This window comes from Eucalyptus grandis, chromosome 10 (genome assembly GCF_016545825.1).
Source record: "Eucalyptus grandis isolate ANBG69807.140 chromosome 10, ASM1654582v1, whole genome shotgun sequence".
Classification (NCBI taxonomy): domain Eukaryota; kingdom Viridiplantae; phylum Streptophyta; class Magnoliopsida; order Myrtales; family Myrtaceae; genus Eucalyptus; species Eucalyptus grandis.
In genome coordinates, this window is record NC_052621.1 from 18,355,579 (window position 1) to 18,427,667 (window position 72,089).

Genomic DNA, 72,089 nt, shown 5'->3' on the forward strand with positions numbered 1-72,089 from the left:
TTTGGACCAGTTATGAGTAGAATGGGTCTGATTGCTTGTCACTTTTTAGAAAAAAAAATTCAAATATGAGTATAAAGTGGATATTGTTTCAAATAATAACCTAAAATGCCCTTATTTTCAGAAATAAAAGTCTAAAGTGACATTGTTTTCAATAGGAGCTTGAAGTAGTAATGTCGGTTTAAAAGAAAGACTTGATTTCACTAGCTGGTCAAAGGCATTTTTGTCCTTTGCTTTTTTTTTTTCCTTTATATATATATATATATATATATATATATATATATATATATATAGGTAGGAGGGTTGGCAAACCTCCGTGGTTGTTGTTCCATCGCCTATGGGGTGTTAGCCATGGCCAGTAGGTTTGTTGGTGCCTTGGCTAATGCTTTGAGATCTAAGAAGATCAACATTGTTGACACACAAATACGGCATACGTTGGCGTATTTGTTTATCAATAAATAGAAAATTGCAGGACGCTAGAACACGTTGTATATATTAAATGTATATTTTTATTATATATACATGATAAATTATCATTTTTATGATTATTTTAATCAAATTAATTTGATTCAAATTTATAAATAAATAATAAAAAAAGAGTCTAGAATGAATATACATTAGAAACATTAATCCAACATTTGTTAATATTATTCATCATTTCAATTTGACAAATTCAATTTTACTCAAATAATCCATAAAACTTGTAGGAAAAAGAAAACAAGTAATCTACATTATGGATTCATGTGTTAAAGTATATTGGAAGAGAAGAAAAAAATAAACTTGGGGTGAATTGTATGTCATGGAGAGTGAGAGTTGGAAGAGAAGAAAAAGTTAGGTTTTCTTCTTCCTTCATTATTATTATTTTTATTATTATTATTTTTTACGTATTTACATTTTGACTCTTCATTTATTGAAATTTTTTAAAATTTGACCCTATACATGTCGGAATTCCAAACTCCTATGTCGAAATTTCCAACTCCACGTGTCGAAGAGTTAATTAGGTGTCATATTTTTTGACGCGTAAAGTGTCCAACTAGATAGCAACCCTGTCGACCAGAGGTGAGGGCCCACTGGCTTGCTAGAATCGGGAGAGAGTCAGGATCCTCTCCTAAATTTGTGCAAGGTTCGATAATCACGGGCTATTGCCGTCGCCCCACTAGCGATGGGCTGATGGCCACGAGTGGAAGGGATGTTTGTTTGTTATTTTTGTGATTTTTTTTTTTAAGTTTTATCCCCTTTTTTTTTGAGTTTGTCCTTTTATGAAAAGAAAAAAACTGAAAAAGGACAAAAAGAAAGAAAAAATGAAAGAAAAAAAAGTTAAAACTTTAAAAAAAGAAAAAAATCACAAAATCATATGCTTTATTTTTTTAGATTGACATGAGCATCGGATGTAATTATTTAAAATAAGATTCACTTTAAGTCCTATCTAAAAATATAAAAGCACTTTAAAACTCTTATTTAAAACAAAATTCACTCAATTCTTTCGAATCTTTATTCGAATATTTTCCCCCACTTTTTAATGAGGCAGGCAAAATGATCTGCGCTGGCTCCGACCGCGGTGGCTCCGTAGAGTGCACGCACTCGGGGAAGAGATCTTTTTGGAAGCGGTGGGCCCACTCCAATTTGTCATCAACTTCCGTCCCAAAGTCCGACGTAGAAATATTCCTCCCCCACCGTCTCTCCATCTCTGTCCCTCCTTCCCTCTCTGTCTGTCAGTCTCCCTGTCCCTGTCTCTCCGTCTCATCATCCTCCTCCTCCTCCCTCGTCCCTCGTCATCGCTTTCCTCCATCAAATCATCGTCCCCCCTCCCTCCCTCGCTCACTGTGATCCCAGACCAGCGCCGGCCGCTCCCGGGCTCGAAATCTCCGGCGACGTCGCCCGCCCGCCGACCGACCGACCGACCGAGCTCGCCGGAGCCATGGACGCCGGCTATCTGGGCCTGTTCAAGGAGGAGACCTCCCTGTACAACCGCATTGTCCTCGGCAGCCTCCTGCCGGCCTCGGCCTGGGAGCCGATGCCCCGGTTACTCCAGACCTGGCTCCGCAACTACATCGGCGGAACCCTAATTTACTTCCTCTCCGGCTTCCTCTGGTGCTTCTACATTTATTACCTCAAGCGCAATGTTTACGTCCCGAAGGGTAGGTTCCTCTTTTAAAGTCTTCTTTTTGATTTTTTTTCCTCTTCTTGATTCTTCTCATGGCGTGTTGGGTTTCTGTTATTTCTACTTTCGGTAATCCTCGACACGGACGCAGTGGGTAACTTGATGTTCTGCGATCGATGGAATGAATTTGCTACAGAGATGTCGTGCTGATGTGTTATTTGCGCGTGTGTGAATCCACGCACTGTCGCTCGGACGTTCTTTTGTTGGTTTTACTTCTATTGGCTGATTCCTGGGAGTACTGTTCCCTTTTGTCTCTTTTGGAATTGATCTAGATTAGTTTCCTCAAATGATTTCATCTGTTCCTGTTAAAATGGTTGATGCAGAATATCTTACAATTTCAGGTGCTGAAAGTGCTGTTAATAGTCGCTTTATGCTTTCTAAAAGATTTGATTTTACATTTACTTCCTTGACCTTGAAGGGTTTTTCTTTTTTACCTAGATATTTAAATGGCCGGACCATTATTTAACAGATTCTGTGCCTTGATGCATTTCTTCGAAACATTTGGTTTAGTTCTTAGATGTAGTGCTGTCCATTCTTCCTTCCTTCCTTCACGATCTGTGAGATGTGTCCTGGCAGGTATTTCATATTCTTTTTCCTTTTGGAATTTCCTGGTATCTTGCTATAAATCATCCAACTAACTTCTAGGTCATCTACTTCATCCATTCAAATGGGAAGTGCTGCTAATTCAGCAAGCACCAGTATTGAGTATTAATAATTTCGTGCCCTCTGGATCTTGACATTATACCATTCTTGGGCTCAGCTTAACCGGGTCGCATTTAACAGGCTATGATTGAGCTTATTAATGCATGCTTTTATTCATCAAGAAGACACTGTGACATGTTTCATGCTTTAAAAGTCGTGATAATGTTCAGCTGATCATCAAACGAATCTGCTAGTTGGATCCCTGTCGACTATCTTTTGTCAAACAAGTGGCAGTCATCAACATTCTTTGTAGGGCTTAAACTACTATATGACTGCTTCTTTGCTGGTGGTATTTTTCCCAGAGAGAATTTTATGCATTATTTTCAGCATGAGTTATGGTGTATGCACTTTTAGTTGGGCTAGCCTACAGTATTTTTGTCTATGTAAACTCAGTAATGAAATCTAGGTGCTAGACTCTTTTGTGATTTATCTTGGATCTGGCAAATTCTCTTGCTGCAGATGAGATTCCTACGAGGAAGGCAATGTTGCTGCAAATATATGTTGCAATGAAGGCAATGCCATGGTACTGTGCTCTTCCAACACTTTCCGAATACATGGTTGAAAATGGATGGACGAAATGCTTTTCAAGAATAAGCGATGTTGGTTGGCTTGCTTACCTAGTGTACTTGTCAATATATCTTGTAATGGCGGAGTTTGGGATATATTGGATGCACAGAGAGCTGCATGACATTAAACCCCTTTACAAGCATCTTCATGCAACACATCACATCTACAATAAGCAGAACACACTTTCTCCTTTTGCCGGTGAGTTCTCAGTCTGCTAAGTGCAGTAACATGCCCTTTTGTTGGTAGACCTTATTTTTGTTCAATGAGCAGAATTAAGCAAATGACCATACAATTGCTTACTTTTACTGCGGAAAGTCCAAATCCAAGATTTTCAATTATATTTTGCTGCTGCTTAATTTGAGTGTCACGCCCGGCTACTGCATGATCTAACAGTATATGGTTTTGTACTCGTGCACTGTTAATTTGTACTGATTGATGCATTCTGAAAACTTAGCGTACAGTGTCCTTGGATCTTTAGATACTACAATGCAACCGAACCTATAAAAAAAGTTTTATTAGTTATGAGTAGAGAAATGTTTAGAAGATGTTATGGAAGATCACTTTTTCTTTCGTGTGCATGTCATATTATATATCTTAATCACTCGTCTTTTGTGTCAAACACGTGGCCCCTTGTTGCCGCTCTTATGTAATTGAAGTACCCTCTAGATAAATGTTGCTAAGTACTTCTCCTTACATAGATTTTGATATCAAAGGACAAGTTGCAGACTTTTCTCGCCAATGCAAAATACTTTGAAAGCAGGATAGGGTGATAAGTTCATCAAATGTATATCATCACCCTCCATTTTGCAATGACATCACAAGACAAAATTACTGCTTTGAGCTCATAGGACCTACATTCTCTTTAGAGAGAGTGAGTCAAGTCACTTGCGATGACTCAAGTTTTAGGTGTAGTTTTCTGGTTTTATTTTGGTTTGACGTTTGCATCAGCTATGGCCTGCATATGTTTCAAAGCTGCATCTTTTAAAATTGTCATATCTTTGACTTCATCAAAAACTAATAAAGTTGGACTATATGTTTTAGTTTTACACTATTCAGAATGGTAATTCTAATACTTTTCACTTTTATGTTTACTCAAAAGAAAACCAGCCACAAGCTGCTGGCCCTGGTGTTTCTTCAACTTCTATGTCTTCAGAAGTTGGTTTTTGATGCTGTAAATAAGTTAGATCCCAATTAGATGGCAGAAACAGAAGTTGGGCCATAAACCTCCTATCTAGGCAAACTGTAGTTTGCTGAAAAATGTTGGATGACATTTTAGGAGCTACCCATGATGTAAGAATTATAGTGAATCTCATGTAAATCTAGATGCATAGAAAAATCACACATATGTAGGAGGGAAATATAGGTTTGTGTTGACACAATCTCTGAGCCACCTTGCCCTGGTAAGATGTGTAGCGCACTTGTCAGGTGAGTACTTTGTGCAGTAATGTCTGAGAGGTTAAAAATTTACTTTGGAGGCGCTAGCATGTCGAAGCACTGTATATTGGTCATCTTTGCGATTTTTCAATTTGGAGTGCTATTCATCCAAGGAACAAGTCTCCTGGGGCTTTTTGTACCCAAGATGTGGTTTTCTTTGGAAAGAAATTCTCAATACACTCATGCGATTACTCTTCCCAGTGTAATTCCTACTTAACATCCATATTTCTCAAGAATATCAGGTTAGGCATCTGCAGATTATGGACATGATGTTGGCGATCTGAAAAATGGTTGCTCTGATGGGTTGTTTATCAGAGCCGTTTCGTGTTATCTTTCCCCAAATTCTTTACTCATCCATTAGCGTTAATTATATGATTTACTAGTTACTTTTAATGTTCACCTAGTCTTCCCATTTCTTCGTGCACTGCTTTTTTCTTGTTCGTCGTCTCACCTTGAATGACGCTCACGCTATGTTTTTCTCCAAGCCCTCACCTTGCCAGTAATACAAGTCCTCTCCATTTTGTCTCTTTTGTTCGTGTTTTCATGTATGCATAAAGTGCAAGACTAATTGTAAGTTGTTTCTTCATTTTAGGCTTGGCGTTTCATCCTCTAGACGGGATACTGCAGGCGGTGCCACATGTTATGGCATTATTCCTTGTGCCAACCCATTTTACAACGCACATTGCTCTCCTTTTTCTCGAGGCCATATGGACAGCAAATATCCATGACTGCATCCATGGTAAGCTTTGGCCTGTGATGGGCGCTGGTTATCACACCATCCACCATACCACCTATCGCCACAATTATGGTCACTACACCATCTGGATGGACTGGATGTTTGGAACACTCCGAGACCCCATAGATGATGGATCCAAGAAGGAGATGTAATTTATGAAGGGTTTCGTGCCAATTGTTGTCCAAATTCTTATTTGACTTGGGTACTTGAATTTTTATTTGCGTTGCTTCTTAATCGTAGTACTTGCTTGTAAATGTTGGTCCCTATTGAGATTGTTCAGCATCCTGGACTAGCAAAGACTTTTAAAGTAGAAGAGGAGATTTATACTACAAATTATCTGGCTCTCAATAGCCATCAATGTGTTATAGACTCAATGTCCATCGTCAACGCAAATAACAGAATGTAGAGAAAGTAGATCCTGAGTGGCTTAAGCTCTTGCGAGCAATACTGGCTTGCCTGTATGTTCAGATACTTTGGCTTCTCTGTCTCGGAAGGGGCCTGAAACTCGTCTCAAGTATTTAATGGTCGAATTTATATGTGATGGGGATGAATCAATAAAGCGAAGCTTCTTATGATAAAGTGGGGTTGGCTCGTTGTTTTGGTTCAGAAGCAATGCTTCTCCGTGAATGTATGCTGTGTAAATGGGACTATACTTAAGCTGTCAAAATCTCTCTAAAATGAATTCACAAAGAGAGCGCAGACTGAAGCTGCAGATGCAGCCTTATGTGGTATTATGGAATTGCAGTCTTCTTTATGCACCAGTACATGAATCATCTTTAAAGTGGCAATCTTTTACATTCAAGTGTTCTGGATCTGCCCAAGAATAAATAATATGAATATCTTTACGTACATCATTGAAACAGAGGTTTTGGACAGTGGTTAGCTTATCTGCAATCGACTCCCTTCCTAGTCTTGTGAATAGTGTGAAAGAGGCTTTTTGCTGTCTTGTGATGAATGAAGAGTAGTAGATGTTGCAGGATTGATGTGCGATGCAGGAGAAGAAGGAAATGGTTTCGGTGGTACTTCGAGATCTTCATGCCTTCTCTCCAGCATATCGACCACCCTATCCATCGAAGGCCGGTTCCTCGGATATGTTTGGGTACACCACAGGCCCACCTGAATCATCTTTTTCGCTACTTCTTTTCCTGTTTCATTCATATTCCATTGCAGGTTCAGATCCTCCTCCAACGTCATTCGGCTGTGCACCCAGTGCGGGAAATAAACTTCGCTGCTGTTTGTAAGTCCAGCCTCAGTGTTTCTTCTTCCACCCGCCATTTCTAGGATCATCATCCCAAAGCTATAGACATCGGACTTGTCCGAAACTACTCCGAAATTTCTTGAGAAGACTTCCGGGGCAATGTACCCCACGGTTCCTCGGGCGCCCATCATAGACATGGTGCTCTCTTTCCTGTTGCTCAGCTTTGAAAGACCGAAATCGGAGATCTTAGGGCAGAAATCTTCATCAAGAAGGATGTTTTGCGGCTTGATGTCAAGATGGAGTATTCTCGAGTTGCATCCTCTGTGCAGGTACTCCAGTCCATGGGCGACACCAATCGCAATTTGGTAAATTTTCTCCCATCCCAGGTGATCAACATCCGTTGCCTGATCCTGTGCAAATATATACTTCTCCAATGATCCATTAGGCATGAACTCGTAAACAAGAGCCCGTTTCGACCCCTCAGAACAGAACCCGAGTAGAGTAACGATGTTGACGTGCGAAGTTCTGCTGATGCTGGCGACTTCATTGAGAAATTCTTTCCCGTCGCCTTTGGACTCGGACAATATCTTCACCGCCACTAGCGAGCCATCGGGCAGTTTCCCTTTGTAGACGCTGCCATAGCCTCCCTGGCCTAGCTTATCTCTGAGGGAGTTGGTCATTTTCTTGACATCTTTGTAACTGTACTGTTTCGGGGCGAAGCCTCCGCATTTCTCTAGGAACGCCTCCATCCTGTAGGTGCCTGATGATTTCTTCTTCCAGAAGAAGATCACAGTCTTCGACGTCGGTTTTCTCATCAAGCAAAGGACGAGGAATATCATCCCGACTATACTTCCGAGTCCAAGCATTATCGCACCTTAAAATGCAGGATCCATAAGTACGGGGTCCAAAAGTAGAAAACACGAATGCTTTGCTTTCGTGGATTAGGTGAAAAAGTATATCAGAAAGCCATAGACAGATAAGATCAGTTTACCAATGAGAACTCCAGCTTCCATGCTCAACTTGAATCCTGAAACATAAAAAATTGCGGGACGTCGTCATTTCGCATCCCAGAAAAAACCATGTCCGAACTGCGCATTAATGCAGACGAGGAGTTAAGTGGTAAAGTAAATGCAGCTGTTACCTGATTTGGAGAGACATCTCAATAGATCAGGCCGATCGGGACAGAAGCAGATGGGCTGGAAAAAGCTCGTGTTGTATCCACATCGTCCGCCGGAGCTCTGGCATTCCGTGCACGCCGTGTGATCCACGACCCACTGGACCTCGAATCCTTCTCTGATCACTTCGCCAAGCGAGGATGTCTTATTCTCCATCAGGATCTCTGATGCTGTCGGAAGAACCGGAATGGTCACACTGGCATGGCAAGAACCGAATTCTCCGCCACTTGGAACCGAACCGATCGTGTAATAGTTGCTCTCATTGTATGCATCGTTTCCATAACAACTGAATTTGCCGGAGGCAACGGATGTGTTCACGGACGAGCAGTTGTAGAATAGCGTGAGGTTACCAAAGTCGCTGGTAGGCTTGAAGAGGTAGTTCATGGTGGCGTTGACGATCCTCGGGGGGCATAAACTATCGTAAAAGTCCAATCTCGAGAGCCTCAGGATGTGGTTGTTGTGGTCGATCTCGAGGACCTGGTACTTCTGCGACGCGATTTCCATGGTCGCGACCCCATCCTCGCAGAGGAGCTTGAATTCCGGCAGGCCACAGTAGAAGGGCTGTGGACTACCCCAGAAAGGAAAGCTCGCGTTCCGGATGTTCCCGCAGCTGAACTGGCGCCCGCAGTCGACGTACCGCTCATCGACAGCAGCCGAGGATGTGGGAAATGTCGAGAGGAAGGCGGCGCCGGCAGCGGCAAGAAGATGGGGAATGGAAGGGCGAAGCATTTTCTGAATCTGTCGGTTTACTCCAGCGGGGGAGAAGGAGGATTCAGCTTTTGAGAGAGAAGATTTTGTGGCTAACTTGGGAAGAAATGCATCTTCTTGCTGAGCGTTTTCTTTTGGTAACTTGGGTTGATTTGAGTCGATTCTTCGAACCATTTATGTCAAGGAAGTGGCCCGCCGTGCCGTGGTGGTGAAGCTGTCGTCACATCGACAGTCACGATTAAACTGAGGCCAACCTCAGCAGAAGTTGCCAAGCTGGACTGGTCAAAGAAAGCTTGTGGTGCTGCCCGATGCTGCGCTCAGATCATTTTTGTCTCCCTAACTTGATCAAAGGGAGTCAAATTTGTCTGCTTGACTCTCTTAATCCAACGGCACACTTCAAAAGGACAAGGGCTAGTGTCAATTCCTCCTCCTCAACGGCGCAGCTAATCCGGTCGGATGTAGTGATCCTGTCGTTTCGCGCGCATGGTACAGTCATCCGGGCATATAGGTCCGCGCTCACGGTGGTGGCATCTGGAGATTACGCGGGCGCGACTCTTGAGAATACTTGTAAATGATAGGACAGAATATGTCAAGGTAGACTCCTCGACCGTTCTTGTGGTGGGGGAAGAAGAACCAATCACGTCTTCGATGCTTTCTGAGTAGACCCCCATCGCGAATTTTGTTACTTGCAGAAACGGTGTTAAGTTTAGGTCTCGCTCGTCCAGAAAGCCCGACTTGTTTTGAAGCATCCTGACTCGTTCAAACTTGGTGTGCCCTTTAATCGTTCGGATTTGTTGGGCACTGGACTTTCTTCTGGGGACAAATGACGAAGGTCAACACCAAAGGTAAATATACATCCTTGGAACCGCGCAAAAAGAAAATTTATTCTACTGATATTAGAAGAGTCTACAAGATTTTGACGCGTGGGAGAATATCCATCATCCAAACTTCACCGACTAAAACGATGGGGACAACTAATATAGCCGCCGGCAGCTCTGATATTCTTCAGCAAAAGATACATATAGGGCCATTTTCTTCGAGCAGCACACGGTTGCTTGTGCAAAGAGAAGTTTACACACAAAATTGTGGCGTTTTCTTTATGAAAATGTAAGCGTTTCGACCGGTGACAAAATTCACTGTAAATTTAGATGTAATTTAGATATAAGAAATACTCAAACATATGAATAATTATAACTTTGATTATAGTTTATCATTAGCTGCCAGCTCTTTCAGTGATATAAATAACTGATACTCGGATTGAATCACGTAAGTCTCTAGTTTCTTTATTATTCATTATTTATATCTCTTGTGTTGATTTGAATTGCAAGATTCTATTGACGTCTTCGTGACTCTAGAAACTGAAAAGTTTGAAGTTAGACCAAAGGTGCTCTGGCTCGGAAGCAATCCGCATCAGATTATCTTCCAAGGACGTGGAATTAGCTGTTTCGAGGACCCCCCACATTCTTGACTCTTCTTGAGTTAAAGGACTGGCTGGTTCAAATGGAAGAAAGTTTCACCCTTCCAACAGAAATTGGTGCACCCAACCCCACCTGCCCCTTTCAGCTAGAAAGACCAATGTTGCGAACGCAAATCGCAACGAGGACAAAATGCTAAGAACCGAAAGAGTGAATCTACGAAATTCCAAAACTAGAAAGGTTTCTTTCCCATATTTAACAGACAGCTTGTTCAAGCATGGAACGTGTTGAGACATTCTCAGACAGCATCTTCCTTGCTTTCTATCCTTTTCTCTCATCTCGTTTCAAAAAATACTGCAAGTTGCACTCGTTTTACAAGTAGCGTGACCGATAGAATTGATCACAATGTAGGACGTATGTAAGAACTTTGCATTGCTATGCACAAGTTAAGCAGTATCATATGCTGATATGTGATTACCCTAGCATCAATATGACACGTACAGACAATACCTCAGCATCTTGTTCTTCACTCTTTTCAACATCCTAACAAAGGGCAGAGTGCAGGAGTGCAGCCTGTTAGTGAAGTCTACTCTAAAAACATACTCCAAGAGAAAAAAAAAGGGTTGGTGCTTCGTACGGCTCTATAATGAGAGCCCTTGAGGTACTCAATAACTCCCCTCCTTTTTAAATTCAATTTGAATAATCAATTCGACAGTGAGACAGTACATTTAATAGACAGTTCATTTAAGGTAGCGACGCATGTCTTGGGACAGCGACGACAAACAGGGTGCGTCAGTTGTGAATTCCATATGTTCTAGCGGCTCATGTAGAGTGGGCTAACAAGCCAGTTAGGAGCTGAGCAAGGCGTGAAAGCCCAACTTACTTTGAGGACTTGATTTTGCTAACTTACCTAATGTCCGTTTCCGATACCTTCCGTTTTTTTTAAGAAATGCATGTGCCCATGATCTTTTCAATTTTACTCCTAATCATGCAAATCAATACGACATTACGTAAGTGCGTAAAAACATAAAATGAAACGATTAATGCAAATAATGCTAATAAATGCATATTTAAACTAGTAAGAGAAACCAAAACATCCCTAAATTCAGGCCAAGCCATATCGGGCAAAATTGATACAAAGCCTCGTCCTGACGATCCCGTGTGTGGATGCATGAATGTGATGCACCTTCCTTGGATTTGTTTATCTTTGTGATAAAAAAATATCTCTAAGGAGAGCCTCGACTCCCAATTCCCTATACAACTTTTGTTTTTTCAAATTCGTTGTGATTCTCAATATATAAATATGCCCTAATCTAAAGTGAATACAGCTAAAAAAAATCCGAAACTAAGAGTAAATAGTCAACATTGCCTCCTAATTTTGTCCCAGGGCAGGACCCTTGAACGACAATATGCATGAAAAATTATTTTGAGTGCATGAACCCGAGCTAAAGGCGGAATGAAAATTATAACGCCACATGTACATGCTGATCCTACATAGCTTGTGACACCACCAGACACATGAATAATCCAAGTACACCAAATCAGATGACGAGCCATCACATGGACACATGCTTGCCTAAGTTCTTCAATCTTGGATTTGAACTGGTTAGCATGCTCCGATCAGCAATTTCATAATCTAAAGTGGAACTAGCACAAAATGAATCCAAGACCAAATTGACCAGCAATTCTCTCCTGATTGTAAACCTCCAACAAGTAAATCTCAATATCAACTCCACTCAATTAAAGGATCTAAAATAATGACCTAAAGAATCTCTAAATGCAAAAATGCACGTGTGATGCGCTAAATTAAACATAGTATTTACTTTTTTCCTTCTCTTTTTCTTGCTGGGATTAAATTTCAAACCATCTAACCAAAATTTTGAAACTTCTGGTAAATTCCCTAGTGATGCAAAATGCAAGAATGCAACACGTAATGAATAAAATACTTTTTAAAGGAAAATAAGTTCCTTTTTTTTTTTTTTTTTTGAAAAAAAATACGGAAATGACCTCCAGGCAGATATTTAGGTGTCAACACAGTTGCACTTCAGATAAATCCTCCCTGTATTTTCTAAAAGGAGAGAGCATCTTATGTATCTAATGAGAAATGGTTGGACAAGCTGATTAACCTGGAAACTATCCCAAAATCCAAGCACAAGTGGAGGATGCAAAATCATTTTATTGAAAAGAGATTGCTCCATCACCCATATAACAGAAGCACAAAATACAGTACCCTCATCAAGATATTGCCAATGGTCAAGTATGTGTTTCCTTCTATTCTGACCCAAAAAGTGCAGTAAAACATGGTGGGATCTCGAAGGACAGGCATTGCTTCAAAAGTAGATAAAGAGAGACTTACCTCCCGAAGTAGTTGCTCTGCACAAAATTTGCAAGAACTGATAAGATTCTGAGACAGGAGTGCATTTGAACAAACAAGAACAAAGATGGGCGAGTGTATATAGAAGAAGATGATCTGTCTAATTATGAAATCATTCCCTTTGAGTTTCAACTATGCACTACCTCCAAAGGAGTACAAAGGATTTATTATGTTCAATTGAACTTCTACATTGCACACATACAGATTACAGCTTAGCTCAAATCACACTTCAGTGTTTTGTTTCCATCTACATTGATACATTGTTACAGAGCAAATAAAGAATATATACCTTCTTGGGTGAGTAAATACGAAAACCAAAAACCTGTTCTGGTGCGAGTTAAATGGCCGGCTGTATTTTCACCAAATTAAGCCCCTTTTCCTCCTAAACCATTCAAGACGATCAGTGCTCATGCGAGATTGTTCAGGCTTTACTGACTTCTTAGACTTCTCCAGCCGACTATCTAAGCTGTTCCTGGAAACTTCAGGAAGATCTGGAGCCAACTCAAAAGTATCTGAAGCTCCAGTATCTGGTGGTTTCTTTTCGGCTTCAGAGTCTCCATTGTTCTCCCTTGTATTGTTTGTTGTGACTTTTGCTTTGTTCAAGCTCAGTACAAACTTTCTTAGATGCTTAATGTATTCTGTGTAAAGCTCGAGATTGCAATGTCCACCCCCATTTATCCACAGTGGTTCATACTTAGTCTTGCAAAGCTCCGCTAGCTGTCTCCCATGTGAACAGTCAACTACTTCATCTGCAGTTCCCTGAATAAGGAGAAGAAGGAGAAAGAGATCATCAGAAAATTACTCTTCAAAAATAGCCTCCAATCATGGCGAAGCTGCGGCTTGAAACACCACCACCATCATAGCTAAAGAGATACACAAGAAAAACCAGAAAGAGTGAAATAACAACCCAGAACATCTCACATATAACTGGCCCAAGAATAATCATCCCAAGAGGCAAATTTCCATCTTTTCATGCAAAAGTATGAACTAGTTCCAAAGAAAGTACACTGAAGAGTTCCTCCAACCAGTTTGTAGGTTGAATTATTGCAATGCGTGTCAGGGGATGGAAAGAAACTATCAGCGTTAAGTCATTACTTCTAATTGTTTCTCCCAAATCTCAAGCATATTTTGTTGATTCTTTTCCTCTAGAATTTAGTTTGCTTAACAATCTTTTCTGAATTGAGAAGAACAGAATATTAAACTAAAGATCATCACAGGGACAGAGCCTGGAGTTTTCGCCAGGAGATCAACAGTATAAGAGCAAATTACCTTGTCATAATTTGTTTGCAATCATCTTAAATGATGTCATAACAATTAGATTTAACTTTAATGACAAGTAATATATCATCAGTCAAATACGAAGTTTCATGTCATTGTAGAAGGAGATTCTCGTTGATAAGTTCTCATTACATCAAAGCACTTTAAAATCACTTGCTGGTGCTAGCATTTTCATAGGAATTACTGGTTGAAAATTAAAAGAAAGTACTGTTTTCCCAAATTAGAACCAGAACATTACTTGGTGGTTCTTTTAAATTCCCTTTTAATTCATTTGATTTTAAGTAGAGGTGGCAACTTCTGAAACAACATGAGAACATATCAAACATGACATATATTACTAGAGAGAAATCCAAAGTCGACACGACTTAACTCCACATTGATACATTCACATGTTTTAATCCATTTTTAACGAAAAGCACATTGTAGACAAATTGAGACATTTACGTAATAACATGAAATGACACGAATAGCTGACACATATATGATACAAAAACACGAATTGCCAACCCCATTTTAAGCTTGGAAGAAATACTATGGTGCGTAGCATTTTTTTATTTTGTTTCCAATTGATTGATTTCAAGTCCGTGTCTCAGTATCATGTTCCTATCATCATTACCACACTATTACCATGTGAATACAATATATATCTTTTGACATTTGTGATCGCGTAGTTAGCAGTTGAAATTGATAAAATGGATACATGATACAGGGATAGAGGATCTTTAACCAATTTCAAGCGCTCACACTTGTTTAAAATGTGATCTTTGGACATATTCTCTATTGGAATTTGGCCTCTGTCAAACTCTAAATGGCGAAATTTCAGGTGTCTAAAATTGTGGGGTCATAACTTCTAAAAAGTAATGTCGAACAAATATTTAGGTATCCATCCCTGGATCATTATCTAGTTGGTGTAATCTCTTGCTCATAAGAAAAAAAAGGTTATGGCCTAAAAAAAAAAGAAAAATAGTTGGTTTTGTACTATAATTTGGATATTGAATTGTTCATATGTTCACAGAGAGAGAGAGAGAAACAGAGACAGAGACAGAGAGGTGACAACGAGATTGCAGTATTTAAAGGGAAGTTGACTTACATGAATTACAAAAACCGGACAATTCACCAGTCCTATTTTGTCAAGATTCTGTGGAAAACAAAGTTCAGTAACCTGTATCGGGGAAGAAAAGCGAGTTGAAAACTATCAGTATAGAAACATTACCTTGTAGATATCAAACCAGTACGTCCTCTTGACCGGGTACAATACTCTGAGTCCTGAAAGAATAGGACTATGTAATACAACACCCCTCAAATTTGGAACACGTGATGCGAGGTCGACAGTAGGTCCACTGCCAACTGACTGGCCATATAATATTAACTGTTCATCTTGAACTCCATACTGTTCCTTAAGGCACTTATATGCCGCATCGATGTCGGCATATGTGTTATATTCAGTTGGCTGATGAGGAAAAACACAAAGAATTGGACTCTCATTATTTTGTGGCCTGATAGCTATTTATGTAAATCGTAGAACCAAGTTAATTATATTTGAAGAATATTATCTGGTTGTTCTAATAGCACGTTTACCCTCTGCAGAGAGATATTATATTTCGCAAATCAAGTGATCAAAAGAAGCACATTACAAAAATCAGAGTAGAATGGGCTCAAAATTTTTTGTCAGTAAGCTCTGAATGTTATTATAAATAAAGGATGCACTTAAGAGTAAAAGAAAAATGTAGATGCAAATTATACCCATGAGGCAGTAAAAGTCACAGTGATTATGAGATTTATCAGTGTATTCTACAATTTTGAATGGGTCTCATTTTGCAGCTGTGCCAGTGGGGTCATTTTCGGTTGGGGGGAAGGAGAGGTTCAAACAAGATAATAATTAGAATCGGAGATCAGGAAATATAGAAGAGTGCACTCTTTCATATCTTGGAACCATTTTGAAAAAGGATTGGGAAGTTGATGAAGCATCTCCTCTTATAGTATAAGCTAGATGGTTGAAGTAGATAAGTGCATGTGGTCCCATGTACCCCATGTGCGACCACAGAATTTCACCAAAACTTAAGGAAATACTCTATAGGACTGTAGTAAGATTAGTGACACATTGATGTTATGGAATATTGGATGGTCAAACACCAAGACAAGCACAAATGAGCATTAGAGAGGACAATGCATCTTTGGATGTGTCGGCACCTCACAAGAGATGAAAATATAAATGAATTTATTTGAGGGAAGTGGGGTGTGGCCAAGAACACTAAGGTTTATCAAAATGAAAATTGGACATTACAAGTTAAAAGAATTGCGGATAGACCCAGAATAAAGTTTGAAGGAGATAACAAGGAAAGACATGAAGCTTTTCATTGTTATACTAGAAACAATTCAGAATCAAGTGCACTGATGAAAATTAATATACTTGATCCTACCAAATGAAATAACATTTACTTTGTCATTATTTCAGTTTTAGGATTTGGGTTGTTTTTTTTTGGTTGAGTTTCACTGAGGGTGTCAGACGTAATGTGAATTGCTACAAAACAACTGCAGATTCACCATGCATTAGATGAAAATTGTTTTGTAGCACAATATTCCCATCTCGTGCCACCAATAAATGCCAAGTCAGCTAAAGTCATCAATACAATATGGATGTTTAGCTGCTAAATCTTTCCACAGATCTTTCATCATACAGCAACTGGACTCTGTATTTATCTTGTAATATTTGGATATCTGTCGCAATGATAATGCTAAATATATTACAAGCATTTGTGTTTGACAGCATTTTTGTTACTTTTGAGGAACATGGTGATTATATGGCAGTTACTATGAAACATGGAGCTCACCAGATGACTTTGAATACAGAGTATATATTCAGAATTACGACTACAATTAATGTTCAACAAGTCATGCAGGAAGCTCAATCATAAGTTTCTTGAATAAATAGAAATTGAAGAATTACTAAAATGAGAGACAAAATACTCTTCTGTAATTACTAAAAGCTATAAAGGGACCATCCACCAACCTTTCCAGTAGATTGCCCATAACCAGAATAATCATACCTGAAACACACAACAGAGGAACAGTGAACAAGCCTTTACATCAATCATTGGCTGATCACAGTGGATAATACATCAAGAGCAAAGACCAGCACATAAACTAAGAAGTTTTTAATTTATCCTGTGGTCTCACAAATTAAGAAAGAGATACTATCCTTATTGAGTATGGTCTTAACAGAGATCACAGTGGATAATACATCAAGAGCAAAGACCAGCACATAAACTAAGAAGTTTTTAATTTATCCTGTGGTCTCACAAATTAAGGAAGAGACACTATCCTTATTGAGTATGGTCTTAACAGAGAAAGACTAGGATGTAATGCTAAGACCATGTGGCATGCTGACGTGATGCTAGCTATCCAGTCAAACACCCTGGCTGGTTATGATGAATGACACCACGTCAACATGCCACAATGAATAAGGGTCACAAATTAGACATTCCCCTCCCAAATGATCTGGGGACATCAATATTGGAGCAATCCTCAGATCATTCACATGGGGCAGGCAGGAGAGATTCAGCATCCTCCAATTCATCCAGCCCACCATCTTCAGTTCAGGAATAACATTCTCCACAGTAATACCCAAACCAAAATTGGTTATCTGGTGTCTCAGGGAAAATAAAATGCAAAGAGCCTTTCCTTACAGAAACTTACTGGAGCACTAGTTGAAGAAGCTAACAGTTACTACACCTACAAATGACCCCAAAAAGGAACTTTGCCATTGGTTTTTCATCAAACTAAGAAGCAACAGATTCAGCCACCAAGAAAACGAAAATTGAGAGTCTTGATCTTTCTATTTCCATCCAGATTCAAAAAGAGTTCAAAAACAAACAAGGTCAGTTGAAAAGGCCATGATATTCACTTGATCAGCCGGAAAAATAGCAGATTCTTACAACAAAAAGTAACACAACCACATAGCTCCTTTTTATGAGCAAGCATCAAACTAAGCAAAGATCGCCGAGCTCCAATTCTCCAAATTCTCTACAAAGAACTGAATCCCATCCAATTTGAACTCACCCCATGATATTGACCCTCAAGCGCTTGCTCAATTCGACGAAAAGCTCCATCATTTGCCCCAAATCCGCGGCATTCCCATGGGAGTACAGCATGGTGGCGGACGCCTTGGGGTGTGCCACGTGCACGGCCACGATCTCGTTCCCCCGCCGCGTCCTCAGCTTCATCACGTCGATGGGGGCGGCGGCGTCCCCGTCGGCACACTCCGGTATCCGCAGCTTCCGCCGCTGCTCCCCTCGCCCCGCCGCCCCCGCCGCCGCCGTCGTCCTCCTCGACGACGGTGTAAGACGGCGGCTGCGGCGGGAAGAAGGCGAACTTCGCTGCAATGGACGACGTGACCCCGCCCATCTCCTTCTCATCAGAGAAGGCGACCGATTCATGCAACCCCGGGGGGACGCTGTTCAGCAGATCCCGAGAGGAGAATCTCTCGAGCTCCGGAAGAGAGCGGTGGATCGGAGAGCGGGCCCGCCGTCCTCGGAGCGGATGAGGATTTCGCTCCGGATGAAGAGGGCGGGCGGCGGCGCGTGAGGACGGCGTCGGCGGCGCGTCGGGTGGAGTCTGTGAGGCGGCGGGTCGGGTCACGGGCGGGATTTTTCCGGATAAATTCCTGTTTTCCGGGAAGGACGGGTCGAGAAGAGGGGCGGCGCGTGAGGTCACTACGGCGGACGGGGGAGGCGTGGAGGTTTTATCGAACGTTAGAGAGAGAGAGAGAGAGAGGAGCGTTGGGATGGTCGCCTGACGGCGAATTTCAGGTTCTAGTATATTCCAGTTTAACTGGTGCCAAAAACATAAAAAAAGAAAACGAAAAAGACTAGGCATATTGATGATGGGGATGCAGGGAGATTAAAAGGAAGAAATTTAATATTTATTTGAAAATAATCGCATATAAAATGAACGAAAAATATTTATATTATATGTTTAGATATCAAATGTTGTCAATACTAAAAATATTTTTCATTAATTAATTATTTCAAGCGATTTGAAAAAAGAATGATCGATCTTTGAATAATTTAATTTTCATTCGCGAAAAAGTATTTCACTTCAACATAAATTATGATCAAACAGAGCGATGAGATGCGAAAACAGAACATGACATATGCCAAGATGGAGGCGGGCCAGTTGCCAGCGATTCGGGGCCAAGATAGAGCGAGAGTGACGCAAGATGGTCGAGCAAGAGTTCGAACTCAAAGTGAGAGGGACTCAGGGCTTGAGGCACAATGGAGCTTTGAGTTGAAGGCGTGAGCAACTCAATTCGAGCGAGAGAGTCGAGTAAAACGACGGAAGAGCAACTTAGGCGAGGCCGCGAGGCGCGATGTATGGCTTGGAGTTTGTCGAGCTAGGAGTTGTGATTACTGCATTGAAGAGCATGTGTGAGATTAGGGGTTGGAGGTGGAGCAAGAAGACTGAATTGAAGAAGAGCAGAGACAATGAAGAGCATTCGTGCATGTGTGAGAGACAGATAGAGTCGAGCTTTATTGCTCGACCAAATTTGAGTGATCTGAATAGGTAGTTCCATCTTTAAAATCGAGAATCGAATTTTATTTAACTGGTTCCATGAAAATTGGATTGGTGATTTCGAGAACTATTTATAATCGTCTAATTTGGATTTTTCTTTTTGTTCATCTCTAATAGGAGTTTTTTTTTGGAAATATTTTTGAAATTATTTATTTTTTACAAAACAAATCAAAAGGGTTTTGCATGCGAAGAAAATATGCAAATAACTTTCACGAGAAGGTGTTTTATTTTACTTTTCGTAAATTAAATTAAATACATCTCACACTCACGGTAGATTTGCTTTCAATCACCATGGATTTGACATTTTATTTATCTAATATATTTATTTTTTTGCAATTGATGCCTTTCGTCCGCAGTCTAGTCTAGCAATTCCCGATGAATTCTGACTGCACCACCAGACTTGACATCACATTGCTATCGTTTATCCTCCTAGTCACCACTTTTGTCGGAAAACCAGTCAAATCCCATCAATGTGCATTAGCTGAAAAGGATAACGCATTTTCAACGAATTGGGTACGTTAAGGATGAGCATTGGTCCAAGATTAACGATTAGGACCTTAGACCAGTCTAATTCAGCCAATCTTGATCTAATTCACAAGAGGAATGGGCCTGTCCCTAATTCTCGAGTCACTGGAACTTTCACTATATGAGGTTGGTTCTTGATTTCAAGACTCAACATTGTAGACATATTTTCCAAATTTTAGTATATAACTTAAAGTGCTTAGCGATTCCTCCTTTTTTGTCATATTTGTAAGCCCATCTAACCAGAATCAACTTTGTGTATATATATGTATAATTTATGTTCTACATTACGTATTTTTTATTTCACACGTCCGTTTTCAATTTATTGTTACTTTTGGCAAGTGGAAATTGTTGTCGTCACCTTATGTTATATTTCTATATGATTTGTACTAATATTTATAGTTTGGTTATTCATTATTGCATTATCACTGAATATATAGTTTTAAGAGCACGTTTGTCCTTTTAAATAATAAAATAAAAAAGAGAAAAGAATCCGTTGGTTTTGGGTTAATCTTAGAATTGGATTGGATTGGTAGGGTCAATCCAATCTTGATACCAAGCCTAACAGGGTTAATCTCCAGTCTCAAAAATTGGAGACAGAAACAACGGGTTGATTCATGAGTCATGTGAGCAATTAGGAGAATTACTTTACAAATCGATCTTGGCGTCTGCTGGCCAATTGGAAAGGAAGAGAAAGGACCGCCCGTGATGTCCCCCGCCACCGAGCGCTCGGTCTTCGATAACGGAGACTCGTCGTTCCTTGGGAAAACGAAGGATAAAAGAGACGTGACTGTCAGGAAGTGCTTTTTGGTAGTTAAACGTCCGCTTTATATAAAGAAGAGCAAGGACCGTGGAAGAGGAAAAAGATGCGTAAGTATCCACTTTCTCTTGTCTCAATATGAAAGCCTCACGAACTTTGGAAAAAGAGAAGGCTTCCACGGAAAGATTGGACTTACGCCGGGGTCAAATTGGTCTTGTTTCTACAATTTCGGGTTCGAATTTTTTAAAAGATAATAGTGATTGTGCGAGCGCGCGCATGATAATGCTTGAGATGAGGAACGAATTGAAAAGATAATATTGCTTGCGCGAGGGCGAGAGTGAGCGAATTTGCTAAGATTGCGCGCACGGTGACGCTCGAGGAATGAGAACTTGGATCAAAGGGAAGTGAGATGGTTAAGTGAAATACAAGTCTAGTTCCACAATCCTGGGTTGAATCCTTTTCATTTTGCCGTGTTTTGGATCTTTGTGTTTCGCTTTGTGAATCTTCAGATGGTATATCTTCCGATAAACTCTCGTCACTCCCCTTTTTTCTAGGTTGATTTCTCTATATATTGCTTATTAGAAAAAAGGGTAGAAGAATATATTATAGTGATTCATGTCATGTTATAAAAGTTTTATATAGCGATGGTTCTTGATACGTTGTAGTGCTAATATGACTTAAGCTCTAATAAGTACTGGTAGAATAAGTAAAGAAAATTATTGGGAAAGAATTTTAGAAATTTTTTAAAGTATTGTTACGGTGATGAATTTATATTTATATTACTGTACTATTAGAAGTTCACATTATTTTTTCTGGTTATTGTGTAGTAATCAAGTGGTGTCTCGATTAGTCTTTGCTCACTCCAACTAGCCTATATCTCCATGCGATCTTAAGGATGCTTTTTCCTCCATCAATCTGACTCGACAAGATTTGAATTTAAAATTTATAGAGAAGCAAACCCTCCTATAGTCTGATTTAATGTCTTGGGATAAGTTTTGATCGTGAAATTCATACAATTTAGAATTACTTAAATTTATGTATACACATACATATATGTTTACAACAATTATGGCCAAGATAAAATAAAAGGGTTCTAATGCCATCCACTGATGGATAGATTCTCCACACGTAGCAATAACGCGGAGGGAGGGCGGTGACAATGACAAGAGCACAACATTTTGCAGGTGTCATGGCCATACATTCCGGACACCAACGCACCAAAGTGCAGTGTGCAGTCCACATGGGAGTTAGAATCATTGGAGTCCAGAATCAGGGTGGGGGTCCCATAAGGGGAATAAAAAACACAAGAAAAAAAGAAAGAAAGAAGGAGAGAGAGAAGAGAGAGAAGCACACTGAGTCCTCCATAATTGAGAAGTATCTTCTCCTTTTTCCAAAAGCCAAAAAGGAAAAATCAAAAGTCTCTTCTTATCTTGAAAGAGAAAAGGATTACTTAAAGAAGAGGACAAACATTCCCCCCAATCCCATCAAGAGAGAGGGGCCAGAGTCTCCTCTTGGTCAATTGGGTTAGTGGGATTTGGTCCCACTTTGCATCTAAATTGGAAATTGTTGGGATGATCGATACAAGGGGCGAGTGTGCCAGCCGGTTTGGATTCTCTTGGTCGAGTGGAGGGATAAGGGTATATTTAAGGTTTAATACAACGGAAAATTCTTGATAAGTATATTCGTAATAAATTTACTTCAAATTAATTTTTTAATTATAAAAAATCTCTTATACAAATTTATCTCAAATTTATTTTTTATCCACCACCAAAACTGATATAGTTTTCGTTAAGTTATATTAATATCATGAAAATCACAAATCGGTACATCTCTTACAAATATAGGGTTTTAAATTTCGTGTTAACTATCACGTATTATCCAACTAAATAATTTAACAATAAAATTTAACATAAACTAATGAAAAATAAATTTATTATATGTATACAAGTTTAAGGTTTTTGGTAGTGGTTACAAGTTTATCGGTTTAGGATTTCTCGTGGTATTAACCATTTATTTAATGGAAAAAAATGGGGAAAATGACATTAGAAGTATAATGATTTTCATGCAACACTTACTTCAATTAGGTAAAAGATCAATCACTTAGCTATTTGAGCGGTTGGAAAATCTAATGCGTCATCAATTTATTATATAATGTCTGATGTGACTAGTCGACAAATAATAAGTATCAACACTTTTCGGAAGTCTTCATGTTGTGTTCAATATTCTAATACGTGTCCGACATATACCGACATATGGTTAATAGGTGTTGAAGAATCCGACATGTGATTCACTCTCTCGACAGGCTCTAACACGCAAGTCTAGAATTCGACACTTATGGGGTCAATTTTAAAATTTTTTAATGAATGAATGGTCAAAATATAAATATGCAAAAAAAAAAAAAAAAAAAAAAAAAGTAGGAAAGAAGAAAAACCTAGTCTTTTTTTCTCTTATGGCTCTCACTTCACATGACTCACTTCCAAGTTTTATGGATTGTTGGAATGGAATGTGATTGAATTTGTCAATTTGAAATAATGAATGATATTAATAAATGATGGATTAATGTTTTTAGTGTAAATTTATTATAGGCTACTCTTTTATCATGTATTTATTTGTTAATTTGAATCAAATTAATTTGATTGATTTAATCATAAAGATAATAATTTATCAAGTATATATAAAAATATATATTTAATCTATAACCTATTGGAATTCTATATTTTTTTAGAAATGACATGTCGATGTGTAATGTTATGTTGTGTGTCGATGTCGTTGCTATTTAGGTCGGCAAGATGAAGCTAGCAAGTGAGCTTCTAAACATTTGTTATTTAGATCCTTTCCCCGCAAATTAATGAATTGGGGGCAATACTCTTAACATTTTGGGGGAATCCATAACCCCAAATTCTTATACTGGGGCAAATCCACCTAATCAAATTACCAATGAAGAGCAGAAACAGTTCACGATTTTGTCAACAAAGCCAAGACGAAAGTTAATGCAGCGTCATTGTAGACTCGGCCCTGAACTTCGTGACATAGAAACCATCATCAGCAAGGAGCATAGTTGGCATTACTTAAGCACTTTCAAGCTTTTACCTTGTAAGTGGTACCCACATAGCCGACCTGCATCACCACTTTCTTCTTTCGAAATGTGTTCGCATCGACTGTTGCAATTCATATGGTCGTTATTAAATCCTTAAAATCCAACAACTTCAGCTTTTGCAACAAAGACTCGTCTTGTGTTGCTCCACTCGGACTCTGTCTTGTTCAGTCTTCACCTTCCCTTCTTGAAACTTATCCCACGCAGGAAAAATCAAAGCCGTTGAAATGATAAAAGATTGAAGAAATGAATGTAGATGCTCAATATATTATGAGAGAGAGAAAGTTTCCCCCAACTCTATATCAAACATTGTCGTTTTGGTTACTTATGCCACGTCGAATGAAGAATTTTCCACTTTGGGTTTCTATTTCGTTTTAAAAAGCCACATTGAAGTAAAAGATTAGTTTACTAAACTACGATAGGACGAATGGCTAGAATAAAGAGTCAATGGGGAAATTATTAAAAAAAAAAATCATAAATTTATTACATTTAATTTAGTTATAAAATATAATTAGAACTATAAACAACAATTGAGTTCTAAACTTTTTCATGTTTTGTCAATGGAGTCCATTTGGTCAATTTAAATGGAAGTTGCCGATATGAACGTTGACAGTCTTATGTGGCATTTTTTTTAAATAATATTTTAATCATTTTTTTATTTATTTTTGTTTTTCTTTTCTTTACTTTTTTTTTTTTTAATTGAAGACCGGTAAGGATCACCAATAGACTCTCATTGGAGATGCCCTAACCAAATTGGGGTGAGGGTTGCAACACTTGGCTTAGATCTAGCGAGGGTATCACCATGCCCTTGCTTAAGCCGGTGAGGGCATTAGCCGAAGGTTGCCGAACCCTTGTTGGCCATAGCAAGGGCCCACAAGCCCTTGTCTAATGGCTGGCACTGACCTTAATTAAAAAAAAAATGAAATTAAAGAAAAAGCAAAGAAAATAATAAAAAAAAAAATTAAAGATGTGCACCTCAATGCTGGTTGTGTCATGTGAGATAACCAACGTTCATATCAGCGATTTTCAACCAAAATTAATCGGATAGACTCGATTGATAAAATATGAAAATGTTTATAATTTAATTAGTAAAATTGAAAAGTTTAAAATTGAATTGACACAAAATATAATATGTTTATGACTTTTTTGGTAATTTCCCCAAAACTCAAATAAATGATTTTTCACCAATATGACCACTCAAATGATCACTTGAAAAATTTTGACACTAAAATGAGTATCGTACAAAAAGTTATAACACATGTAGTGTTCCAATAGGGTATTCATTGTCATTGTGTAGGATATTTTGCACAAGTAACTTTATTTACTTTTGATACGAGAATTATAACTATTAACTTTTTGAGATGTATAATTTATGAAGTCACTTGTATAAAATTCTTTTTACACTACCGGTATGCTATGACTACTCTTACTTCATCAATCCTAGAGCCTTGAGGTTGAGAGACGCCATCGAGTGGGCTTGACCTCCCAAACATAAGCCCATTACCCAGATGGGCAAAATGGATGACAAGTTCATATTTGGACTCATATTTAGTAAGTTGGGTGATATATGAATTGACCTAGAATTTAAAAGATAACATGAAATGGGTCTAATAAAGCTAAATTTTATTAAAGATGGGTTCTAGTGGGTTCGGAAAGAATCCGCTTTAAACTCAGTTAAGCAAAAAGCCATGCTAAGGGCATCTCGCTCTCACACCCTTCGATAGACGCTGTAGTTGAGAAGACCACATGGCCAATTGCAGTGGTCAGCATAATACCACTTCTAGAGGTTTTGAAGTCTGAAAATTCATTTAAGAAAAAAAAAGAGCATAAAAACGCGATAGGCGAAGACTGAAATGACAAACTTTGCCGGTCAAAGTCAATGGTGACGTTGGTGATGGTTGCGCAAGCAGATTTACCTCACATCATCGCCGACAAGAAGAGAGTGAACATCCCAGATCTAGTTCGTGTGATCCTATACATATTGGCTGAAGAGTCGAGGCCTCACTTGTGCGGTATGGCTGGGGCAACCCTCTTCCGCCGATGGCGTAGGCGGCAATGGCGAGGGCGATGCGATCCTGGCCACCTTTCTACCGGATTTCTGTCTCCGCTGAACACAAAGAAGCAACCAAGAACTAAAGCCAAAATCAGAGGGAAGAGAGCAATAATTCCTCTTGCTCTTACTTGCCAAAATCATTTCTCAAATCCATACACATACACAACCGATTCGAGGGACTGTCGTTCTTTTGATTCCCTTTTTTCTAATTTTTTTTTTTTCATGTCTAGCTTTTGGTGTTGAGATGGAAGAGAAAAAAATAAATGGAATTTGACAATAAAAAACAAAACCTGAGTGGCTGTTCTTCTGGTTTCGTTCTCTATGCTTTCTTTTTCCCTGAAAAACTTACAAACGCCACTTTAGTTATAAATTTTATAAATTTACCAATTTAGTCATAAATCTTTACGCAAAATTATAATGTGATCATTCTGATTAATTTTCATTTAAAATTATTGATATTGATGATTCGGTTATTTTTGGCATTCGTACGAAATGATTTTAAGCGAAAATTGATTATAAAGATTACATTCAAATTTCACCGGAAGGACTATTATCAAAATTCGGTGTAAAAGTTTATGATTATAATGATAAATTGAAAGTTTATGATTTTGTTATATTCGTATAATAAGTGCAGGAGTAAATCATTTTTTTTTTTTTCTGTTGGTCTCCAGCTTTGGGTGTCAAGTGGATGAGGAAATCAAACTCATAATAGAAAAGATCTGTGTTCCACACGCAAAGAAACCGTTGCTTTCCTTGATATGTGTGTCCACGTGGCCCCATAATATAGTGAGAGTTTGAGCGCAAGTGTAAAAGTAAGTGGGGCTCGTATTCCTCGGAATGGCAAAATTATAAAAAGGAAAAAGAATAGGTTTAAAATGCCTCTAAAATATGAATTATTCCCACCAAAAAAAAAAAAAAAACATGAATTTTTTGAGTTGAATGAGCTACATATAAGTCGGGTTGGATATGCATTATTAAACTTATATATATATATATGATGAAAATGTATCGATATGGATTAAATTTATTTCCCATCAATTCATACTCGATTCAACCACTTGAAATCTTTAAACATAAGCCTATTCTGTAATCACAATCTCGAAGCCAAGTAACCAACGAGAGCTAGAATGGACTAGACTACTAGGCTAAATTGGAAGATTTTTTCCAATATCCAAGGTTGTGTTTGTTTGGAAGATAACTTCACGGTAAAATAAAATTCTTTTTACATAATTATGTTTCAAAAGTTATCATTTCCATGTTCATGTTAAAGAATTCATTTTTCTAAAAGTTAAATATGCATATTTTCTTTCATCATAAATAATTTTCCGTCAACCAACTATTATTGGCAAACCAAACGCTTGAAAGTTCGGAAATCTAATTCATAGAAGAATTCTTTCGCTCGAACAAACACACCCTGATATGTCCATCGACCCTTTTGCAAATGGATCAAAAGGAACTTGGAAACACTCGGATTATATAAGCATCCTCGCGGGCGTTCCTTCAAGTAATAATGCACCAACGGTCAAGTTTGTGTCATCTCTCAAACCTTGCAATTGCGAAGAAAGAGGACAGAGAGGAAACCGGAAAATCCACATCTGCATGCGGCCTAAATCTCAGTTCTCGACCCGGCACGACCGATGGGCTTTCTCCCCAGTCAGTCCTCTCCTCCACCGCACTTCTCCGCCCTGAATCGGCCGAGAGAGGAGCCTCTCACATGTTTGGTATTGGTACAAGAAGCATGCACCGAAACTGAAATTTTGCACCACTCATGCGATAATCATTCCAACGAACCCAGTAGCCCCAACTCAAAGCCTCAAGGAAGCATGATTACCATCCGCAGTCCATGCCTTGAATCAAGAATCATTGCCTAAAATCGCCACATATGCAGGGCCATGATGCCCGCTTTGCTTCACGACTAATCATGCCTGGGACGACCGGATCATGGCGCAGGAGCACACTACAGCACACTCGATCTTTCTCATGCGGCCCTTCATCTCTCCTTCCCTCTGCACCGATTCAAATGGCACAAGCTCGTCTGCCCACCATTCGTCACCGCTCCTCTCGCGTCAATTCGACCCCGGTGACAAGACCTGGCCGGTCCATCAAGAAACATTCGACCATAATTCACAGACATCTCAGACTAAGCCGCGAACCAGAAGGACAAAACTCAACCAGCACGATTCACCTCCCCGAATTCTGCAAATCCCCTCGCCCTCCTACAACAGAGCTCGTCCCGGGCGCCAAGGCAAAACCCACATCATTCCACACAAGCCATTGGAGATACAGAAAGCAGCCAAGAAGTTTCAATTTCAATCAAACGAAACCCATCAAAGCGCGGGCGCGCATGGAGGCCGCAAGAGGGCGACAGCAGTCATTTCGTCGAACATTTGTTTATTTAAGGAGCGGAGGCCATCATCATCATCATCATCATCATCAATCATCATCATCCTCATCCCGTCCCTGTCTTCGGACACCCTTTTTTTTGTCTTCGCGATCTAATGGCTCCTCCTCCAAAGACCCAGCACTGTCCCTGTCCCACCCACTCAAAACTAACCACAACAGTCTCGCAGTTGACTAAAAAAGCCCCATCGCTAATTCTGCTCCCCCCGCGTTAGGAAAATTCAATGCGCTGATCGCGTCTTTTCCCGTCTCGGTGGCGCCGCCACCGCCACGCGCGACCCGCGGCCGTGAACGTCACGCCCCCCTTTCGACGTCTCGACCGCCCTCGCGGCTCCCCCGTGGCGCCGCGCCCCAGCGTTGCCCTAAGCTTCTCTTCTAATCTAATGTACACACGGTGGTGCGGAGGTACATGGAAGAAAAAGGAGGAAGAAGAGATGGAAACTATGAACGAAAACATGCTTCAAGAAATAAAATTTAATATTATTTATCGAAGAGAAAATTTTTTGAATTTCACATCACATTGCTACTCCGGAATCGCTACCAGTACCGGCCGCCATGGTCTCCTGAGCAATCTGTACCGGAAGGCAGCCGACAGCGGCCTGATCGAGCCGCCCCCGCCGCGCCGGGCCGCGAACCCCCCGCCGGCGCCGCCGCCCATCGTCTCGGTCCCCGCCGCATCGGCCAGCAGCCGCTCGCGCGCGTCGAGCCTCCTCTCCGACCGGGCGGCGCCGTCGAGCGGCGGGGGCGGCGGCGGGGACGACACGAACAGGTCCCGCAGCTTGTGCCGGGCCCGGAACCTGCCGGGGTTCTGCGGGGGGCTCTGGCGGGGGAGGTCCCGCTCCGGGGAGCCCTCGCGGCGGGGGAGCCGGCGGCGATCCGCCCGGTTGAGGAGCATGCGGAGGGTCTTGCGGCGGCGGAGGTGGACGACGGGGCTGGTGGTGGGGCTGCGGGAGGGGCTCCCACGACGGCGCACTGCGTCGCCAGCAGCTTGAATTTCTGCAGGGTCGTCATCTCTCCTTCGCTCCAGAAGCAGAAAAGACCGAAACCCGGCTCGAATCGACCCGTTCAACGGAGATGGGCAAGATCCGATTGAAGAGAGCAACCCAATTTCATCCCCAATCACTCCGACGATGGCTCCTTCTCCGGCAGCACAGTGCCGGACGGACGGCGAGAGAGGAGTCGGAAGGAGGAGGAGGAGGAGGAAAGCGAAGGCGATAAAGGAATGGGCCGAGCGAAGGACGGCTTTAGCGGTTTCCTCCGCACACGCGCTCCTTATTGACACGTGGCGGGCCGTCGGAATTTTGGGAATTTATGTCCTTCCTCTTTTTTTTTTTTTTTTTTTTTTTGTTTTTGGGCCCGCGGGGGAGGAGAAGATGCTTGCTGCGATGGGGACTGCACGAATGCGATGCGCAGCCCGTGACGGAAAGACACAATTGGAGAATGGGGTTAACTTCGATTCCTTTGATGCCTTCCTATCCTGCGAAGGAAGAAACCCAAAATCTGTTTTTTGGGCGTTAGATGCTTGTTATCTTCTCACTTGTCCTGATGCTTTCCCAGGGTTCCGCAGGGAATGACAGTTCTTTGAGCTGGTTTTGATGTTGATGGTACCGCGGAGATGGTCCAAATCTCGATCCCGTGTTTTCGTTTGAAGTGATGCGCTATTTTATTTTTGGCATGTCTGTGATCGCATTATGATTATATCTCAATAAATTTAGCTAAAAACACAGTGGTATGGGTCTATTTTTGTTTTTAATATTTTCTTAATTTCGAGACTTATGCGATTTGATTGTCATTTAACACGGATCATTTGGAAGGTATGCATATGTGCTTATTCCAAAGTACATGATTATCCATATGTAAAACCATGCACGAGGTTTTTTTATAGTTTTAAGAGATCTTTTTATTTCCCTCCGAGCGAATATTGAAACTAAAAGGAAGAAATTGCAAGAAATAGGCCTTGTCCATAATGTCAACATAAAGTTGACAAGATACTCTTTTGAACACTCTCTCTTTTCAGCCACCTCTCTTTGGTTATGCTTTTTCTTCCACTCCAACCTCCCTCGACCCTCCCTTGACCGAGACATGACTTTTAGTCGAGGGAGGCTCCATCTTCTCAACTTGATTTGGGATTTTCTCTCCTGGTCCAATCTAGGAGAATTTTGTTGTTCACATATTCTTCTTCTTCCTTTTTCTTTTTCTTTTTTTAAAATTTTTTAAATTTTTTTTTATGGGTGTTTTCTTCTTTGCTCGCTTGGCGTATTTATGGCTTCTATTATTAGGGATCAACATGCTGCTTTAGATCCTCCAAACCAAGAAGTCTGATGGGATTGAAGAGGAACGCAATGAGTTCATGACAGAAGCATTTATATTACTTAACCGAGCTTTGGAATCTCTCATCTCCCAATCTAGATTCAAATTTGGGAACTCTTCTCTCCCGATTTAGATTTATGAGTTCCTTAGAGGTCTTTCCATACTCGTCCAACCTCTCTCGATCTAGATCTGGAAGTATATTCAACTTGTTTTTGGTGTTTTCATATGATGATGGTGTTGAGAATACTTAGCCTAGGTATACATTACCCATGAGGTAAGCCAGGATGCCAATGAAATTCACCGATGATGATGATGTGAGATTCGCTGATTGACTACCGTTTGTTTTGTTTTGATGTTAAGACAAACATGTTGTTATGAGATGAGAGGGAGCTTCTAATAGCAAATTGTGCTTTATTGTTCTAGTTTGTTATTTGGGATATACTTTATTTGAAATTTCTCATATATCATCTTGAGATATGAATGAATATTCACTTTCGACAAAAAAAAATTGCCACATTGGAGCCTAACACGATGCTTACATTACGCAAAGGGAAAAAAAAAGAAGAAGTCATAACGGTAGATTCATTGGACAAGAATAGAATCGTTCCTTAACCATTTTGGTTGTTCGTCAACTGAGTCTTTAATATTCTAGCTTGGTCAATTAAGCATTTTATTCATCGGCCAATTGGGTCATTAATGTTTTACTTCAATCAATTGAATTCTTAATATCTTAGTTTGCTTATCTAAATCTTCTAAATTTGAAAAAAAAAAAAAAAAAAAAAAACCCGCTATGATGTCCTGGCAAGCAAAACTTCTTCTCCCCAAAAATGAGGAGCACCAACCTTTCCCTCCGAACCCCCATCAAAATGCAATTAAGCAAACTCTAAATTACACCCAAATATAAAATAAGAACGGTAAGTTGTAATTTCAAGAAATATGACATTTTTTTACTAGAGAGTGAGCCATTGTGGCAAGATCTCGATGAGAATGGATGGGGAGGAATTGTTCAATTAATCCTAAACCTATTGTATGAATGTCAATTAAAAAAAATTTAATTTTGCCAATTTAGTTTTAAATCTTTGCACGAAATTCTAATATAATTCTTTTGACCAGTTTTTATTGAAAATCACTAATGTAAGCGCGTGTCATGCAAGACAGCCGGTGATGACTAGACCGTCTGTTAATAATTTCTGGTGAAAATTGATCGGAATGATTATATTGGAATTCCATGCAAAAGTTTTGTATAACTGAATTGATAAAATTGAAAAGTTTTATTATTGAATTGGTATTTGTATAATATGTTTATGATTGATTGGATAATTTTCCCGAATAAAGGGAGATTAGGGAGAATCATGTTGATTGCCACACCCAAAAAGACTTGAAAAGATATATGGCCTTAGAACTTAGAGTCTCGATAATCGACAAAACAGGCAAGTAACTAGTAATACCTTCCAACTGGGGCAATCGAAGAAGCAAATGTTTGCTTGGATCTTAGCAAGGGTGAACATGAAACTAGAGGGTTGGAAAGAGAAGTTAATATCAAAAGCTGGAAAAGAAATATTGGTCAAGATTCTAGTGCAAGCCTTGCCTCAATATGCGATGTCTATCTTTAAAATCTCACTCTCAATATGTAGAGCGATTGAACAAAGAAATGCCACCTTCTGATGGAAGCAAGATGAAACAAAGGTTGGGATTAATTGGAAGAATTGAGAAGCTCTTAAAATGAGGAAGGATAGTGGTGGATTGGGATTTTGAGACTTAATCTCTTTTTAATAAGGCAATATTAGGCAAATAGGCTTGGAGACTTTCTAAGTCCCCGATAGCTCTTTGGAGCTGTTTGTTCAAAGGAATACATTTTCTCGAAGAAGAATTTTGGAAGGCACAAAAGGGTTCAAGACCCTCTTGGTGATGGCAAAGTATGCTTATTGGTAGGGACTCAATTTATGGAGACATTAGATGGGCTGTGGGTTAAGGAAAAAAGATCAACATAAGAGAGGATAGGTGGCTAGAAAGGGGAATTATTGGTGGACCGGCAAATATTGAAGAGCCCCAATGGGTGGAGGAACTCACTAACCAAGAGGATAGAACTTGAAGTGAGCATGCGTTGCGGAAGATGTTTGATGGGACTGTGGCTAATGAAATCCTAGCAATTCCTCTCAGCAGAAACTCTGAGGAAGACCATTTGGTCTGGACAGGGAAGAAAACCAGGCATTACACAGTCAAGAGCGTCTAGAATAAACTATATCCATCCAACAAAAAACAACAACCAACTTCAGCCTCTACCTCCTTCCAAGCCTGAAGATCCTTTTGGACACGGCTATGGAAACTAAATATTTATCTTAAAATTCTCATCTTCCTATGGAGAGTTTGCCGAAAGTAGATGTGAGTATGGTCCGAGTGAGCGGTTTTTACCCTGAAATAAAACCCACCTGTTAAAGACTAGTTCCGAAAAATTGAAACAGGGAACCTCTAGTTGATTCTGTGGATCCATCAAAGAATTTGACTATCAGTCTAGTCTGATTTCCAAATAGATCTATGAAACTAGTCCTACCAAACTTTGCACAACATCCCTGCCTTGGCTGAGTCATCTACGGCAAACCCAATGACCTTTAGTGCTCCACCGTGACAGTCAGCGGTGGACCTCCATCAGCATTATTAGACTTGTTATCATTAATTAACACTGTGCAGGTTTTCCAATGTTACTGTGGCTTTGGTGGCATTAGCCTAGTCCCTCCTGACGTACCTAATCTCAACGACGCAAATCCGACAACACCGACGTCCTTTACCGTTCGATGCGTACTTTCCATCTTGATTTTTGTCCATCAAAATCCCCCTTCCATTGTTGCATCAATTGCGATTTTGTCCTTGCAAGTTGGCAAGAAAAATTCTTTCGTTTCCTTTTTTGGTGTCGACCGATTAACGCTTGCCACCGGTCTTTCCCATCAAAATTGTTCCCAAATCCATCCATTGAAATTCTCTTCATTCAAATATCTCACTACCCATTCACAATTCTTTCCTCAAAATTCTCTTTATTCATATATTATTTGACTATATTTGTTGCACTTTTTCCAACTTATGTAGATTATCGAATGCAATCAAATCTCCAGTCTGCTTGTGCAAGGTTGTCCATCACCGAATTTCTATCGATCCTCGGTCAATCATTATCTTGTGCCAATCTCAATTCCGATATTTGACATTATCACCATCGAATTTAATGCAAAATGGTATACTCTTTGTGATAAAATACCAAAAATGCAAATGCACAATATTACAAATCCGGTTTGGATGAGTGAGTGGACAGTTCCTCACTTGGAATTGGAAACCGGACTGGTACTCACTAGTTTCAATAAATTAGAATCGGGAACTAGACCGTTTCCCTTAGAAACCACAGGTTCTGGGCCAGTTCGGTCTAGTTCTGGGTGGGTTGGATGGTTCTCGGTAACCTTGCACCCCTAGCCGAAATGCCCTATCGGCCTGAGAAAACCTCTATAAAAGGAAGATCTTACCAGACCCCTTGTGCCCATTATGCCACCATGTGCGGGAGACTATTGAGCACACGCTCTTGCTTTGTCCTTGGACAGCTTTGATACGGGCAGACGAAAAAAATCAAGTTACAATCTTTAGACATACCCATCACTCGACTGGACAAATGGTTATTGAAATGCTTTGAGGCTAATACACGCCAGGTCTCGCATGAGGTAATTGCAAGCATCCGGTGGTTAATTTGGAGGGCACGAAATGGGTTTGTTCTTAGCTCTCGCTAGCTGAACTCGAGCAGAACGTTGAATCTTGCAATTACAAAGCAAGCCAGTTTTCCTGAGATGGAATCCAAGGCCGAAAAGTGCAATTAGGAACAGGAAAAGCTTATCTTCTTCATGGCAGCCATCAGAGGGAGGGTCTTTGGTAATTAACGTCGATTGCTCCAAATCGGAGAACTCGTCGGAAGCAGCCGTAGCAGGGGTGATTCGAGACTGCAGAGGAGTCTTGGTGGATGGTTTCGCAATTTCTATCTTGGCTGGATCAGTCGAAGCGGCTGAAACCTTAGCTTTGGTCATTGGTCTACGATTTATCGAAGAGAGAAGCAAATGTGAAGAGTTCTGTGGAGTTCAAATTCAAGTACAATCAGATTGTACTTCGCTAGTTAACTGCGTTATGGAAGAAGAGCGGAACCCATGAGTTCTACGGGCCTGGATTGATGACTACAAAGCAAATCTGACCCAACTGAACTTTGTGAACCTAGCCTGATGTCCCCGAGATGAAAATAGTCTCACGGATTGGGTAGCCAAAGCCCAATGAAAGAAGGAACTCCCCTCAAATTGCCTATTGTGCCCTCCAAAACCTTTGCTGGATATCTTATGTTGTGATGTGAACAGACTTTTTTAAGGCTGCGTTCTTTTCACGAAAAATGTGTCCTTTCTAGAAAATGTTTTTCAGAAAACCATTTTTAAGGAAATTAATAATATCGCTGAGATTGTCCATAGGCAAAAAGGAAAAAATAGGAAAAAAAGAAAAGTAAGGGAAAGAAAATTTTAAAAATTATAAAAAATTATAAAAAATTATTGATGTCAAGTTGAAAAGTTAGCATATCATGGATTGTCAATTAGCATTGATCAAAATTGATTGGAAGGATAATATTAAAAAATTATTGAAATCGAAAAAATTGAAATTTAATTAGCCATCGTATCATAGATTTAAGACATTTTAGACCATTTTCTCATTTTGAGTTGCATTCGGAGATATCCAAATGAAGCACCAAAGGTGAGAAGCTAAGGTGGGTCCGAAATGCTTTGTTCAGACAAATCGATTCGAGACTGGACGCCCGACGGCCCACGGGCTAACCGCCAGTTAATCAATGTTTAGTCGATACTCTCTGATTGCCAGACATCTTTCGCACGAAAGCCAATGGACAGAGGCCACTTACATGGTATATATAGATTTTGATCAATTTTTTAAATGCGATTTAATTGTCTATTAAACGAGAGATGAGAGATTTGTAGGATACTCAGCAATTTTTGTGAATGTAAATTTAAACAATAAGAAATCTAATGATTACTTGCCAATTATCTTGATTATCGTAAAATGCGATTCTGTTTATCTGTAATTCTTTTATTTTTTATTTTTCATTTTGGATCAGTGGTCCGTTTATAATTATGTGTGGTGAAAAGATATTTAAAACTGTCCATGTTTTTTTTTTTCATGGAATTTTCGTTTTGGAGAAAATTGAGGTCGAAGTGGAAATTGGATTTATTTAATTGTAGTATAAGTGTGATTCAAATGTTTGACATGCATAATTCTGGGAGTGTCGAAATATATATCTAAATATGTCAGAAAATTTACAAATATATGATTTTATAAGTTCAAAGTAGTTCATTTAACAAATTACAAATTTTAAATGATTATAATTCGTGGGTGATACCTTAATTAAACTCTTAAATTTTGGGCAAAGTATATGGGGCGGTCAGTGTATCTTCCACATTGGTTGGCTCTAAAGCAAGAAAGGCAAACGTGGAATTCAAAAAATAAAAATAAATTAATATATGGTTAATGAAAATTTAAAATAATTGATCCGTGATATAGTGCATGCATCAGAAGTCATGTTTTTTTTTTTTTTTTTTTTGGGTGCAAAAATTATCCATCCTATTGATCATATTAGAGAAATAGCGGACAACTCTAAGACCATCAAATTTAAAAATTCCCTATGCTTTGTCTGACCTGAAGGGAATCGTTGCCGTGAATCGACTGAAAGAACATGAATAGGTCAGAAAAAAGTCAATTCAGGGAATACAAATTTAACAATGTTACGTACACTGAATGTGTGTATCAGTTATTTGATAAACCCCCATAACTTCTTATGGGAATCTAAGGAAAACTTGCTCTACGAAAATCGGCAATCGTTTCCCTTGCAAAATGATGCAAGTTCTCCATTGTAGTTACCTTCCTAGATGAGATCTCGGAGGACAAAATGTCAATCACTGAATAATCGATACATCTTTAAGGAAAGCAACACGAGAAGCCGGGTCGTATGTATCATGTTCTACCGCTGCCACATTCTGATTTAGCTGAGTCACTTCCTGCGACCAAGTCACAATTTGGCAAGCACTATATGTCGGATGACTAATTCTTATTTTTTCAGATTGATAGGATTAGCAGGAACCACCAAGTTGGAGCTGTTCGTGGACAGTAGGCTTTACTGGCTTGCTGCAACTAAACTGGAAAAATAAACGTGCTTACGACGAATTATAATCCCAGCTACCATACCTCGAGGGAGGGACCAGACGCGTGCCCTGCCAATGAATATCAACTGAAGTTCACATACAAAACGAAACCACGTAGTTTTTTTCTCCTGCTACTTCTGCTTTTTCAGTCTAAAATGCATAAACAATTTTGACAACTGGAAAACTGAACAAAGGAGGATGCGTTTGGCTTCTGCATATGTAGACCACGCCATCACACTCTTCCTAATACATCAGCAACACCAAATACTAGCATGGTAAATCCATTAACATTAGTAGTAGCTTGTAAAATGACATCATTTTGGACAATCTTCGAATGAATTCCTCCTGTGATACCGGATGATTATTACTCAAGATAAATGCGCTGCACAGTCTGGTTTTCTTAACATTTTTGAGAGAGAACAGACAGCAAGTGTATTCACCAGAAAATATCATAAAACAGATAAGTACTGCGGGCCGCCTTTAGTATGTACATTGCTCTTAGTGGCTCCTGTCCACCTGCGTAATCACCACCAGACTAGAAGGCCAGAGAGCTTATGGTCATCATACATGAAATCACTTTTCCTGCTTCAAGATTTACGAAATAAACAGACTAGCAAATCTAATCGCTAAATGGAATTAGGTGGGGTTGAGCTGCTTCCCCAAATAGGCGAGACCTCTGAGTCCGGGGAAAACAGGGGAGGCATATTCTTTAGAAGCCCAACATCATCTGACCTGATGTCAATCACCTCGGCTTTCTTCACTGTTGCATTCTTGTACTGAAATCCCCTCAAGGTGTCTAGAACTTCGTCCATAACCTCGGCCTTCTGCTCTTTTATCTGCTCAGTCCCAATTCTTTTCAGAGAGTCCAAGACTTCTTCCATAGTCGGCCTCATATCCCTTTCCTCCTGCAAACACCGAAAAGCTAACTCTGCCGCCAAGGTTATCATCCTCCTAACTGCATAATCTGTTTCAAACCCCAGAGAAGGATCGATCAGTTCGTGCAATGTACGATTTTGAATTCTGTTGACAGACATGTTGGCCAAATTAATGTCTTGACGATGCCTATTAGTGTCGACTGCAGGTCTTGATGACAAGAGTTCACATAGGACAACACCGAAACTATATACATCACTCTTGTCTGTAAGTTGGTAGCACTGATAATACTCTGGATCCACATAACCAGGAGTTCCTTGTGGAGCAGTAGATACATGGCTGACATCTGTGGGGAATAACCGTGAAAGACCAAAATCGGCCACCTTTACACGGAAATCGTTCTCTAGGAGAATGTTATTAGTCTTAACATCACGGTGAATGACATCAGACGCATGAAGGTAAGTGAGTGCATCTGCAGTCTCAACAGCTATATTCAACCTAACACGCCAAGGAAGAAAATTAGAACTCGCTTGCTTTCCATGGAGATGATCGGCCACCGTTCCATTTGGAATATATTCATAGACAAGAAGCAGCTCCCGGCTCCGTCTTGAGGTGCATCCATACAGCTTCACTAGGTTCTGGTGTTGCAGGCGTGTTAGGATGTCTACTTCATTCATGAACTGCTCAACACGTCTCAAATTGTTCTCATACAGGCGCTTGACTGCAACTACTTGCCCATCACGAAGCTCACCTGCAACACAATCATTACTACTTTGATTAGCGGGCTAGTAATTTCCATGGTTCATTACATTAAATGACTAACAGTGCATCCCCCTACCATAATAAACTGTCCCAAAACCTCCATCTCCGAGTTCTCGAGAAGGATCGAAATTTTTAGTTGCCTCTTCAAGTTCTACGTACTCAAAGACTTTAACTCCAAAATAGGTGCTTCCCTTCTCAAGGTCGGACTTAAAAGAAGGATAAGATGGTATGCTTCTAGTGAAATTACTCGACATGAGAAGGTTTTTGCTTGAAGGAGTACTGTGAAGATCTTTGGTTTGAACTTCAAAGCAGCTTTCTTTTTCTTTTTCCGCACTAAACAGACGAACAAGAAACCTAACAGAATCACCACAAAACCAGCTCCGCCAATGCCAAGGCCTGCACAATATGAATGAACATTCACTTTTCATCACTTATTGGACATCATTAATTCGCTCATGATCAGAGAGTATATTACCTATGCTGAGTGATTTAGACTCCTTCTTCCCTGTGTCAGAGATAAGACTGAGAATTAATAATCGAATCACAATTGCTAAAAGAGCAAGAAAACAGACAAGTAAAATGTGAGTTCTCTAATCCTAATCTAAATATTTAAGAATGGAATAGTTTTCAAGGCAAATTCATATCCACATCCATGACGACAGTCCATAAAAAAACAGTAACTTCAGAATCAGGCAAATAAGTCCAATATGAAGTGTTCTAATAACAACATTACCTCCAAGTCTCAAGAACCTATGTTTGAAAATCACCTGTGAGAACAAACTGTTTACTGAATTGACCAAACTGAACTTTTCAATTGCTGAACATTGAAGTAGAATACAAAAAGTTATAAAGGCATCAATTGGTGAACATTATTTTTAAACTGGAGTGTGCCAAATCCTTCTGTTCTTAAAAGAAATTAAGTGGCTTTGTCGCCCTAAACATGTCCTGATAATCATTCTAGAGAATAAGAAAGGACACCTGAACTTGAGAGTGATCAGACAGGACAAGGGAAAAAAAAACAATTAGTCATGTATCTGTCTTTAAGTAGCTCTCCAGCCAAATAAATTGCAAAGGTTCTATGGTAATCATCTCACAAAATCCAACTTTTCCTAGATTTTCAAGTTTATTCAAGAGAAAAACAGTGATAATCATTAGAAAGAACCAGTCTCATCTGAAGCAATGTACCAAACATATAAATATTGATTCAGCATGATAGTATATCATCTGATGGTAAATGCTCTCTCCAAATTTAATCAGGTCAAGACACAATTTGCCTCCCCTCACATCCACAGAGCAACACTTAAAAGTTCTTCCCCCAAATTTGATTCTTTCTTGGACAGAATTCAAGGGAAACTCAATGAATTACTCGATGTCATCTACACAGTATCATGACTCATAACCTACAAGGTTCTTTTTTAAAAAGGCTGGATGTGATAGATGGGTTTGACTAAGTGCAGAGATATCAACCTTTACCAACTTTCTCCATGTTCTCCACCATCCCTCCTAACAATACCATATCTTGAGTAAGAGAAAAAAAAAAAAATTCTCTGTTGAGCTTAGATTAGCAGACTCTAAGGGATATCTATTAGAGCATCATTTTAGATGTGGCTGGCAGATAAAATATCAATTACTAAAGTCATGGGGAAAGTGATGTTTATTAAAATCACTCAAGTGTGGGTGAGTCTTCCAACAACCAACCTTTGCTTTAGTCCAAAGGGAACTTATGGAAGCTAAGCAGTTACCAGGGCCAGCAAATCTCTGATCAAAAAGTACAAAAGGGTTGCTAACCCTATGTTTGGAAAAAAGAGCAAGGAAGGGCAGAAGATGATGAGGGGAATAAGAAGAAACTGGGATTGGAAGCAGAGAAAACATATCTTCTCTTGACCTTGTTTGGATGGGGAGGAAATTGGAGGAATGGAAGTGAATAGAAACATCTAAATTTACAAGTAAAATAAAAATTCTGTACTTCAAAGTGACCTCGTTTGAGATTGTTTCTTGTGGGATCCAATTGAAAACTTTCTCTCCGCGTTATTTCTCTCCATTTTCTTTCTTCTTCCAAACAATGGCATATTTAGTTTCCCCCATATTTTCCTCTACCCTTTTCTTTCCATCCTATTTCCGCGCTCCCAAATTGCACGGCAAAGTGAAATAAGTGATGAAGAAAAGTTAAGATAAACTACCTTGTGTAGATTTAGCAGTTGTTGCCTCTGGTGTCGGAGCAGATGTCGATGAACCACAGGTTTTGGAACCAAAGAACTGGTCAGGACAATAGCAAGTGGGCCGATTCGCGGTGGGATCGTAACCACACACTCCACGCGATTGAGTGCAGTCAACACATGCTTCACTATCCACCTTCAGCTGAACCTCAAAACCATGCTGCAGCAAGTCACTCAAACCGGAGGAGCTATTCCCCAAATTGCTCCAAAATACGAAGAAACCGGGACTACCACGCTCTTTGAGCACGCTCCGATGCCAACACTCAACCCTGACGAACCAACACTCAACCATGACAACACATAGCCCGCTGTGTACGATACCCCCTGAACAGGACACGAGAATAGGCCCGGGAAAAGCGATTGGCAACCGTAGAATAAAGTGAAGTTGGTGAAGCCTTCGGCGATTTGGAACAGCGAGGAGTCGAGAGTCGTGTTGAGGAAATTCGTGGGACAGAGTCCCTGCATATAGTCGTCCCTCGCGATCCTCAGCATCAAAATAGGATAAAAATACACCCCCAGAACGCGGTACTTCACATCCTTTATCACGATCGTCGTGTTGCTTCCGTTCTCGCAGTTGAGCTCCAACTCGGGATACCCACAAGAGCTCCCCCTGTTACCTCCCCAGAAAGGATAGCCGACGTCCTTAACATCCCCGCAGCTGAACCTGCCGCTGCAGCTCGTGTAGTTATCCACGCCCTGGGAACGAGGAGTCTTGATCAAGATCAAGAACAGCGGAAACAGCAAGCGTAGAGCAAGAGACGAGGATGAAGGAGGAGCCCAGGAAACGGACATCGTGCTTCACCACGAAATGGGAATGCGGATGCTGGAGAGAGGAAATAAAAGGCGAGTTGAAGGGGTGACATGGCCTGGGTTTGGATAAATAGTCCAAGAAAAAAGAGACTAGGAAAAATTGTACGTCGGGTTGACTTGGTGTGAGTTCTAAGTGTCATAGGTTGAACAAGACATGGGATTTTTAATAGGGTTTTCTGTCCTGAGGTCCGGTTGGAGAGAAGACGGGGCCTGTCATTAACTAAAGGACGAGTGCCATTCGTTCACCTCCCAACTGTCCCCCGAATCGAACCGTCCCGCGTCCTTCCGCCATCGCACGCCACCATCTTTGGATTGCTATGTGCTAACCACCGGAATATCACGGATTATCATGACTCGAGACCGCTCAAAGAGTCGTTTAAGCGACAGGCGTGTTTGTTTTTCTTGTACAAGATATAACATCATCAAATTACTGTGATGCCTTGAGGTTACTAGAGATCACATTCATTTGGCATTCATTCAATTATCATATATTAGCGGCATGATGGTACGGTGGATTACCATTCAATGGAGATTTTGATACGAGATTGAAAAGAAAAAGATATGGGTGAATATACCTCAAAAGATAAGTTTAAAAAAAATGGTGGAATTAGAAATGAGGATTGAGATGGAGCCAATTTGTGAGTTGGCATAATTGCTAATCAGGATGGAAGTCAAACTAAACAATAATGCGATTCGGCATTTAAAAAAAAGGGAAAAAGGTGAAGCTGCTTTCTTTCTAGTTTCTGGTAAAATAGACTCATCACATGGTTAAAGGAAGGAGGAGGTGGTTGAAGATCAATTCAATGACCTGTTAATTCAACTGCTTCTTCATCGTCAATTAGTGTCGTAATTATGATGGTGCCTGCTACTGCTATTGCTAGCCAAGTTAGTTGGGCGAAAGCTTTGAAACTTCTTTCCTCTTTATTCTTGCTCTTTGCCCTTTCTTTCCCTTTCTGTCATTATTTTTTGAAGAATTTTGATTCCGGGTTTTGTTTGCTCCGTATATGTTCCGCAATATGCAAATGGGTGAGGCTGTTTTCACACCCTTTTTTCGTTTTGGGCAAAAGGACACTCTTTTTAACATGATTGACCAAATTAGCCTTCAATTGAGGTCTAGCATGAACTGCTATTTAATGACACATTTTCTAGGCAATTTTGATCCACAAAGTCGCTACTTTCTTATCTCAGTTTACCTCAAAAAAAAAAAAAAAAATCCTTTGGAAGTGACCAATTTACTTCCTTCTTTGGCTTAGCAAAAAACATCCTTAAAATGTGCTTTAAGTTAGAAACTCAACTTGGGACTTATTTCTTTTGTTCCTTTCAATCTTAAAATCATAAAGACTAAACGAGATTATAAATATAAATATTAAAATTTTATATAATTTGACCATGGAGAAAGTCATTAATACTATTCGCAATCCCATAATTCAATATGGTGGGCCAAGTTTTTTGATGAAGAATTATGACTGACTATAAAGAAATTGGAATTAGGTTTCACCCTCCAACAAAATTAAAAGCTCAAATAAAAGCACAAATGAATGATATCTTAACAACAAATAGCATTATAATGTCAATAAGCCAGTTGATTCGTGATCAAAGAAAGATAATTTTTATTACTACTAATTTTTTCGGGTCGAAACTAGCCACTTTGTTTAACTAACAGAACTAGTAGAATAACCACAATTAGCATCAAAACATAGAAAATACCAACGGGGTTGGGGGCTTACAAAGCTAATTAGGAGGGATGTACCCTAGGCCTTCGCGATCTAATTTGCACGTCAATTTGCTCCTCGTGGAGAATAGACAACTATCAATCCTTTTAGCTAGGTCAAAAGGCCCTTGCACTCTTCAATAAGGTTTTAGAGGGCCAAGGACCATGGGCTTCACTTGATGAGAGCTCTACCGTTGATAATTTGTCATAATGGAGTTTAAAGATGCGCATGATAAAATTTCTATTTTTCTATTTCTCTATTTCTCTGTTCCCCGGAACATGTTTGGAAAAGAAATCCGTTTGGTAACGTAATTTGATTTTTCTATTTCTGAAACAGATTTCTATTCCAGAAATAGATTTGAAGAAGAAATCAGAAGCTAAAATTTTTAATTTCTCAATTTCTGAAATAAAAATTGAGAAATCAATTTTTGGCAAGAAATCAATTTTTGTTCCAGAAATTTTGTCATACGCACCTCAATTGGCCAATCAACACTTCTTCCCCATAGATTAGTTCTCATAGCTTCTAACAGACAAAGAAGACCCTCATGAACTGCTTGAGTTTTCCGCCATTGAGGCCTATTTTACTTGAACTTACTTCGTGAAGCCAATGACGAGCAGTCCATTGGTGTCTCTACATATGCCAGCGATTGAGTCTTTCGATGAGTTGTCTACCCATAAGTCATCGACGTTTAGACTCCAAGAGCCTTGGTCCGGTGGCCTTCACTTCTCATGTAAGAAAATCCCTTCCTTTTCTGCTTGTTTCGACCTTAGAGACTATCAAGCTTCTGCTCATCGGGAGGGTGTCGTCCACGATCGACTGAGGGATTGGCTTGTGCATTTGAAAGATGAAGGAGTTCCGGGTTTTCCACATCGACCAAAGTATGCTCGCAACTAAATCTCTCGAAGGGGGCATTGGAATCCTCGATCAATATTTCAAAAACCCATTTCTCCATTTGGTAATTTTCTGCGGCGAGGTCTTGATGTTAATCCTCGGGTCTGACCAGATAACTTTGCTTCACTTGCATAGAGTAAAAAGGTGTTCGACTATTTCTGGAGCTTGTCGGCACATGGGACAAATCGGATCAGACATTAGCCTCTGTTTGTACAAGTTTTCTTTTGTAGGTAGTACATTCAGACCCACACTTCACATAAAGAAGCATCCTTATAACAGATATTCAGTTGCCAAATAATAGACCATAGCACGTGGGGAGGCTGATAGGAAGATGGTGCTTGGTTTTTGCTTGATTCCTTGATTGTTGACTGAAGAGCATTGTACCAACTTTTGATTGTAAAGGACCTATCTTTGTTGCCTGTCGAAACAAGCTTATCATTCATTAGATTGGCTCAAAGAGGAATAGTTAGGATCTCTTATATAACGTGTTCATCAAAGAGTGTTTACAGCTTTTGACATTCCATTCGCTTCTTGGTCAATTAAATCCACTACCAATAGGGGCACCTCATGGTTTGCTAGGCCACCAACCAAACCAGTTGAAAGCCATCTATCCTTGAGTATTTTGATACTCTTTCCGTTTCCACCATCCATCTCACGTTTTGGCTAACTACATCTCTTCCTAATAATAGGTTTTGCCATCCCAGAAGGGGTGGAAACCCTTGCTTGCCTTCCAAAAATCTCCTCTTGAGAAGTAGATTCCTTTTTAAAATTTGACTCTATAGGGTTGAACGAGACCATGACAATCTCCATGCTTATTTACCCAACATGCCTTGTTAGAAGAAATAAGGTTTTTGAAGTCGAGACCCCTTTGTCTTTCCTAGTTTTTAAAATATCCCATCATTCCTAGTGTACTCTCAATTTGGAAGCATTTTGTTTCCACTAGAATGAGACAATTTTTTGTTTGACTGCTTTACAAATAGAAATGGGTATCTTAAAGATAGACATGGCACAGTAGGGGCAAATCTTTTACAACGACTTGATCAATATCTTTTTACCAGATTTCAATATCAGTTTTTCTTTCCACCCTTCTAACTTCATATTGACAAATGCTTGTTTCTTTGATTGCCCTAGTTTGAAGGAATGCCTAGATGCGTTCCAGTCTTCTCAGTGATTGGAACTCTCAACTCATTTGCCATACTTCTCTTTAGATTCTAAGACAACCGCTACTGAAATAGACACCCAATTTGTTTAAGGTAATGGCTTGACCCAAGGCAAAGTAATATTGGTTCAACAAATATTCTAGCACTCCTTGATAGTCCCATCCAAGAAGAAATTGCATCATCTACAAATAAAAGATGAGAAAGTGTAGGACAATGTTTGTTCAATATAATCCCTTTGATGCTTCCATCCTCAATTGCTTGATCCAATAGATATGAGTAAATATTTGCCATAATTATGAACAAGTAGGGGGACAAAGGATCCCCTTGTCTAATATAAGCATGATCGATTCTCGAGCAGTCCACTTCCCACCATAAAATTAGGAACCAGACTATCTGGTCTTGGATTGATTTGGTTCGGTTCCCTAACTATCCAATAAAATTGGTGGATTCATAATAATTCATATTCTTCAAATGTGTTAAATGCATTAAATTCCACAATAATAAGCCCTCATACCTTTATGAAGCAAGAAAAGTAGATTTTGGTTGGGAAAGCATTTGCCTAACAACTTTCATAATGCAATGTTTGAAGCGTAAAGATTCGTTTGTAATGTCACAATCCATAGAGTTGTATCAACTCATATGAGTCTATTTTGCATTGTAAGCTGAGTTGCTCATATGACATAATTAATTATGCCAACTCTTAGATGGTTGGCCAAAAGAAAAACTTAGGACAAATGCATTATAGCATCAAAGCTCAAGCTTGTTTATAATGCAATCCAAAGACCTCTAGTGAGCATAGATCATAGATTCATAGTAAAAGAAAACTTGCTTTTCTGCTAGTTTGCTGTCTGCATCATTATAGTAGTTTCACTAATTTGTATCTAAAAGTCAAGTATTCCATGTGATATGGGAACAATAAGGATATAGCCCATCAAATTATAATTCATACTTCATTGAAATTAGAATTAGAAAAAAAAACCCAGTTAGGGTTAAAATAATGCTTAAATTTAGCAACAAATAAATACTTTATGAAAACACAACTTTTTCCCACTTCTTGAAAACTACATCATAGCCAAGAGAGCGTAAAATAGGCACATGAGTTAGATGCCCAACAACTATGTTAAGTGTTGAGCATATATAAGTAGACAACATCATAAATAAGATTTCTATTTTTCTCGAGAAACATCAAATACCGTTCAACAACTACATCAATAGACGAACACACATTAATAGAATCATTTTCATGATTTAATCAACTATATCGATAGTCGAACACACATCAACATACAACTAAATAGACAATTAGTGTAAATAGACAATGGTTTGCATCTTATAAATTGCCATGCCAATTTAATTCATTTCTTGATAGTTGATGGATGAAGCGAATCAACGGCCAAACTGCATTAAGTTTATATGATCATTGAACATGAGTTTTATATTATAATAAATAGAAATCGAACTCAAATTATTAATAGAAAATCTCACCAAGTATATTCCTTCATTTTCAACTTGTAAACTCTATTTACCAGTAAGCTCTGAGTGAACATCATCCTTATCTAACAAAAACAAGATATTAAATAAAGCATTCATTCATTAGATATACAAAAGAATTATAAGATAAAAGAATATATTTATGACTTACCCTACTCAAACTTTTTCGCATTCTCGATGCATTCTTCGACATTAATTGGCTTGGTAACCACTCTCAACTAATCTTGTGTGCAAATCAAAACTTCCACCACTCTAGGAGTCTAGGGTGAGCATGGTTCGAGTTGGGTTAGTCTAGCACCTAACCCATTGACCAACTTGCATAGTATTGGTCCTAAATTTTTGGGATCAGGAACTGATCCTATTAAGCTTGTAATCGAGGATTAGTGAGTTCGGTCTGGTTCCAAGGTCAACCCGGGACCAACCGATTATTTTTTGTTTCATTTTTTATATTCCTTGAAAGGACAAACATATTCTTTTAAATTACATATCCATTAACAATACAACATTGAGTAATCAAATTATGAATACTGGTACATATCAAACATTTAAGATAAGGTAACATCAGAAGTCTTCATTCGTGATTGTTAAGCTGCGTTCGTGAGGCGGGCTAAGACAAACGAGCGATTTTACTAATTGAGCTGCACTCGAGAGGCGAGTGGCGAGCAAGATGAGTGAGGCTGAGGCAAGTGAAGAGGGATTCTATTTTTTTTTAATGATTGAATCTGAGCTGGGTTTCTACTTTCTAATTTATATGGTAGAATCGCAAAAGAAAGAACAAAGGCGGAGGCGCAAGGGTTAAAAGTAGACAAAAATATATAATATATTATACAATATATATGATATATATATATATTTAATGTATATTACATATTACATATTACATATACATAGGATTGGTCATGATACATAGGGTTGGTTCGTGACCAACCCTCATAGTGTAGAGTCTAGGGGTCCTAGGACTAAGGATTGGCCTAGATTCCTTGGGAATCGGACTAGGATCGGTTAGGTTGGGCCGATCCAAGGTTGACACTTGACTGATACTCACCTCTATAGGAGTCAAAGAATTTTGATAGCCATCAGGTGCACGGCCAAATGTACTGAAAAGTTGACTTCAAAGCAACTATTGTTATTGGAATAAATAAAATATCACGACCAATTAAAGAGAAGATCTTAAACTTTTGGCTAGCAATTTTCCACCACACCAAAAGGCCAGGATCATGAACTTGTTCACATTTGGCTTTAAGATATGTATTGAGCTAAGATAAGTTACCCTTGGACACCTTTTTCTCATCGTCAAGAAAGCCTCCGTATGTCTTTTTCAAATCGAAAACCACATTAAAATCTGCTTGTCTTTGTTAGCCTCCCCATGGTTATCAAAATCCCAACTACTACTAGTATCAATCAAAAGTTGACCACCCAAATTTTTGTTGCAAGAAGTAGAACCAAAAGAAGATTTCTCATAAAAGTCAAACAAACGTTTGGCAATACTCACCTTCTCATACATCTCATCAACTTTTGCACCATTAAGATAGATTAGTCTATAATAATATTGCACGGAATTAATCTTTTTTCTTAAATTCAATACTACTGCAATCAACAACATTCTACTTGCTTTTTTAAAAATTCCATAAAAATTTTGGAACTCATCCTTCATCTTTGTACCATAGCTTTCACCCTAGGATCTGAAACCTTCTATGCTTATTTCGGATTTTTATATAAAGCAATTATCTCCTCAAAATAATTATTTGAAGTGATATGCAGAGTCTTGGACATTTTGTTAGTGGCATCATAGAACTTCTTCAAAAATACGGAAAGATTTTTAGCATTTTCCCAATCTTTATGTTTATGAGTTTCCATAGTCAATCCTAGGTAAGAAAGAAAGATTGTTTTTTCCATCCTTTTAAAAGCTTTTCTTAGCTTTGAGGTAGTTTCCAACGTAGGTAAGTGGAGTTGCACCAAACAGTGACATAAAGACAAATTGAACCCTTATAAGTGATCCTTGTATTCTCAATACAATATCGGAATGATTTAGCTCTAATGGGAGAACTCATTACATACTAAACTATGTTTTGGATTTGTGCAATAGAATCATGTACCTTAATTAAGTCATCCCTCATAATCAAGTTTAATTTATGAATTGTGCACCTTGTTGCGACTTACCCCATGGGGGACAGAAATAGGTTTAGAGGTATTGCAAAATTTGAGCCAATCACCTTCAATTGACTAAAGTTCCCCCAATTCTATATCTTGCGTGACATTGGACATTCAATTTATATTTAATTAATCCTACGTGAATTTCTACATAGTTAGCACTAACTTATTTTGTTCGATTAGAAACCAAGTAAGATATGGGAAAATATCTAGCTTTTTGTGCAATAAGATATAATTGGAATGGGGACTTGATTACATCAATCCTAACTCTAATAACCATTCGGTACCTAAATTTGATTAATACTAACTAATGCTGAGGCAACCTATCAAAGACTTTTAGATTTCATCCTAACTATTATAAAAACAAAAGTAACATGCAAGATATTTTAAAGTGTGCAATCAAGTACAATTGAAAGTAAACACACAAACAATCTAATATTGTCTCTGAAAAGAAGCACTCGAAAATCACTATTGTAAAAGCCCTAAAAAATTATTTAATTTCAGGTTTCAACTTGAAGGATTTTCCATTTTTTTTTAAGAAAAAACTACTTGAAAACTAATTTTCTAAACTTTTTCCAATAGTTTATGATTCTTCCGAATTTTATGAATTTTTTTAGAGTTTTCTAATTTTTTTTAATGACGTTTCATGAATTTCTAATTTTTTTTATCTGAATTTGTGATAATTTTGAATTTTCTGAATTTTTTTAATGATTTTATTTATTATTATTTTTTTATTATTAAGAAAAGGGAATTTGGACCGGGTCAAGAGATCTGGCCCAACTAGATAACCTGGACGTTATCGGTTTAGGTTGGGTCAAAATCTGAACCAATTATAAGGCCCATTCCAAATTGACCAAAATGGCCCGTGAAGTTTTTAAGCCACTCGCAATTCAACCTATTTTCCTTTCTATGATTCTTGGCCCAACCTGTCTTTCTCGCTCGACTGGCCCACCCGATGAATTCTTCACCCAAATTTTCATCTCTTAACCGAGCCGGTGAAAAAAAAAAAAAAAAAAAACCTAGCCGGTGATATTCCCCATCTTCCATTAAAATTCGACTAGCCCATTTGGTCCTAGCCCACGACACCACCTGGCCCAGTCTCAGTCTACTCAGTCCATAACTCCCAACCCAACCTTTTTATCTAATCTTTATTTTTTATTTTATTTTTCTATTTTCTATTTCTTTTTCTTCTCCACGCACTCGGTCTTCTTCTTCACGATAGCTCCTCTTCCCCGAACTAGCAACACCATCTTCCAATTGTGTTGTCGTTGGCACCCTGCCGTTGAACCACCACAATCCGCCGATCATCCACTTTGACTAGCGTCGATCACTGCCGGCCGCCTACTTTGGTGATGGTCAAACCGTTGGCCATCTACTCCGATGAAAAAAGGCTCACCGAATCCGTACTTTTAATACTAGCAATTCCAGCAAACAAAGAAACATGAACATACTAAAATGAGGTAAAATAAGCCAACTAGGGCGGCCTTGAATTGCTGGCTTTGCCGACGAGGGAAAGGCTTCCAGCGGAGGGCAGGATATACCGACTCAATGATGAGTTGTCGTTCCACGAAATCACATGAAAACATATCAAAAACACGAAAATTAGACATGATTCAACAAGTACAAAAGCACGTACGAATTGACTCGAGTTTAAACATGAATTGCTTTTCGGTCCTCTCTTAGGCATTTGATCAAATAAGCGATGTGTAGCACTGAGATTAGCTTCCAATCCAATTTTGAAATGATTCTTAATCCAGAAAAGATATATGGAAACTCACATCACGTCATTCCTTGACGAATTAGCCCTATTCTATCAAAATTCTCTCATGATTTCATCGCTCGAACTTAACATCTCCCTCTAAGCCAAAAACAGGGCAAGTGCAGAGCACTTGGAGCGAGGAGCCTACCTGACCGGGAATGGAGTCGTTGTTGCCGTACATTCGCCGTCAAGACTTTAGAAGATGCGTGGTATCCTTCCTCTTCGTCTGAGGAATGAGCTTAAGGGATGCGAGCTTTCACTTGACCACGGACAGACAAGGTGACTGATGGTCGCGAATTGTAATCTTCGACCGATGGAGGGTGACCGGAACGAGAGGAACTCGGCTGATTTTGCTTCACTTTCAGAAAAATCTCGTCTTCCTTTCAAGATCTTTTTTTATTCTCTCCTGTTTTCCTCCCTCTTTGTTTTTTTTTTGGGGCCAGAGCCACCTCTAGCAGCCCCTATCCTCTCATCTGCGAGCGTTCCCCTCTCCCTTCTTACCCCAAAAATAGAATCTTATTCTTTTATCTCACCGCATTCCTTCGGTTACTGCTCGTCTGCTCATGGACGTGAGCGTGCGCCAGAGAAGTAAAAGGGACCAGGGGTTGGGCTATGAAGAAAGCAAAAACAATGAAAGAAATGGGCTCCAAAGGTAGCAAAAATGAAGTGAGACTGCAAATTTTTATTTACTAGAAGGACAAGTATGACGTATCTTCTTTTCGTCGGATGCCTCTTGGAGTTCTTCTTCACCTTCATGTTCTAGTGAGTCCATTGTTAGAGTCATCGCATTATTGGATTTGTCCACTTCTGTTGACGTGTAAATAGATTACCTGAATCAAGCATAACATAGATTGGAGCCAATAACAAGAATTGATTGAGACTGACGGAAATCAATCTACTCAAAGAAGAGATGTGTTGGTGCAGTGTAAATGTCAAAAGAAGCACAAGCAACTGAGTATTTAGATTAAGCAATATAGAAACTGCATACTCAGGGTAATCAACTCAAGTCCCTCATTTACATTTCTGTCAAAAAATATAGCATGATAGAACTAGAACAAATTATGGCTGCAGTTATTTTCTAAGTAGAAAAGCAAATCACCCCGTACTTAAAATATCCCTACGTCCGTGGTTGACAAGATCCAAAAATAGAAATTAAAATTGAAGTCCACTAACCAAAATGGAGGATAAGCTAAAACCCAGCTACATGGAACCATTCAATTAGAAATGGGATTATCAAGCACGATACAATGGGAATCTAATTCAAAGATGCATATGAAACTCGCAACCCAAATTTAAAGAACACCTCACAGTACGGCCATTACCGAGCAAAAGCATAGAGGTTTGTGGAATTAGCACAACGATAGACGAGGACAACGAAAGCATGCACACACTTAGCTAGAATCTGACGAGTCTTGCGAAAATGAACGGTGAAACACGGGAAATGCAACGCGAAAGTTGGCAGAAGATAGAGCATTGAATATTACCTTGATGATATGCGAAAGACAGAGCAAGAGAGGGAGGTGTTAGAGTTTGAGTGAAAGGGATGCAACTCAGGTGAGAGAGGGTGACACTGTCTAAGAGTTGAGTGATAGGGACATGATTCAGGCAAGAGAGGGAAAGAGCGAGATGTGAGAGGCGGGAGTAAAAGAGGCATGACTGTGAGAGCTGAGACGGAAAGGGGAGGTGTGAGAGGTCACTAAGGTTTATAGTTCTTTAAGAAATATATATATATATTTTTTTTATATATAAAATTTTTTTTTTTTTTTTAAAATTCGGCTTGATCTAGGTGGTCTGATTTTTACCTGGTACCGGGTTCTAAATTGAAAGTCACCGATTCCAATTTTTTGGAGTAGAGAATTGTACCAGTGCCTCCGGGAATCCCTAGAACCGATTGGCTCGGTCCAATCGGGTAGTCCTAGTTCAGGTGGTTCTATATGCTTGCCCTTAGTAGAATACTCAAGTTGGCTAGAAGTAAGGAAGTGGTTCTCCATTCACTTTAACGACAAGTGTAATCGTGGAGATGCATTGCCTTACCTAGGAAACTCATTGATCACAAAACCCCATCTTTAATATGCATGCACACAAGAAATCCTATTTCACGAGGTCGTATGTCTTTTGCTTATCTAATTTAAATAACACTTCCTCTTCCTCTTCCTCTTCCTCATTCTCAATTGATGTAGAATTTCCTGAACTATGAAGATATTATTCTAAATTTGCCTGTCATTGACAAAAGCACTTTGTTCCATGGCAATTATATCGGGAAGTCACTGTTTAAGGCATTTGGCCATGACCTTGGAAATAATCATATAGCTAAAGTTGCAAAGGCTAATAGGTCTAACCTGAAAAATACACTATGTTGAAATCTTGGAATGAGAGCAATGAGAGTTCTATTGAGTGTGGGGTTGAGTGTACCTAAGTCAAAGAAGTTGGTGACCATCTAGAATGCATCCTATTGTATATATTCCCAATGATGATGGTAAAATTGCCCATCAAGTCCATTTGATCCTGGTGCCTTAGTTACTCCCATTTGCAATATTGCATCTTTCACTTCCTCTATAGTGATTGAAGCCATCAAGGACTCATTCATATAATCTCTAATCGGACCAGGCTGGAAATTTCTGGGGCCAGGAACTTGGCACTAATTATGCTCATCAATTTTCAGCAGGGAGATTTTGTTCCTTTGTCTTTTGTGTATAGTAGTGACATGGAAAATTTCGTACTTTATATCTCCCCGTTTAAGTCAGTTAATACGAGATCTCTACATCTCTTCTTACCTCCATAGTTTTTCAATTTCTTTAATGATTTGTTGGGCAACCACTTTACAAGAAATATCCTCTGTTTTATTAGTAACTACAATAAGTATCCCTCAAAGCATTTCAATATGTTTGATTTGCTTACAAGCTCTTTCCCAACATTACACTAATCACACCATGCTCTCCAGACTACTCATTATTCTAGATCCGCAAGCCAAAATGCTTCAATTTTAAATTCTTTCTTCCTTTTGGTTCAAATTGGGGAAATCCAAAGAGTATTGGGTAGTGCTTGGGGGCCGATTGCAGGCAAAGTGTAGGCTTTTGTATTAGGGAATAATGCACTTAATCAAAATTGCATAGGACCCTGTCCAACCCTTTTTTTAACCAATGTTTTTTTTTTCTTTATTATTAACTCATGTGAATGCACAGCCGTTGCTTTCAATATCCCTAAGTAAGCAAACATTTAAGAGTTCGTGAAAAGCAACAAGCTTATAGTAATTTGCTTCTTTGCTGCCTTATCTTTTTTCTAGTGGTATAATACCTCATTAAAGTCACAACGCAAATCCAACGAAGAAAATTAACAAAGGAAATGAACACAATTGTTGCCAAAGGAAAAGCCTCTCCTAAAAGTTAGTCGGTGCATGCAAGAACTTAGAAGAAATTTACTCATGTTAAAGCAAAGTAATCTACAACAATGTCAGTTAAAAAAGCATATTTAACCTAAATACGATTTTTAATAATCACTCAATTCCAATTAATTCTTTTTGAGTTTTTCTTATTAATGAAAGCAAAATTATGCTATTTTAACCCAGGGAGAACATGCATGATGTACTATTCTATGACCTAAGTCTAACATGGCATGCAATTTTAAATTAATTATTTTTAAGCATGCAATCCTGAAATAGCATGGCATCAATGACATAGAATACATGCAACAATTTCTATATGACATGTGCATGATATTTTTTCCATTTGTTGTTAGAATTCATTGTTAAAATTCATAATTAAAAATGAAAAAACTATCTTGCATGAGATATTATCCAATTTCAATTAGGAAATAAGATTAAATCGTATTTTTATCAAATAATTATGTTAACTCGATAAATGTTATCTGATCATGAAATCTATTCTAAAAGATTTAATCTTTCTAACATGCAATGTCATCTAAAAATTTAACCTAATCTAACATGTAATATGTTGAAGAGTAGTTTAGTCTTCTTCATTGTTAGTGAACCCTAATGCTCACTATATATATATGTAGTCTCTAATTATGAAAATAACAATTTTATTCTCTTTTGTTTACATGGTATCACAACCACAAAAATACACCTTTTACCCTAGTCATGGATGATCATCATTACATTATTGAAGAAACCACCGTCGTCGGATGGTAACATCGACGGCACTCTAGTCACTGTCACCGAGGCTCGACGACTAGATTTGGTGTCGTCCGAACCATAGTTGTGGTCGCCTATCCTTGCAACCAAATATGACATTGCGAACGAGGTCTGCTTCTCCTTTCTCACTTGAGGAGCATCCAATGTGTCGGACTTTCGAAGCACTTCGAAGCAATAGGACATGAAGTTCTTCTAGATGATGTGCACGTAATTACCCATCCATCACAATATTCTCTTCTAGGTGATGTGGCCGAGGATTGCAAGTGTAGTGAATGCAATCATTTAAGAGTTTGGTTGCTTTCATATGATGATTAGTGGATTCACTTCTCAATGAAAAGTGATGTGGGTTTGATTGTAGTTACAGAATTTTGATAGGTTTTGTTGTTGATCTAGAACTTTGTGTTGGATGGTTTAGTCTCGCTTCGAATATCTGAACAATTTAATGCCTTAAGGAATGACTTTATGTCCAGCACCAATTTAAGTTCTCTATTTACTATTGAGTTATGGCTAGAAATTTTGAACTTGGTGTGAACATGGATACTGGTCTTACTAATCTGAAGTCAAGTTCGTCAAGCTAGGTGGGACCAATTACACTTCTTGGTCTATGACGGTTGAGACGTATTTATTAGCCACCAAACAATTGAGTTACCCGACTTCACCTTCACCTTTGGATAAAATAGATAAAACGAAGGTGGATGATTAGTGCTTTGGCAATTCTTCCATTTTTGGATGTTGTTATGGAATACCGTGGATCTCAAGATTAGTCCTCAGTTTATGCGGTGTACATAAGCTAAAGCCATTTGGGACAAGTGTGCTCTTATGTTTTCAGAAAGAGAGAACATGACAAGTGTTTGTGATGTTTTGGAGAAATTATATGATCTATATGTAGGAGGTATGTCTATATCCGATTACTATTCTAGGTTTACCACTCTTTGCGGGAGACTAGACACTTATTTGCCTGCCACTAACGACGTTAGAGAGTTGGGCAAGTGTTAGGAAGATATGAGAGTTATGTTATTTCTCTAGGGGCGTGGTCCTGGTCATTCTTCTCTCCGACAACATATTACTTCTCTAAGTATTCTTCCATCAGTTGATGAGGTTTCTCTCGGGTCCTTTGATACATGCCTACTTCATCATTTGCACTTTATTCTGCACCTATAACAAGTGCCATGGATTCTCAATCTTTTGGTGGTTGTAGAGGCCAAGGTGTAGTCCTATGGCCATGGCAGATCTGGTTTCTCTCCAAGTCATGGCCGTGATGGCGGTAAGGGTGTTGGAAGTTTATGTTATTGCAACCACTATTAGCAAGCTGGCGATACTGAGGCCTATTGCTATACTCTATATGCCGAGCTTATCCGTAGGTTGCTTATACCAATATAGGTGAGCCCTTAGTGTAGAAGGTTGCTGATCAGTCACAGGACTACCTAGCACTATTATGTTATCTTGTGCTGAGTATAAGTCCTTAGTACATTCCCACCAAGTGGTGGATTCCTTAGCTCCTACTACTATTACTACTTTGGCATAGACTTCTTTAGGTAGTTCATCTTGTTTACTCTCTTCCGCGCCCACTTCTTGGGTCATAAAAACTCGCGTGCTATGAAACATATGATCAGTAACTCTAACTTATTATATGGTATTATCCCTATGTCACCTAGTTTTGTTACACTTGTCAACAGTTCACAATCCCATATCACTAGTCAAGGGGATGTAACCTTGGGTCCCTCTCTTTCTCTTTTGTCTATTTACCATTTACTAGTTTTACCATATAACTTACTTTCTGTCAGTTCTCTTACCAGAGATTTAAATTGTTTTGTGACATTTACCTCCACTGGTTGTGTCTTTCAGGATTTGAGGATTGGATGAATGATTGGTGGAGGGCATGAGTCCAATGGCTGTACAACCTAGATAAAGACCTTATTGCTACTGTCGTTCAGAAGAGTATTGCCTTTGACTTCTTTAGGATGCATTATCGTATGGGCCATCCACCGCCTGACATACTTCATCATTTTTCTCCTGTTTCATCGTTTATGAGTCCTATCCAATATGATGCTTGCCAATTTGGCAAACATCATCGCATATCTTTCCTTTGCCGTATCTAGAGTCGTGTGTTAAGTCCTTTTGAGTTGGTCCATTAAGATGTTTAGGAAACATATCGTGTCAATGATATGTCTGGTTATAAGTATTTTGTTACACTCGTGGATGATTTTTCCTATGTAACATGGTTATATTTGATAAAAGATTGAATTGAAGCTTTATGTACTCTCCACCTTACAAGTCCACTTTTTTCTTTACCTCTCCGTGTGTTTAGTTGTGTTTGTTTTGTGTATTGTCTTGCGCTGGTCATAATAAGCTTGATTTATGAGCTGACAAGTGTGTGTTTCTTGGGTACTCTTAAACTTAGAAAGGGTACAATTGCTATAGTCCAATTAGTTGACGGTTGTATGTCTTGGCAAATGTAACATATTTTGAGGATCGGTCATATTACTCCTCTACTGCCCACCCGATGACTCATTTTGAAGATTCATTATCCTAAGCCATAGCCCTTCTATCGCCTATCCCCTTGCCGAGTATTCTTAGGGAGTCACCCGATTTTTAGTTCATTGATAGGACTTATTAATGGCGTCATCCTATTCAACACGAGGTAGTACAGTCATCACTTGCATTAGATATACATGATTCTTCACCAATTAATCCCTTGGCCTTTGATCCACTAGTTTCTTTTGAGCTAGATTCTACTACTAATATTCCCATTGCATTGCACAAAGGTACATGTTCTTGTGTCGGTCCACCCACTTCTCGGTTTAGCCCCAATACTTCTTTGTCTTATCATACACATACTCGTCACCCTCTTTCTCAATTTTTATCCTATGATTGTCTTTCTTTTACATTTTTCTTGTTTGTTACTTTTTTATCTGATATATTTGTGCTAGGTACTATTGCAGAGGTCCTTGCTCATCCAGGTTGGCGGCGGGCTATGGAGGATCAAATGTATGATAATGGGACATAGCACTTTTATGCCATTACATGTTGGCAAACATATTGTGGGGGTGTTGTTGGGTTTTCGTAGTGAAGTTTCAATTGGATGGTTCAGTTGAGTGTCTTAAGGTGTGTTTGGTTGCCAAAGGTTAAACTCAAACTTATGGAGTTGATTATGATGATACATTTTCTCCCGTCACAAAGAAATATTTTGTTCGTGTTTTCATTTCTCTTGCTATACGATATGGTTGGACTTTCCATCAACTTGATGTCAAGAATGCATTTCTTCATGGTGACTTGGCAAAGGAGATATATATGGAGCAACCTACAGGGTTTGTCGCTCAGGGGAAGTCTACTAGTGTTTATTGCTTGTGCAAGGCATTATATGGGTTGAAACAGTCTCCTTGTGCCTAGTTTGGTCATTTATGTGATGCAGTTATTCAGTTTGGTTTATGGTGTTGTACTGTGGATCGTTATGTGTTTAATTCAATTTCCTCTACAATATGTGTTCTCTTAGTTGTGTATGTGGATGATATCATTATCACTGGTAGTGATTTTGTGGCCATACAAAAGTTGAGACAGTTTTTACAGACAAAGTTCAGTACAAAATATATGGGTTGTTTGCGGTATTTCTTAGGCATTGAGGTGGCCTACTCACGTGATGGTACTCATTATCACAGCGAAAATATGTTCTAGATATCTTACCGTATTAATGAAAACTTCAATTAAAGTAAAGAGAAGGTACTTTGATTCAAAAGGAAATGGGATAATTAATTAATTAATTAATTTTGAAGACTTAATTAAGTGTGGTAAGTAAGGGAGAGTGCATCTAATTGGTGTTAATCCAATTAAATTCGGTTTCTAAGTCACATTTGGGTTCAAGTAATTTTAGATTATAAGATTTCAAGTGCATGTCGGGCTTGATCCGGATCCTCTCAAGCTTAGCTCATTACGTGTTCTTCGCGTTTCAAATCCAAGTAGAGACATATTGGTGGCGATGGAGAGAGCGAGGAAGACAAAGGGGGAACGGGTGATGTGACGAAGAGAGATGGGGTTTGATGGGTTTCTTTATTTCGAAGAGGACTCTCTCCTTTCTTGTCAGAAAACAAAAGTTTCTTTTAAAAAAAAACATTTTATCCTCTTTATCTATTTTATAACTTTGAAAAATCTTTCGGTTGAATAATCAGTCATTTCTTGTTAGGAAAGAAAAAGCAAATCCTCCTTTTAAATCTTTTTGTTCCAATTTTTGTCCTCCCTATTATGTCACTTGGAGATATTTTGGCTGGATAATTAGCAAGGAAAAGAAGTATTGAACAAATTTTTCGGTGTTAATTTGAAATTTGTAGGAAAGGGAAGAAAACATATGTCTAGTGGATAAGTCCACTAGATCCAATTCTATTGTGTTATGCTATCAAAAAGGAAATGCTATAAGATTAAGATCATGCCTTTTACTTGAATTCGATTTAATTATTGATAGGAATAATACCCACTTCAAATACAAAGATTTTGTCCCATCCCATCGCTCGAACTAACTAGAATTTTTGTCCATTATGATGGTAATTCAAACTTATTTAAATTTAGAATCAATTGATCCGGGTCAATTTTTTCTACTGTTAAAAAAAGGGATAAGTACACTAATGGTGCCATAAGTTGTGTACGGCGCTCACTTTGGTGCCAAAAGTTTCTGCCGGATCACTTAAGTGCCAAATTGAAGGAAAAACGATCACTTTGGTGCCACCGACGACAGATTCCGGCCAAAATGATTACGTGGCTTTTATATTTAAAAAATAAATAAATTGAGAAGCCTTTTAAACGACGTCGTTTTCCGTTTTCCTTAAGAAAACGATGTCGTTTTGCCGTCCTACGTGGATAGCCTCACAAAAACGATGCTGTTTTGTTAATTTTATTTGGAGATTGAAATTAGGGTTTTTTTGTCCGCCATTGCTCGTCCACCGTCGCTCGGCTGCCGTCCCTCAGCCACCGTCACTTGGCCGCTGTCCCTCGGCCACCATCACTTGGCCGCTGTCCCTCGGCCACCATCGCTCAACTGCCATCCCTCAACCTCCATCGTAGTTGCTTGCCACAGCAAGACAAAAGAAAGAAAGAAAAAAAAAACGAACAGAAAATCCCGAGAAAGAGGGAGGTGTCGACGATGAGGACGGAGGAGGGGATAGCGGGGCTACGACTGCCGCCTTCGTAGTAGCTGGCTTCGCCGACAACCTCCGTGGTGTTCCAGATCTTCGCGGCTACTATTGGTCGGATCGCTCGTGCTTCTGGGGATTCTTCGAGCTCGCGTTTCCTCTGCACCCAACGATATTTCTTGGGAAAAGGCAATGGTGAGGCTGAGATTTTGGGATTTGAAAGGTTGATAAGGTGATTATAAATGGGGGAAATCTACTGGGGGTGGGCGGAGGCGAATGCGTGGTTTCTTTTCTGGAAAATTACTGGTGTTACTGGTTCTTTGCTGCTGGTGTTGTTGGTTTGGTGCTGTTGGTGTTGCTGGATCTGTTCGGGGAAGAAGATGAATCTGCTCGGGGAAGAAGACGACATAAAACGACGTCGTTTGGAGATTTAGGGTTTTGAATTTGGGGGAAAGACACAAAACGACGTCGTTTTGGTGTTAGGATGCTAAAACAATGTCATTTGAAGGCCTAAGTGATCTAATGGAAACTCCAGCGAGCCACATCAGCATAAGAAATTAACAAAAAAGGGCCACGTCAGATTTCCGGCCGATCAGATCGGCGTTGGCACTAAGGTGAGCGTTTTTCAATTTTTTTGGCACTTAAATGATCCGACGGAAACTTTTGGCACCAAAGTGAGCGCCGTACACAACTTATGGCATCATTAGTGTACTTATCCCGTTAAAAAAATATTAGGTGCTTTAAGAGTACGCTTGTGTTTTTAAGGCAATGTCCAAGCATTATATAATCTAAGGGAGCAGAGCCAAGTGTAAGAAGTTAAGTTATGTTTGTTAGGGAAATTCCTTATGATGTTTTGAAGATGACAAAATAAATCAAAGGCTACTAACGTGTTTAATTGTTGAGTAACGGACTACGAAGATGATAGAACATGTAAATGATATTATCAAAGTTTATACTTGGAAGAATCAGAAGACAGACTCTATACTGAAGCTAAATCTATTCAGACTTACGTCTAGATTGTAAAATCTATTGCACTTAGACTCAGATTGTAAAGTTTATACTCTCAGATTTACATCCAAAACAAGAAAATGTAACATAAGCCCTAAATGTATAACGGCTAGTGATCTGGTTTGGATTCTATATCAAGATTGATTTGATCGACTCAATTTAATTGATTGACAATTAGATCTTGAAAACAAGAATTTTTTATATGGAGAAGCTCTACTTATGGAAATCAAGATTCTGTTTGTATGGGCGATTGGAATCAATTTGGAATTTTACTTCTATCATTCAACAGCTACCAAATCTTTTAGATACAGATCTGTCCAATGGGTAGATTGGAAGACGATCTTCTAGATATAGATCTATCCAATGGGTAGATTGGAAGATGATCTTCTAGATACTGTCCAACGGCTAGTTTGGAGGTGGAGGAGTATTTAAGGAAATCAAGGACTGATGAGCAAGTAAAAGATGGAGCATAGAATTTATAATTCCAAAGTCTGAGCAAATTTCGATCATACACTTGTCTTTGGTGAGCTTAAACATTTGTGATCGTGAGAGAAATACTAAAAGAGTGACTTAATAAGATAGTGTGATCTACCACTAAATGTTTGCACTCAAAGTTGTAATCTCTTGTTGATTGCATAGTGGAATCCAGCTAGAAGGTTGTTAGCGTGGGAGAGTGGACGTAGGCTTAATTTAAGCCGAACCACTATAAACGTTGTGTTCTTATTCTCATCCCTAAACTCCTTTATTTTGTTTGTAGTTCTATTTAACTGCTAAAGTCTAAACTCGCTCAAAGTCTATTATTTTTCAGGCTCAGTTTCAAAAGAAAAATATTTCTACTGTTCTTTGCGAAAAGTTTTCTTCATACCTATTCAACCCCCTCTAGGTGTTCGTACTAGCACTTTCAATGTTAAGTTCCCACTTGACTTGGAGCTAATCCAGCCTAACTTTGACCTGAAACTTACATAATCTTACCGTATTAATGAAAACTTCAATTAAAGTAAAGAGAAGGTGCTTCGATTTGTATGAATTGAGAGTTGCAATAGTTATTGAGTTAAATTGGTTCGTGTGTGTAGGGACATTTTTTGCAAGATGCACAATCTGCGTAAAAGTTACTAAGATCATGGAAATGAAGAAAATCATGGAAGTGGGAGCAGTGGGTATTGTATGTCAACTGTAGTAAGCCTTGAGGATGTTTCAAACAGGTGGAACAGTTTAGTTCTATCGGCCTGTGCAACTTTGCCTATAAGATATTTTCAAAAAAAAAAAAAATATTGGCAAACCAATTAAACCTTGGTCACCAAAATTGATTGTTGTGGTGCAAGATGCAGATGGTAGCGGATAGCAAATTCATGATATCATCTTGATTATTCAAGATGTGTTGCATTAACAAAGGATTCATAAAAGAAGAGGAGATTTCAAGTAGTTTTTAAGCTAGACGTGAAAAAAGACCATGACCATGTGAAATGGGATTTCTTGGAAGCTACTGTGCTTAAAACAGGTTTCCGTACTAAATGGGTTAATTGATGATGCAGTGTGTGTCAACAGTCACTTTGATTGTCAACTTTAATACATAATTAATGCCCTCATTTCATCCCTTGCAAGAAATAAGATAAGGCGATCCTCTTTCCCCTAACTTGTTTATCATGGTGTCTAATGTACTATCTTAGATGAAGAAAGCTATGGAAGATGGGAGCACTAAAGGTTTCGAGATGAATAGTTCATGTCTCACTCTCTCTCATTTATTATTTGCGGATGATTCAATAATTTTCCTTGATGGGAAAATTAGGAGAAAAGTACCAAAAAAAAAATTATAAACCTATTTTATCGATACTAATTTAATTATAAATATTTCAATTGAACTTATTCAGTCCTAAATCTTGTCATAGTGATATTAATTGAGTCCATCTTCGTGATTTAGGCTAGAAATTGCTAATATGGATGTTGATCATTTTACATGACATGACTAGCACTAATGTAGATATTTTTTTTTGCAATTTTATGTTTTTATGAAATTTTTAAATTTTTATTTTTTTATTTTCCTTTTCCTTTTCTTCTCTTTTCCTTTTTGAGTTTTTTTTTTTTTTAGTTTTTAGTTTTTAGTTTTTAGTTTTTAGTTTTTTTTTTTTTTTTTTTTCGTTGTGGCCGATGAGGGTCATTGGAGCTTGCCACCACTAGGTGAAGGCGAGGTCATGGCCACCTTCACCCATGGCCGGCAAAGCTGGCCTGTCCTAGATTTGGGTGAGGCGGTTTTGCTCTCGGCCACCTTTGTAACCAACTGCTCTCTCTTGCTCTCTTTGTAGCAATGTTGATTGGTATCTTTAAGCAAGCAATCCCAATCTCTAAGGTGTCTACATCCTTGGTGGCTCGTATCTTGCTCGCTTGCCACCATGCAAGCGAGACCTAGGCTCGAAAGGTCGAGCCCATGGCGAAGTCCACCAATTTCGATACGCTCTTGATATATCAGTGGAACTCCGACAACTCCTTGAAGTCGAAGCTCCAAGACGACCATATCAACCTCAAGGAGTTCGGTCCCATGGTCCATGACGCCCTCATCAAGATCAAGAATGAGATCAACTCATCCCTCCCTTTCGACATGCCTGTTGTGAGGAAATCTGCGAGTCCCGTGTGCTCCCAACGATGATGTGGTCAAGTGGTCATAGACAAGGCTAGCCTCATCGACCGTGGATGAAGGCGGCCACAACCTTGCCCAGATTTGGGCGAGGTAGCCTTGTCCGCTACCATTTGTGGCTCGCCTACATTTGGGTGTGATCCTTGCCTAGTGGCTGATGAGTTCTGGCAATAGTCACCGGTTATTGTGAAATAAAAAAAAAAGGAAAAAAGAAAGAAAAAAAAAGAAAAAGAAAAGAAAAAGTTAATAAAATTAAAAAATGAAAGAAATGATTTAAGATTCATAAAAAAAAGTATCAATGTCAACGCTAACTGTATCATATAGGACAATATACATCTATGTCAATAATTTTCGGTCTAAATTAGGCTGATAGACTCAAATGGTACTAATGTGAAAAAAATGTTTAAGATTGGTCTCTTTGAAAGGTTTAGGACTGAATTGGCTTCAATATAATAGGTTTAGGGCTTTTTTTTAAATACTTCTTCCTGAAAATTAGTGAGTGCTAGAATGTAGCTGTGATATTCAGCCAGTGCTGCTACGGTTCGGGTCAAAATGCACTTTCTACCAAAGAAAGTTTGTTCAAAAGGTGAATTATACTTGATCCTATGTGCGACCTAGTATGCATACTTGAACCATTGTAAATGAATTATCTTTATGGCAAAAAAATTATTATTCTTCTTCTCGATCAACATAAACGTCTCACCTTTCTCGTACTACAAAAAGCCAGCGCCTTAATTAGCCATCTTCTTCTTCTTCTTCTTCTCGATCAACATAAACGTCTCACCTTTCTCGTACTACAAAAAGCCAGCGCCTTAATTAGCCAGCTGATGTTTAACATTTTTGCATTAACCATTTTGGTTTTTATTACGACGATACTTCGTCTCTATTTTGTTTGTTATTGTTATAATTTCTCTGATAAGTGTTTCTCATTTCACGCTGAAAAAGGGCAATGATTTCACGAAGGATTTGTTAGATACCAGTTGACGCTTTTTGCATGATTATCATGCGAAAATGGCAGTTTATCTTTTGGTTTTCTTTATTTGTAAAAGAAATCGTTTATTTAGTAACACTCAAATTCAAATAACAGATCCTCAAACCATGCTTAATCAAATTTGATTTCTATACATTTTGAAGAGAGTACGCGGTCTTCGTCCCAAAACAAAAAGTTGTAATGCATTTCACATTTTAGTGGTTATATGACTTCCCTCGGATATAAAAGATCGAGCTTTTTTTTTATCAATCCACGAATAATAGATCGGTGGTGAGTCTAAAACGAACATTTTAAGAATCTGATCGCTATATTAGATTATCATAACCAAAAATTGGGAAGTGTAGGATCCTTCGGTGTTACAGATTGAGCTCTAAGGTTGGAATTTTCTAGGTGCTACACTAACGTTTTGATGAAGACGCGGCTCAAACTGATGTGAGTTGCAGACCAGAGCAAGGAAATTGATTTGGAAAGGTCTGAGTTCGATACCCAGCGTTTGAAGAATCAATCCTTGACGCCAGAGGATGGCCTGGTAGTTACTGTGGCAATCAATCATCTGGTGCTCGACCATGCCGTAGAATCCCCAGTGAGCACAGAGTCTTGGTCTGGTATGGCCAGGCGGCCAGCAAGTCGAGCGCCTAAAGGCGTCCTTTCTCGTGTTTCCAGCGCTTGGTGCGTTTTCGAGGGTTTTGCTGTGTTACCTACTTCAGAGCTTTTGACAGTATTTTAGGGTTCACTTTATTATGAGTTTCTGTGAGGAAATAATACTAGAGACTCTGAAAAACATTGACTGAGCTTTGGACGTACTTGGAAGTTGGTTTGAAAGTTACAAAATGGCCTTTCCCTGTGGATTTTACTTTTCTTAGCGCTGCTACTTACCCTCCCTATGAATGTATATCACACTGGTCAGGTCACATCTTAGGGTTAGATTTTCCTTATTCGCCACTTATTTATCGCAAATTGCCCTTCAATCTCATAACAAACTTAATGCTCCGTAATCATTTGGGCGGACGGTCAGTGCGGCTCGTCAGCCATGTTTTTCCCAATTCAGCGTAAGCATCGACGTCAAAGTTCTCATGCACACAAATTACGCAAGCTAAGCACCAAGTTGTAGCACATATATCTTATTCATATCCAAATGTCTGATTACAATCACTCATTCTTCACCCAAATGCAATCCCATTGTCATTACTCCCGTGCTACGTTGGAGCATTCCTTCTTTCTTTGGGCCTGTCCAATTAACACCGAGGGTAGGGAATTTGACAGGTTTGCAAGATTTCCTTGGCCCTGGGAGAATCCACGTACTTTCTGTAGCGCGGGTCCTTCATGAAGTCGCAGAGGCACGGCTGCTGCTCTTTCAGCCTGCCGCAGCACTCAGCCGTCGGCTGCACGTATGGGGAACCGAACGCAGGCAAGCAGGGGAGGAGCCGGCTAGCGTCGCACACGGCCTCCACTCTTGGCGCGAGTTGGCTCGACAGGATGAGTGCCGTCACGAGAAGCGAGGTGACAAGAGGAGAAGGTCCCTTCCTCGTCATAGTCATTGAGCGAGTGCGATTAAGATAGAGAGTAGGAAGATGGTGCATTGGGAGTTAGAAGCGAGGGAGATATAAATATAGAGGGTTTGGTGATCGGGGGGGTCACGAAATGGAGCCTGCCTTCGAGTCACACCAGAAGTCCAAGGGAGAGTGCGTGGGTCATGTGGTTGGGGACCATGCAATGAGGAAGGAAATCGGGGAACGAGGTGGAGTAACCGATGATGGGACTGGGAGGCGAGAGGCATGTGTGCTCTCGGAAAGTGACAAAGTTACCGTCCACGGCCAAACCATGACCGAGTGGTCTTGAAATTGTATATGTTCCATGCCCTCGCCAAAACAATGTGCCGCGTTTGGATTCTTTCTTAATAATGTCTCGTGCTTTCGAGATAAGCCCCAACCCCCTTGATTTGAATCACGATTAGAAATACATGTTAGAACGTCCTAATGTTCATTTGGAATTTGATAAAAACATCATTATGCTGCTTGCTTGAGTAAATATAAATCAGATATACTTAGCCTGATGTAATGCTGGAATGATATTTCTAGTCTTAAATATGTCGTGATATTGCCGAAATACTTTTTAAAAGTGATGCATGGTTCTATGCCATCTAAATGACTCTTGAATTTTAGATTTGAATTAGGTGGTTAGGACGCTAGTTGTACTAAAATTGCATTTAATACATCATTTGTTTGAATAGTTCCTTTTCCAAAAAGTGATCCACATGGATTTTAAAAGTTGTATCCGCAAGTTCAATTTCGACTTCTAAGTCATTCAATCACGTTTCATTAAATGTCTATTTCTAGGTCATTCGTCATGCATAGCATATTTGCCCCTGTAAAATGATGTTGGTTGCAAATGGGCATATAACATCAAGATGAAGGCCATTGGCATCGCGAAACACTACAAAGCTCAACTTGTAGCAAAATGCTTCACTATTTGAGTATGGAGTTAATTATGTTTAGACCTTTGGTCTTGTGGCATGTCTTACCCTATTTGGAGTATTTTGTTGTTGCATCTATTAAGCAAGTGATCCTATTTTTTTTTAATGGATGCCAAAACTGCGTTTCTCAATTATAGTCTTCTCAACAAAGTCTACATAGAGCATTCTCTTGGGCCCATATTCATCTAACAAAGTGTGCCATTTACATAGAGCATCATATGGGCTTAGGTAGGCTCCTTATGCGTGGTATGCCGAGTTTAGTTTTGTCGTGGAGCGCCTTCAGTTCACTTCTAGTCCTTCTAATCATGCTTCCTTTGTTTGGAAAACATCTTGTGGATTTATCATGCTGTAGACGACCTGATCATTACTAGTGTTGTGATAATTTGCATTGCAGCACTCACACAGTATCTTGACCTACAGTTTGGAATGAAGGATCTCGAGAAACTTAATTATTTTCGAGGCTTGGAAGTTGCTTCTGATTCATATGGTTATAATCTTTGCAAGCCAAGTACAACACTATTATTCTTCCACAAGTAGTAATAGCAGGTTGTTACCGCTTCAATTGAGACAAATGCCAAATTTTGCGACACAAATGAGACTCATACTAGGACAGTCTACTGACAACTAGTCAGTAGCATTCATATGTTACTAACACTTTGTGCTCGGATATCACCTATGTTGTTCACATTTTTAACCATTTCATGTCTGTGCTATGCACGTCTGGAAAATTGTCCAAAAAATCATAAGCCTATCGCACTTTTGCCAATTTAGTCCCCGTTGACACCAAAATTTTGGCTACGTATTTTGAATTAAATTGCATAAGAATATTAGGGACCAATTTAGCCCTAACAAAAATGATTTTTGCATTATCTAGGTCTTAGTTTTTATTTGCAACCATCAAGTTTTACTTTTTATTTTTATTTTCCATTTTCTTACCTTATTTCAGATAACTAGAATTAGATCTGATAGAAGGAGGTCCGGGAGAGAGAAACTAGGGCGGAGAGAGAGATTTGAGTTGGCAGGACAGAAGTGGGACTCGTCCCAGCGACTCGTCGCCGCTGTGGCTTCACTTGTCATCGGCTCGGCTACCTGCCGTGTTGAGCTCGCTGGCTCAATGCTAGCCGCTTCGCTGATTTGTCGCCGTCCTTGCGCCGAGTCGATCTGTGCCATTGCTCGTCGTTATACCGCCCCTCTCGCATCTCAGCCTCGAGCATGCCCACAGCTGAGACCGAGGAACTTCGACTTGTTGAGCTGCTTAGTGCCTACGGTGCCTCCGCTTTCAAAATTTCCAGGCCAATCGCCGTCGCACGTCACGGCCGTCTCCGTCGGGTGAGAGAAAGAGAGAGACGAGGGAGAGATTCGGGTCGACGGCTGTGAATCAGGTCGGACGTGGGTATCCAGTCGAGTTGGGTTTTGGCAGATCCGGGCCATACGTGTGGGCTAGGTTTGGATTGACTTAAAACTTGGGCCGGGCGTTTTCTTTTAATTAAAAGAGAGCCCAGTTTTGTGTAAAATGGGCTTGGATTGTTCCTATTTTTGAAAAAAAAGAAGAGGATTTCGGGCCGGGCCCACGCTTTAGGCCCATTTTGGGCCACTAGCTTTAGCGAACTGGGTCGATCCCAACCTAGGAATTCGACCCGGGTCATTTTTATAATATATTATTATTTTAATAAAATATAGGGTTAATAATCTAAAAAACTCTAAACTGGTACACCTGTGATAAATTTATCAAAAACTATTTTTTTGACTACCAAAAATCCTAAACTGATACATAGGTAACGGATCTACCATCCGTTAACTTCCGTTCGATTTTGCTGTTAATCTTGCTGACGTGGCAAGCCATGTGGAAATTCATAAGTTTAATACCATTAAAAGCCCCAAATTAGTATATTTATGACAAATTTACTCCAAGCTGGTATATTTTCGATCATAAAAAACCTAAATTGGTACACCTGCGGCACATTTACCCTCTTTCAATTTTCCCAAATTTGACCGAGTTGTGATGTCCAATCAATTTTATTTTCCGGATTACTTTACCATTGCCTCCATATCATTAATACTTGAGTTTTTTTTTTTCTTTTTTTATTGGAATCATTATTAGAAAACTATTCAAAACTACCAAATGTACACTTCATTCTTGTGCCGAGAGGATGTCCATTAACTAAAAGATGGACAGATCGCTTGCGCATATATACAAAAGTCATTTTGTTTCACGAAAAATATAACATTTCTGTAAAATATTTTCTGCAAAATCATTTTCTATAAGAATGACTATATTTACCGCTATTTGGCTGAGATTTGGAAATCACTTCAAAAATATTCTCCTTCATTTGGAAAAAAAAATAACGTTTGATTTTTTAGGTACTTTTTCCCTCTCTATTCACTAATTCGTTTCTCCAGGACGGAATGAGATGTACCAATTGGGTGTAAAATCAAATCCCACGAAGAAGACGAATCTGCCTAATTTACATCAATAGCGGCATCAAAACAAACCCATGATAATAAATAAATATAAGTACATACACAGGTCCATGTATACGTGTGTGTGTTAAACTGGGAAACAATTTGTTCACTGACTCCAACATGGAAATGATTTTCCATTTAATCTTTCTCTGGGATGAGAAGTGTTGCGCCAAGTGAGCGTAAAGTCTAATCCCACGAAGAAGACAACTTTGCCTAATTCCATCACCAATGGCACCAAATGAAACCCGAGATACATATTTTAATCTAGGAAACTCTTTGCTCACCGGCTCCAACGTGAAAATCAATTTCCACGTCTTTTTCCCGACTCAATCAAACAACTCCGGCAAGTGTCGTTGTTGCCAAGTCCAACGGAACTTTTTCCTTATTTGAATCAAATGGCCGGGCTTATAATCAGATTTCTCTTACAGGCTCAAACGCGAGACTTGTTTTAACATACTCAATAAATACTAATAAAGTGTCCCCGACTTGTGATGATTGTGTTAGGTGGCTAGGCTGGTATTTCAAGAATTTCTGGTTGCAACTCCATTTGGAGCTAAATACTGTCCAGATTTGTTATGAACAATGCTGCAATCACTGCAACAAAAAAGTGTTGAAGACTCATCAAATATATATTCTCTACTCACAATAGATGAATTTAATTTTGGACATTATAATCAATAATCTCAATCACTTTGTGCATAGCCTTGAATATGCACTTTCTTACCCTCCCATCGAGTTCACCATCATTCATTTAAGCATAACACAACAACCAAATATTTTTAGAATAGAAAAATTAGCTATGTTACCTAATCATACTTTTTTCTTATTCTTTGAGTGAGGACTCATGCGCCCTCATCCAAGCCCTCAATAGCCATAGTGAGGGCATCGCAGCCCTCGCTTTGGCCGGTGAGGGTCATGAGCCTCGCCTAGTGGTCAATGAGCATGGTGACGCCCTTGCCCAAAGCCAAAAAGAGTCACCAGCCTTCACTCCAAAGAATAAAAAAAACGTAAAGAAAAGGAAAAATGTAAAAATAAAAAATTCAAAATATTACAAAAATAATATTAAAAAAAGTCTATATTAATGTAGGTCGGGCCACATAAGACGACCAATATCCATGTGAGTGATTTTTGACCAAAATTGGTCAGATGGAATGACTAGCAAAATGTGAAAATGTTTAAGGCACAATAAGCATAATTAAAAAGGTTTATGACTGAATTGATAAGAGTCTACTAAGTTTACAGTTTTTTTTTTTTTTTTGGTAATCTTCCCAAATTTTTTCCTTTTTTCAAATTGGGGGGAGCCATAGTGTCTTTCTTTCATCGTGTAAATAGTGCCATTTTCCGAACTCAGTCGGCCACTTCCTTGCGGACGTGCTTTTGAGTGTCAGCAAGAACAAAAGTCCAATTTCTCCACAACTTACGTAGGAATCGTTTTCTCATAACATGAGGGATGTGCTTTTCTCGCAGCAATTGGGAAGTAAACAATAATCCTTCGAGGCTCTGTAACTTTCTTCAGCTCAATTGGAACATTATTTTATATTGATTGTACTCTATAGAAGTAATTCATAACCCAAGAAGAGAAGGTGTATATGTCACACGCTCTTCCTTTAAAAATACTAACACCCAACTCGATGAAGCTATTGTAAATGGAATATCTGCTTCAAGACCTGAATGTCACCCACTCGTATGGAATTATCCTATCCATATATGGTTTAAATTAACCCCATCTCGCAAGCTCAAAACACCCACCAGAAGTTGCCGGTGCATGGCCCGTCGGAGGGATTTTGCCCACACTAGCGATATCCCATCTTCCTCACGAAATCTTGGCATCCATGGCTGATGAGTATGGACCGGTCTTCACCATTAGGTTCGGGTTGATCCTGCACATAGTGGTTATTAGTTTCGAGATAACCAAAGAATACTATACTAAACACAACTTCTCTTGCGATTCAGTTCGAGTATTGGTACCTATTATACAAAGAGAGTCACATACAATAAATCTACCAATTAATTGAAGAACTATATGCTTACAATTGTTCACTCAATTATTTCTCAACCCTAAATTACACCCGAAACCACAGTATTTAGCCTCACGTAATTGCTCAATACACTGAGAATTACCTTGCGGCTTCCAAATACTCCCGCCTTCAGTAAGACAAGCGATCTCAATTGGATGTACTGCAAAAATTATCGAGTATAATCCATGGGGAAGAAGCACCGAATATTCGAACGATTTGTCGTCTTCTTTTGTGCGGCTATAGAACCACAAATCAATTTTCTATGGGATGAAAAGTGCTGCGCTGTTTGGGCGTAAACTTAAATCCCGCAAAGAAGACAACTCTGCTTAATTATATGAACGACGGCACCAAGACAAATCCACACGATAAACAAGTGCTGCACCAATAACGTGCAAAATCCAAACCCACCAAGAAGGCAACTCTGCCTAATTACATCAACAACGGCACCAAAACAAACCCCATGGAAAACATATCCTTACATGTTAAACTAGGAAGTTCTTTGTTCATCCACTCCAACATGGAAATCAATTTCCAAGTCTTTTTGGCCGACTCAATCGTCTAGCTCTAGTAAGAAGTTGCTGTTGTTTCAAATGTTCGGTCAACTGAATGTACCAAAAGAATTTCCTACTAACTTCATTCAACGGCTCAAAATTAACAGTTCTAAAAGATTAATGACACTTGAAATATTTCACTAAGGGCCTATTTGGTAACCATTTCAATAGTGCTCGATTCTGATTTTTTATTC

At 39.2% G+C, this 72,089-nt stretch overlaps 6 protein-coding genes across 6 annotated transcripts; 1 reads left to right on the forward strand and 5 right to left on the reverse strand.

Moving 5' to 3' along the window:
• Positions 1 to 1,660: 1,660 nt before the first annotated feature.
• Positions 1,661 to 6,015, forward strand: LOC104422113 (delta(7)-sterol-C5(6)-desaturase). The gene is made up of 3 exons (XM_010034343.3): positions 1,661 to 2,135; positions 3,320 to 3,625; positions 5,454 to 6,015. The coding sequence occupies exons 1-3, from the start codon at positions 1,916 to 1,918 to the stop codon at positions 5,747 to 5,749; spliced, it is 822 nt and encodes a 273-aa protein (XP_010032645.2). The 5' UTR covers positions 1,661 to 1,915; the 3' UTR covers positions 5,750 to 6,015.
• Positions 6,016 to 6,372: 357 nt separating this feature from the next.
• On the reverse strand, positions 6,373 to 8,832 carry LOC104422114 (LEAF RUST 10 DISEASE-RESISTANCE LOCUS RECEPTOR-LIKE PROTEIN KINASE-like 2.4). The gene is made up of 3 exons (XM_010034344.3): positions 7,937 to 8,832; positions 7,787 to 7,822; positions 6,373 to 7,669 (listed from the first exon to the last, which is right to left on the reverse strand). The coding sequence occupies exons 1-3, from the start codon at positions 8,697 to 8,699 to the stop codon at positions 6,504 to 6,506; spliced, it is 1,965 nt and encodes a 654-aa protein (XP_010032646.2). The 5' UTR covers positions 8,700 to 8,832; the 3' UTR covers positions 6,373 to 6,503.
• Positions 8,833 to 12,824: 3,992 nt separating this feature from the next.
• Positions 12,825 to 18,149, reverse strand: LOC104423679 (alpha/beta hydrolase domain-containing protein 17B). Its single transcript, XM_039303628.1, is given in 6 exon segments — positions 12,825 to 13,226; positions 14,836 to 14,883; positions 14,959 to 15,195; positions 16,756 to 16,792; positions 17,805 to 18,013; positions 18,015 to 18,149. Coding segments are annotated over 6 exon segments (1,068 nt in total).
• A 10,438-nt stretch (positions 18,150 to 28,587) lies between these two features.
• Positions 28,588 to 29,283, reverse strand: LOC104422116. Its single transcript, XM_039303392.1, is given in 2 exon segments — positions 28,588 to 29,097; positions 29,100 to 29,283. Coding segments are annotated over 2 exon segments (486 nt in total). The 5' UTR covers positions 29,157 to 29,283; the 3' UTR covers positions 28,588 to 28,668.
• Positions 29,284 to 36,768: 7,485 nt separating this feature from the next.
• On the reverse strand, positions 36,769 to 41,497 carry LOC104422117 (LEAF RUST 10 DISEASE-RESISTANCE LOCUS RECEPTOR-LIKE PROTEIN KINASE-like 1.3). Its single transcript, XM_010034348.3, is given in 5 exon segments — positions 36,769 to 38,294; positions 38,382 to 38,610; positions 38,613 to 38,701; positions 38,781 to 38,810; positions 40,486 to 41,497. Coding segments are annotated over 5 exon segments (1,674 nt in total). The 5' UTR covers positions 40,814 to 41,497; the 3' UTR covers positions 36,769 to 37,296.
• A 24,128-nt stretch (positions 41,498 to 65,625) lies between these two features.
• Positions 65,626 to 65,922, reverse strand: LOC104423681 (non-specific lipid-transfer protein 2P). Its single transcript, XM_010036140.1, has one exon. It carries the CDS (start codon positions 65,920 to 65,922, stop codon positions 65,626 to 65,628), a length of 297 nt encoding a protein of 98 aa, XP_010034442.1.
• Between the last annotated feature and the right edge of the window lie 6,167 nt (positions 65,923 to 72,089).

Coding starts and splice junctions, on each gene's coding strand:
- LOC104422114 (XM_010034344.3), bottom strand. CDS start 8,699: ATGCTTCGCCCTTCCATTCCCCATCTTCTTGCCGCTGCCGGCGCCGCC. Junction 7,823..7,936: donor GAGATGTCTCTCCAAATCAG/GTAACAGCTGCA, acceptor TTTATGTTTCAG/GATTCAAGTTGAGCATGGAA. Junction 7,670..7,786: donor GGAAGCTGGAGTTCTCATTG/GTAAACTGATCT, acceptor CTGCATTTTAAG/GTGCGATAATGCTTGGACTC.
- LOC104423681 (XM_010036140.1), bottom strand. CDS start 65,922: ATGACGAGGAAGGGACCTTCTCCTCTTGTCACCTCGCTTCTCGTGACG.
- LOC104422113 (XM_010034343.3), top strand. CDS start 1,916: ATGGACGCCGGCTATCTGGGCCTGTTCAAGGAGGAGACCTCCCTGTAC. Junction 2,136..3,319: donor CAATGTTTACGTCCCGAAGG/GTAGGTTCCTCT, acceptor CTCTTGCTGCAG/ATGAGATTCCTACGAGGAAG. Junction 3,626..5,453: donor CACACTTTCTCCTTTTGCCG/GTGAGTTCTCAG, acceptor TCTTCATTTTAG/GCTTGGCGTTTCATCCTCTA.